Source organism: Stegodyphus dumicola, chromosome 2, assembly GCF_044657685.1.
Source record: "Stegodyphus dumicola isolate Sdum_Otavi_A_Nest chromosome 2, ASM4465768v1".
In the NCBI taxonomy this organism is placed as follows: domain Eukaryota; kingdom Metazoa; phylum Arthropoda; class Arachnida; order Araneae; family Eresidae; genus Stegodyphus; species Stegodyphus dumicola.
The window spans coordinates 121,338,421-121,410,509 of NC_140769.1; positions in this window are offsets into that span (position 1 = coordinate 121,338,421).

Below are 72,089 nucleotides of genomic sequence, written 5' to 3' on the forward strand. Positions count from 1 at the left end.
ACGTCATTTGCTCACAGCTGTCATAGCCGTTATATAACTGAGTGTTGCTACATTCTAGCCTACAAGTCTTATTTTTATTTCGTCAGCAATCAGTAGCAATGATTCTACTCAACTTAATACTTATTCTGAATGTTTACATCGTGTTTCCGTAAGCTATTACTACGTTGTTTGATTCTGCAAAGTTGTATTGACGTTTGCAGCATTTATTTGGTGTATATTGAATTTTTGATGCGTTAGTCTTTTTGCTGCAATAATAAGTATATTTATATATTATATTTGTGATGGCAAATAATAAAAGAGCTTCTGGGAAGCGAGCTAAAAAACGTCGCTTCCACGGCAACCGCTACACGAATATCAGATCTGAACTTTCTGATAAAAGCTTGGTTTCATCAGGTGATGACCATAATACTCAAATTGAACATGTAGAAAGTGCATCTGAGAAAAAGCTTAACAATGCATTATTTAATGAAAGTGATACTGACATTATGAATCGTTTTCGTGGCTATATAATTATGGATAAAGACATATTGTTTACATTTTTGAAAGAGAATGTAATGTGCAAATTGTGCTGTAATTCTGTCAATATTTCTGAGAGAAAACCCTTTGGATTATTTTCAACAATTACTGTGAAATGTGAAAAGTGTAGTTTTAAAACAGAATTCAATAATTCAAAGTTGATTGGTGAACACAAAAATGTTCCTGAATTAAACAGACGAATTGTTTATGCTATGCGATGCATTGGTCAAGGTCTGGAACCTCTGGAAACATTTTGTGGTGTAATGGATCTGGGTAAACCTGTGACACAGAATGCTTATGACAAAATCTGCAAACATATAAATGCAGCTTCAAAAACTGTCGCCATTCAAAGTATGAAAATTGCTGCAGAAGAAGAGGCATGCAAAACTGCATCAAATTCTGTCACCGTAAGTGGTGATGGAACATGGAAAACAAGAGGGTATACTTCACATATTGGAGTATGTTCTGTAATAGGTGCTGAAACAGGGAAGGTTTTAGATGTTAAAGTTCTCTCGTCCACTTGTAAAGGATGTGATCTATGGAAAGCAAAAAAATCTGGGAAAGCTTTCGAAGAGTGGCAAATGAAACATTTGCCAAATTGTCAGAAAAATCATATCGGTTCTTCAGGAAAAATGGAAGTCGATGGTATGATAAAAATTTTTCACAGATCAGAAGCTGAAAGAGGTCTCAAATATATTAATTATATTGGTGATGGTGATTCTAGAACATTCCCTGCTATACGTGACAGCAAACCATATGATGATGAAACTGTTTCAAAACTTGAATGTGTTGTTCACGTACAAAAAAGAATGGGAACTCGACTGAGAAAGCTAAAACAAGACTATAGATGTAAAAAGCTGGAGGACGGTAAACCTTTATCAGGCAAAGGACGACTGACAGACACCATGATAAATAGGCTGACTCAGTATTATGGAAATGCAATTCGCTCAAATGCTTTGTCAGATGATGAAATGCGTAAGGGTATTTGCGCAGTTTATTTTCATACGAGATCAACTGATGCTGAACCGTTACATACATTTTGTCCTGCTGGTGCAGACTCATGGTGTAAATATCAACAAGCAGTTTCAAATGGCTCAGTGGGTAAATTTCATCATAAAGTGACTTTGCCATCTTCAGTCATGGATGTTATAAAACCTGTTTTTAAAGCTTTATCAAGTCCAGATCTTTTGAAACGATGCCTTGGTAGCTTCACTCAGAATCCGAATGAATCTTTTAATTCCCTCATATGGCAGATGTGTCCGAAAACTTCTGGATCTGGGAAACGAATTGCAGAAATTGCTGTATATGAAGCAGCAATTTTATTTAACATGGGCAAAAAGGGTAGGCTATCTGTCATGAGGCAAATGGGTATCCATCCAGGTATAAATGCAATAAAATCTCAACTTCGCAGTGATATGAAACGTGTAAATACTGCTAAGAAGAGAACAATGCAAAACACTATAGAAGCACGAAAAGCAAGGAAAAGATCCAAAACAAGTTTAGAACATCAGCAAATTGATCAAGAAGGAATAATGTATGAACCTGGAGGCTTTTAATTTGTGTATATAAATATTATGAATAGTAATAGTATTTTGTGATAAGTTATGTGTGTCGACAAAAATTTAAACATCTTGTTAAAGAAACTGATTATTAATATATTTTTATTTTCAGAAATATTTATAGGTTTATAACACAGTTTGCACATTGCATTCTCTTTCATGTATATGAAAAATATATCTTTATCTGCAATAATGTATCCTTGATAACGGTTGACTGTGTCATCACTTTCATTAAACAATGCATTGTTAATTGTTTTTCAGATGCAGTTTCCTTATTATAAATATATATTCTGTCATTAATTTTATTCAAAACACAAACAAAAAGCATAAAATACAAATTAGGTACCAAATAGTGCGAGTTAAGACTCATTAAGTCACAATGTTACTCATTTTTATAGCGATGCAAACTTTACAGGTCTTTATCTCAAAACGTATTTTTTTAATGCGTCGCGCATGATATTTCAAAAACTTTTTAATATATCTTTCTGAAATTTGTACCATAGTATTATCATGTTACACTAAATTAATTAAACTAAAATTTTGGTATTTTAATGAAATGTTTCAATTTTATAAGGTATGTAAAAATCAAAATATAGCAAAAAAATTATATTTAATATATATATCATAAAAAATTAAAAATGCAAGAATTGTGTAATATTTTTAGTTCAGTTATATTCTCAAACATTCTTCTGCATAAAAAAAAGAAAAATTAAACATTTTGGTACAAAACATTTCTTGTACATGTGCGCGCAGTGTGCGTACAGATTAATTAAATGTGAAAAATGTCTTATAATTTAACATTTGTTTTTACAATTTTTATTATAATTTTCAAATTTCAAGTACATCTAATTAAAGAATAGACATTAAATTAATAATGAACAAAATATTGAGTATTTTTGATAAGAATTAAAAAAGATTGAAAAAAGGTAAAAAAATTCATCTTTCGACTCATTCAAGGGTCGTGTGACCCCTTAAGCTGATAAACATACTGTATGGGAAGAAACACGACGCAGAGATTATTGAAATAATCTTACCAAGATTACTACCTGCTGTCCGAGATTACTTAGAAATCTGAAACCCAAGCACCTTGCAGGAACTCTTCGAGTTGGCGGTCAAGTTCCAAAATCGCAGAATAGCCGAAAAAGCTAGAGGGACATCGTATTCTCAAGGTCTCCGAAGGCAATCCTCAAATCAACAGACCAGAAACACAAATCGCTGTTATGGGGGAAAGAGCTATCAAGCTAATTCATCGAAGCTCGAAGGTTAAGACCCAGAAAGAAAATTAGAAAACAACCCTCCGCGTACCCAGAAGGCAGAAGTTGAAAGGAAAGCTTTAAACGAGTTGAGGGGTCTGTAAAAGAGAGGGTCCAGACCCCGGAAGTTTCGAAAAACCCTCAAGAAGATACATAAATACGGTCGTATTAAAGAACTCACACTTACCAATTACACAAATCCTGGTTGGCGATGTACCAGTAGAAGCCCTCATCGATACAGGGGCAGAAGGTAATTTTCTGAGTGATACACTTTTTAAGAAGAATTTTAATAGGTTACGATTATTTAAAAATAAAAACACAGAGATTATAGCGGCGCAAGGAAAAACCTGTCACTGCATTAGGAAATTATCATTACAAATACAGGTAAAAGATGAAAGCCTTAAAGTATTAATTTTTGTGGTCAAAAATTTGCAGAGTCCAGTCATTTTAGGCATGGAGTTTTTAAAGGCCGCGAAGGCCAAACTGAATTTTCAGGAAAATTAGATTATGCTGGAAATGGATGGGAGGGTGGTGAAACCAGTGAAACAGCCGCAAGTGGACCTTACCCATTTGAATGACCATGAAAGCCAAGCCATCCAGCAAGTGGTGAGTACTTTTTCGAACTTGTTTTCAGAACGGCCTGGGTAATTGTCAAATTGTTACGCATGATATACAATTAACTGCCGACAAACCCTGTAGGACTAAACATTACCGTTATGATAAACAGAAAGAACAAATAATTGAAGAACACATTCAGGAAATGTTGAAGAACCAGATAATAACGCCCATAAATAGTAAGTACCCGAGTCCAGTCGTACTATGTAGGAAAAAGAATGATTTCCCTCCTTCGGATAAAAGGGCTTGGAGGTTTGCTATCGATTACAGAAAGCTTAATAGTGTTACTAAGTTCCCAGTTTACCCTTTGCCGGTTATAGAGGAAATTATTAGAAAGATTAAGTCTACGAGATACATGACTACGTTGGACTTAACGTCTGGCTACTATCAAATAGCTAGGAGACCCGAAGAGATACATAAAACCGCGTTTATCACAAAATCGGGTATTTTGAAGGAATTACACGACGCTAAAACAGCGGGTCATTTAGGAATCAGAAAGACTTTAAAAAGGGTACGCAATGCGGTATATTTCCCGCAATTATACAAAATAGTAACTGCGTATGTCAGGTCCTGCAGTCAATGTCAATTAATAAATGATATTATTTACAGCCCGGCAGGGTACTTAAATAGCATTCGCGCTACATTTCCGAATGAAATTTTATGCATAGATCTTTTTGGTCCTTTCCCCCAGAGTGAGTTAAATCAAAATCGTTTACTTTTAGTAATTGTAGATCATTTTTCAAAATGGACAGAAATATTTCCGCTTAAACGCGCGTCAGCCAAAACAGTCGCAGATGCATTCTTACACAGATATATTTTAAAATACGGTGAACGGATAAAAGTCATTAGCGATAAAGGTAAACAATTCGTTAGCCAAATTTTTGAAAACATTTGCTCTGGACTTGGCATACGCCATATCAAAATGGTCCCGTATAGACCACAGGCAAACACCGCAGAAAGAGTTAATAAAAATATTGTAAAAATAATTCGAAGTTATGTTAGCACACATCACAAGCGCTGGAATGGCTACATAAATGAGTTAGCTTATGCGTTAAGAACAGCAAATGATGATACTACTGGAAAAACTCCAGCAGAACTATTTTTAGGACAGAAGTTAATTACGCCACTAGATAAATTATTCTTTGTGCAACAAAGAGAGGAAGAATTCAAACAAAAAGATATACAGAAACTCATTGATCAGGCGGTTAAAAGTTCGGATACGGCAAGAAATAGACAGAAACTGTACTATGATCGAAAACGCCGGGAAGCAGATTTTAAAGCTGGAGATAAAGTGTTAAAGCGGAAATTTTCTTTATCAAGTGCCCCAGGCAATTTCACTGCAAAGTTGGCTCCAAAATTTGAAGGCCCCTATGTAATTCAGGAAATCAAGGTAGTCGTATTGTACTTTAAGAACGAGAGAGGGGAAATCTGTAAAGCAAGTGCCGACCAGGTGAAAAAATATTATAATCAAAATGATTTTGATATCCTTAAAAGTTTCTTGCAGGACTGCAAAAAAAGTGGAAGGTCCAGAAGTAACGCCACACGCTTCACCACCCAAGAAGCAGAGAACAGAAGAGGAACCTAGCCCTTCTACAAGTCATTCTAGGGTCCCGAAAAAAAGGAAGGAAAATGCAAGCATTCAAGAAGTGCATGAAATCAACACCGCCGCGTAAAGAATCCTTGGGAAATAGGAAAAGACCAGTTACAACGTCCCGCAGTAGAAAATCTGAGTCGAGGAAACCACTTCCAGGGCCAGATAGTCAGGAGCAAACAAGGCCGCCGTTCACGAGACAAAAAAGACAGAAGGAGGAACGAAAAGATTGCCACCAACAGAAGAAATTCAAGCAAGATTCCAGACCGGAAGCCACCAAGACCAGCCATCCAGGGGCAAAACGAAAAAGACAGGAACCCGAAGACTACCACTCCAATAGGCCGGCGTACAGAGGCCGAAAAAGAAAAGTCACCATGGACGAAACTCGAAGAACCCAAAGGCGAAGATTGACTTCTATGAATTCCATAACTTGGGATAAATTCTGCCAGAAGAGGATGTCGGAGTTCCAAGCATCGAAAACTCAAAGATAAGTTAAAATCTTCTATAAATTTTTTCTTTTGTTCCGAAATGTTATGCGTAAATACGAAGTTCTATGTTTTGACGGAAGTCAATTTGTCTCGGTTGAGACTTAGTTTTGTTTTACTTTATTTAGCTAAGGCAAAAGTATTATTTTCTTTAAGTATAAAATCTAGGAGCAAGCAGTTCCTGTTGGTCGAAAGATTAATTCTGTTATGTTAAAGCCAAAATTTGGACGAAAGTAAAATAACTTCTATTCTTGTATTAACGAAAAATTTTGCTTCAATGCCGCTAGCTTGGCGAAGAATGCGTGAAGTGAAATTTTATTTTTATCTTATTCATTTTATGGTAAATTGTAAAATTCATATGTATTAGAATTTTGTAAATATACTTAAATACTTGAAAGTTATGTAAAAGTAGAATTTAGTCTAGAAGCATAAAATTTTAGATGCTTAAAGTAAATACTCGAAAGAAATTAATTCAAATTTAAGTATTAAACTGTAGATAAAATCATGCTTTAGAGCGAAAGCCTGCATGTCTAAAGACGAATGAGGGGGAATTAGAATGAATGCGTTTTGTAGGGTTCTCCACCTACACTTGAATTTTAAGAATGTTAAACATAGCTCATCGAGTTTCAGTATGTCGATTAAGGGTTTACTTTATCAGGTGCGTTTGAAATATTGGCCCATTCACAGCAAGAGCTTGGCTCGTAGATAGTTCATGCTCGTGTGATTTGTTTTAAGAACAAACAAATTGCAGCAAATCAGGTCGTGGGTAATCTTCCCACTGAGCGTATAACTCCGGCTCGACGGACCAGAAATGTTGATAACAATTGGTAGTTGTGGACTGTATATCCATAGGCTGCTGGTTCGACTTCGGCTCGACGGACCAAAATGTTGATAGCAACTGGTAGTTGTAGACTGTATATTAATTTATAAAAGTTAAGTTGAAAACTTAATTTATTTTCTTTCAAACACAATAATGCCGCTTAAACGGGCATAGAGTGTGTAAGGATTGCAATTAACAATTGAGAACCGTTTTGATCGGGCTGAGAGCGGAGACTCGATGTGGACCGAGTGCATGCCTATCGCTTACTGATTAGTACTGGGCTCTCGCCACTGACATACGTGGCGCTGCAAACGTTAAGCTAGGCATAAAAATTCTAACCGAAACGGAACACCTCGTTTCAAGAATGCCGCTAGTGAAAATTTATTCTTAATGGGAAATGTTTCTTCATCCGCTTACAGTCTAGATCATCACTTACATCTTAGATCATTACACAAACATCTCCAAAGGATGTTTGCAATGGATCCAAAGCATCCAGAGTAAATAGGAGAACAAAAATGCAATAAGTAAATATTTTTAGTAAATCAGAAAAGCTCTTAATTTTTTGCAATGATAATAGATCTTGAGGAATTAGAAATGAGCCTGAAGACTGGGCAGAAATCAGAGAAAATCATGAGGTCTATATTGATGATTACATTGATTCTTTCTTATACATTTGTCTACCTAGAATCGTACCTTTTGGTTCGATCAGTCATATTTATAAGAGATCGACTGAAGAACGAGTTAAAATTCCTTTCAAGCATTTTCTCTGATGCAGTTGATTTTTATATGAATACATTTTGATCAATACATATTAAATTACAACACGAAACGAATTTTGAAACATTTCGAGAATTTTATCTGCTATGTTCTCCTAAAGAACTTTAATTTGAATTATTTTATGCAGATACTGGTGAAATTCATTGGCCACCACATGACTTCCTTGTATGGCCTATAAAATTATAACTATTTTTTACTGCATATCATTGATACTAATTTCTCGAATTTCATTAGAGATATATTTCTCATTCAATTAACTCAGTTCTTACTTCGGTACAAAGCAAAAATACATAAAAACTGAAAATATCTTCGTTAAAATTATAAAATACAAAAAAACATAAAACGCTTAACACAGTTAAAAAGTTTAAAAAAGTAATTTTTAAAATTAAAAATAGAGTTTCTACGCAAAAACAGCAATTCGGCCAGCGGGCTCTATGACAGTATTTTGGTGCACAAAACTTAATGTTTACTTTTAGTCCCACTCGACGAGAAGACATTGAAAGTACAGAAACTTCTTAATTCACTCTTCTACTCAATTTCAAATGTAAACAAATGGCGGTTCGTTAGGCTTAACTCGCCACTTAATCTTTTAAATTGTTAATAATTCTAAAGCTGTTGCATGCAGATTAACTAAAAGCATGCGAACCTTAACCAGAAGAAAGAAAGACATAATTCAACATTTTTAAATCAAAAAATGCACGTTTAAGAACATATAAAAATAATTAATATCACTAAGCTAGGTAACAGAGTATATATATATATATGTTTATATAACACTCGTGCTGCCCATTGCAATGAAAAAGGGAGCTGCACAAGGGGTGTTGGAACCCCAAAATCTTCAAAAAAATGTGATTTTGGATTTTTGCATTTTCAAATTCTTTACACTTTTATTTTTCTAAAAATACCATTCTTTAATCTCTATGAAAATTAGAACTTTAAAAAAAAATCTAGTTTTAATTTGTCATCTACTGCTTTGATCAATGAGGATTTTTACATAAAAACGCGTTTTTCTCCAAACGTGATTTTTTTATACTCGATGTACCTTTCCTCAGGAACTACTACTCACAGGTATCTAAACTTTTTATGGCTTATTTATTATGTTCCCTAATATTTACTGAAATGAGCTTTTGTAATAAACTCAAAAAAAAAATTAATTTTGTCTGAAAAAAGTGCTAAATTTTACTATGTCTAACAAAATATTCTGTAATTTACTCTAAAATTCAAAATGCTTCAAAAGCTCATTTCACTATAATCAGATAGGTATACTTTAATTACATAAAAAATTTCAAGCTTGTATCTACAGCAAAATTTGAGATATGGTACATCGAAAATGGCCAGTGTTTCTGATTCCCCTCAACTATACGTTATAGCAGTCCCATATACAAACTTTCAACGTTCTGCGGCAAATCGTTCTTCACTTATGCGAGATAAATACATACGTACGTACAGACGTCAAGGGGGAAAAACTCTTCTGAATCCATTTTAAAGGACTGTAAATCCTTTCTGTCCTCTAAACTGTCCGTACGCGCAAAAACATAGTTCAAATGGTTTCGAGTGTTGTTGAAATGTATATTTTCGCTAAAATACGTTACCCGAAATTTTTCGTGATCACAATACTTAATTTACTTCGTACATGGAAGTAAAAAGGAAGAGGATAATATTTTCTAGAGATCGCTTTTGGAATAAACGAATGCTTTTTATTATGGTAGTAGAAATGCTGTTTATTAGGGTAAATAAAATTGACTTTGGCTGTTATTGAATGAATGATGCACAATGAGATAGTTTTGTCAGGGGTAAGAGATTAAGATCTTTAACATAATCTTTTGATATGATTGTTATTATTATTAATCTTCACTTTCATAGAATAAAGTGAGTTAAACGACGTGTTTCTGAAAATGCGTTACACGATCAGATGAACTAAGATACTTTCCATATTGGCACTGAAACACCGCAGAAGTAGATAATGAAAAGGGAAAGATAATGAAAAGTACTTTAAGATAATGAGAAAGAAAAGAAACTATTAAAATAGGTTTGAGAGGATTATTCGCGATTAATTTTTTTTATTTCCTTTCGCAGAAAAGAACGTGATTTTGAAATTGTAGTAAAAGGAATAAAGTTTAATTCGCAAGAATTGGAATTTTTGAAGTTTAAAGGCTGGAATACTTCTACTGAAAGAATGTCAGAAATAACGAATTTAATTCAAGCGAAATACTAGTTGAATTATAGAAAGAAGAGCATTTCTATGCTTAAACATTAAAATGAAACTATGAGCTTCTAATACATGTGCAATAAATTATATTAAAGACTCCTAGTGTATTAAATAATACTAGGATTCATTATAAGTTATTAACAGCTACAATAAAACAACTAAAATCTGACTAGAGCATCCATGATGGGATCACGTTTTCTCCACATATAGTCTATAAAATGTTACACAAATTTTTCATTGAAGAATAAGTTGCAGGACGCTTTGGTAATAAAATCCTTTTTGGTTGTAGATATTTACCTAATTGATGCGGGTAAAAAATTGGAAAGTTACTGTTTAGTAAGCGATACATCTGCAGAAGGTATTTTAGGGAAACTAGATCACATACACGTTATATAAGGGAGAAACCATAATAATGCTTATGAAGTCGACCCATTTGCCGGCACTGCAACGCTTCTACTATTTAACGACCTTATTTATCCTCTATTCATTGGCTCTTAATTGTGGAAAAGCTGTTCCACCCGCATCCCCCCAAAAAAAAAATTTTTTTTTCCTCCTCCACCTTATTAATTACGTCTATTCAACGGATTCTTCAAGATCGAAAAGAAGAAAGAAGTAAATTGGCGCAAGATCTGTCATAGAAAGCGCGCAAGTTTCAGTGACCGTGCATTAAAGTTACTGTGCATCCAGTTACTGTGCATTTAAGTTACTGTGCATTCAGTTACCGTCCATTAAATGAACGTTTTTGGACACTTTTGTCTTCCCGTGCGCTTTGGTATTACCTCACAGTATTTTAGTCACAATATGCCTCTGTGACTGTGTGGTGTGTTCGAATGTCACTTGGCAAAAGGTCAAAACACAGAGCAAGGCTTTCACGGACACTTGTTTTACCATGGCTTTCTCGGAATGCGGGGAACATGACGAGTCTGGGACCCCAAGTAGTAATAATACATCCACTATTCATTACAAGCTTGAAGAAGGCGGAAAGATAGACACTGGGCGACACAGATAAAACATTCAACAAACGCGTCTTTGCGGCAATGTTCCTAAAAAGGCCTGACAGCGTTAATGCAGTGAGTTGTGAAGAAGGTCATGCATGATATTGCAAAAGAATCAATGTTTACGTTACCCTTGTGCATAATTTGCTTAAGTGTGAAATTGTGGTCTTTTAGGAAATAGAGTTTATATTTGTTACGTGATTTGCGTCTCGTTGGAAGCACGCGCACAACTGCTATCTGCTATCGTCTTGTTACAGCAGAAATATCGTCGGGCCATATCTGTTGTCTACTATGATGAGACATATGGACAATAATGTACCGTATTCTTGTATTGTTCGTAATATATTCTTCATACTCTTGAAGTTGGATCAGTTTTCAAACATTATAGTGTCATAAAGATTCTGTACTTATTACTTTAAGTTACAGTTGAAGAATCATAAGGAGTAGTAAGAGAATAATCGCTTGAGTTCGTGAGACAGTAAATAAACTTGAAAAGGATTAAAAGACCCTTTATTATTCAAATAAGATATAACAGAACTCCGTCTTAGAGTTGTACAATAAAACCGACACTCGGGCTTCAACGTAAGAGACTAAGAATTAAACTAAACTAATCTTAACAAAAGAGATATAGCCGAAGCTATCAAACTTCTAACGGAGTTGGCCCCTTAACGCTAATTGACTGCGAAGCTATCAAGGGCCTAAAGTACGGCAGAGCGTAATAATAGCTTGAGAGATAGCCTAAAAAGGCAGACGCATGCTAACCAGAATTCCTGGTTTTTTCTGATTAAGACAGTAGAACTTCGCGGTTAAATCTGACGTCCTCAATTTACATTCAGACATGATTCTAACACTACGTTCTGGCCGGAAGTGGTAAGTTGAAATTAAGAAGAGATAGGAAAGGAACTTTAACTCAAAATTTAACTGTTAATGAAATTAACATAATCTTTAACAGTGTACGTTAAGTAATTTGTAGGGTTTCCCTTAGTTTGCATAAGAAATTATTTTAAGTGTGGTATTTTTTCTGAACCTCTCATATTCACCTCACATTTCCTCACCAGGATGCAAATTTGAAATTACATGAAGAGCGTATAAAAACAGTCGCAACTAGTAATTCATTCACAGCGTGATTTCGATAGCCAGCGCACATTACTGTTTTGTCCTTGCTGCTGTTACGCTGAGTTGCTGATACGCCTTTTGGCCATTTAATAAATATATCGACGGATAGTTTGTTGAGTCAGCCTAGTTAGCCTTAAACTAAACTGCTAGCCTAGAACTACTATTAATCTTGGAATCTTAAGTTTCACCGGAAAGTCATCTGTATTACTGTGAGCACGAAATACGTGCTCTTGTGTTAAGCGTTTGCGAATAATAAAGGGCTTGTATTACCTTTCTTCTATTTTCGTATTATTCAAGCCTGTGCGAGAAGTCGCCAAGTTTCCTCGTAAGATCACATTAACTCTATGATAGCAAAGAAAGTTGTATTCTTACATACTAGCAGAGATAGTTAAAAATCTACCTATCAAAAAGGCCGGACATTTGCTTGTTAAACACCGGTCGCCAATAGCAGAACCATCCGTCATTTAAGCATGTCATCGCCAAGAACGTTCTGAGGGTGCATTGAAAACAGCAGACCGTGAAGGTAGATGTACTGGAGAGCTGTCAACAGCTCTCGCTATAGAACAGCTTGAGCCATTTCGGTGATAAGCTATCCTGCCAAACTAGTTTTTATCGTTCCAGCTCTATGCGTTTTTCACTCGATAAACATGCTAATAAAAATACCGCTTCATAATAAAATTAAAAATTGTTCATGACACCATTACAAAGCATTTTAAACTAATTATAGTTAAATTTTAGGAGCATTTGTAGTTTGAAATAAGCATGCAATAAAATATTAATAAATGCTTTTAAATAATATGATAGACCCGGGATCATAACTTCAAAGCAATTGATGCTTCTGTGCTCCTAAATTATGGATTGATAAATAGTAACATGGAAATTATACCCAGATGCATTATTAATAAGTGAAACTTTAGTAATAGAAAAATGGAATTAAGTGTAGTATAGATTTTTCATAAATCTTCCAGCTAGTAAATAACCACAACAGATATTTACAAATATCATGGATTATTTCTGAATAAAATAATCAAGCTTGTTAAGCTTGTATACTTATTAGGTTATTCAGAAGCAGGAGAGGTTAAAAATAAGCAATGCCTCGAAACTGCACTTCTCGAATACGCGCCAAATGTGCTACCGTTAACCATAAAGATATGCAGAAAGGCAGGGGCGTAGCTAGAGGGGGGCAAGGGGGCATCTGTCTCCGGGCGCAGAATCGAAGGGGCGCCAAACTGATGTTACGACATTTTATAATTAAATGTTTTCCATCCTTGGCAAGCAGTAGGGGGCGCGAAATCTTCAGTTGTCCCTGGCCGCTGAAAACCCTAGAACCCTAGCTAAGACTCTGCAGAAAGGAGAGAGAACACACCTTATAAGCTTCTAAATTTTTTCATGCTTAATAAAAAACGCGTAATAAATTACTCCATAAAAAATAAAGAATATTGATTTATAACGGAAATAAGTATTTCAACACATTCAAAAATTAGGTTCACGAGGACAAGAACAAAATTTATTGTTCCCATTGTATTTAAATTTTTACATCATACTTTCTCACCGATATTATCAGAACGCTTTACAAATTATGAAATAGAGTGCACAAAAAGTGCAAAATCGATTCATAACATCAGTAAGAATTTCTGAAGTTAGATTTTAAAACTTTAAGGGAAAGATAGATCGCTGTGCACGTTATGTAAGGCAAAGTTTTCCTTTGCTTATTTTATATATGATATCTGTATACCATAATTCTGAAGAAATATAAAGGATTGTAAAACGAAAGTCTTGTCATAATTTAAACAGTTAGTTACATTAATAATAATTTTAATTATATTATATGTAAGATTTACACACTTTCTTCAAATAAACTGAAATCTTTCCAAATTCAGTTTGGTTAAATATAATTTAACTAAAATAAAATAAGAAATAAAAATTCGAAAGCTTTCAGATTTTATATTACACATAAAGGAAAGTGTTTTTTTTAACGTTTTGGGCGTTACATTTATTTATTAAATATCATTTTCTTCGCACTTAAACCAGAAAACGGAATTCAAGAGCAATATAACAAAATAATTTAGAAAGAGCATATCTTTAGAATTTTCCGATAGTCTCGCGAGCTGGAGATAATTTTTTTTCGTACAGTGTTACCATTGCTCACTTTGAAATCGTTGAGTTCGTTAATAAAACATTCATTAAATATTTACAAAATATGAAATTGGCAATAAAACAAACTCTAAATTTGGGCTTCCAGATGCCCATATTCGAGTGGAGGACTACATTATTCAAAATTTGATGTCTCTAGTTACCGTTGTTTTTTCACAATGGAAGAAACATAGCTACATCCACGCGGATTCTTCAAATATAATGCAAGGATGTAATACTTGGTGGCAACAAAAGGCGAAACGCCCTTTGCAAACGCCAATTCCGCCGTTACAATTTTAGTGAACCAAAGCAAAATGCCAAAACGAAATTACTAACCCTTCTGAACAAACTGCCAGTTTGGGATAATAAACAGGAGTATAATAAAAAAATTCTTCATTTTCAAAAATATAAAAATCTGAATTCAAAAGTCTGAAATAGACCTGTGGTGTTTCAAACTGTGTTCCACAAAGCCCCAGGTTTCCCCGGGTAAAAATAAAAATCCAAAAAGAATATTATAAAGTAGTCACACTAATTGACTACTGTTTATTAATAACAAAATATAAAGATACACGTAGTTAGCTTTGCAAATTAATCAGAAACTGCGTGTGTGGGCTGCTGACGTACGTAACGTGACGTCAGCAGTGACGTCATTGAGAGAGTAGCTCCGGGTTTTCGATTTTCGTGTCAATGTGTATACAAAAATATTTCTCCTACAGCTACAAACATTTTAGTGCTATTCAGAACAATGCATTTAAGTGAAAACTCTTTTTCAGTGCATGTAACAACAAAAATAAAATATAGAAAGAAATTAAATGCAGAGTATGAAATACTACTAGACATAACATTCAATGGAGCTAGACTTCAACAGCTAGTGTTAAGAAACGCATGCACATCCCTGTCACTAATTATAATGCGAGACATTCTGATCTGCTTTAAATATTATTTCAAGATGCATTTCTTTAACGAGTTTTAATGGTGGGAACTCCGAAAAAACCTTATAGTTATAAGGGTTCCGTGAGTCGTCGAAGTTGGAAGACCAGTGTTAAAACGTGACATGAACCGGTAATTAACTTAAAGATAATTTCCTTTCTATAGATAGCTCCATGTATTAATTAATTCCAAATTTTTATGCTGAATACGAATATCATTAAAATTTTGAGTTTAACATTCAATTCAATAAAAAGCAAAGCAGAAATTTAATTAACACATCAATTACAAAAGAAATTTTTGATGATTTTACACATTTAATATTCTCCTAGGAGATACAGACATTTATTTTGCATTAGTATTTTTTATCGCAACCAGCCCGTTCGCGGGATTTGAACCTCGGACCGAACTACCAGTGTTCAGCATCTTTACCGCTCGGCCGTGTTTATTGCTTTTCTAAAATAAGATGTTAAACATCTCATTCTGATACAAAACAACGCAATAATAGATCAACGATACACACTTTCCAATATTTTGAAATCTATAAGCAAATTATTTCAATAAACTTGCTTCTTGGCAAAATATTTGTCATTGAATTATTTGTGAGGTAAGTTCCGCTACATCTCCAAGATAAAAATAAAGCAACTTTTACATAGTTTCGGAAACTATGAAGAATAATCTAATGTGTTTCAGTTATGTATATACTTTTATAAAAAATTATGAAAGAGCAAAACACTTTTCAGCTGTTTTGAAATAACAAGTAATAGTTTTTTATCGATCAAGTTAGTGATGCAGGTTGTAAAAATTATAAATAAAAACTTTATTTACGTACATATAATAAGATGAATGATAAATATTTGCTAAGAAATAAATTTTTAGATAATTACTTGATTTTAGTTTATTCTGTCATCAAACTCTTTTAGACAAGTATGGTTTTATAGTTAAGACGCTTGAGAATAAAAATACGTCAACGAAATTTAAGTTAAGATCTGTAAAAACGGAATGTTAATTATAAATAAAATATAATTTGTTGTCTACATTGAGATGCTTATTAATTTTGAGTTTCAGTTTTAATTTTCAATTCACTTTTTAACTTGCAAATATATTACGTTTGTCATTTTATTTCATTCAGATGTAGTATGAAATTTTAACATTTTAATTGCTTCGCTAATTTATGTTGGACGTTCAGCTGAAATATAATGTCAAGTTAATTTTTATATTTTACGTAATTTGATATGTTAAATTGGGAAAGAGGTTTGTTTAGAACCTCATCGAAGCGTAATCACATGTATAAGCTTTAAAACACTTTTTGCCTTTAACCTGCGGACGGATTAACTGGAAAGTATAAAAAGAATTAAGTTTATTTATTTCAAAGCAATGGGAAATTTCAATTATTAGCGTAACGTAATAGAAAGCTATGTAAAGGAAAAGAAACAAGCTTTGATAACAGCAATGATAGCAAATTTATCATAACACCCATAGCATTTGGAAGCTGCGTTTATCCATAACAGTGTGTAATTTAATTGTATGTAATATTTAAAAAAAAAGTAATATATTTTGCAGTTTTCCCCAAAAAGATATGTTCATTAACTTAACACTTCCAGCAGGGAAATACACTTTCATCATCGAGTCATTTCGACAGTGATAATATCTTTGCACATAAGAAATATATTTCTTACGTTTGTTATTTCAATAAAACAAGAGTGAAATAGACACTTTAAAATCTTTTTGTGGACAAAATTAACTTTTAAAATAAGATCTCTGTTATGAAATTTAAGGGAACTACACTTAACTTAACCGTGGCTAGTTGGCAGAAATGTAAAAATAAATACAAACGTTCCTGGTCTGATGTATTTCTAAAAGAGAACTTTTTAATATTTGTAAGGTTATTTTTTAATTTAACCAGTTATTTTAAGTTTTAGTCTTTACTATACCTTACAGCCTTTACTATAACTTCTACTTTCCTCTTCCTCACTGTAAATGTAAAAGGTTTAGTGGGTATTTGAGCTGAGATTTGTGGACTGTAAGAAAGCATGTTTCTGCCTCTCGGAAATACAGTACTAGGTTTCGCCAACTTTGATGAGATTGAAATTATTCGGTTTTGTGTTATAGCTGCTGCCATTTAAATTTTTACCCCACTGCGAAGTTCTGATTCAACTTAATAATTCAACTATAATTCATAGTTGTGCAGTCTTCGACTACTAGGCTTAATTTAAATTCTGAAATTACTGTCATTTTGTTGAAATGCCACACGTTGTGGTTGAAATTCTGTACCCAACACGTACCCAACTTATGTCCAAGCTCTTATTGACGTTATTTTAACCTTTTCAACACTCTGTAGTTCATTTCAGACACAGCGATAATTCACTTAAGATCTGTTAGGAGTTAGATATTAGTTTAGGTTTAATTGATATATAAATACATAAAGTCTATGTATTGGGTCTGTCCATAAATTCGTGCGCATTTTTGGTAAATTTTTAAATAATATAGAAAACACAATTTAACATTTCAATAAATTATAGATTTTCCTCCATTATCTACAATGTCTCGCCATCTTACAGGCAGCTTTTTTATGCCATTGCTGTAGAAAGACTCTGGTTTTTGATACAAACAAATCTTGAAAGTTCATTGTGCACGTCCTGCTTAGCAAAATTTTGTAAGGCACGAAATAAGTGAAAAATCACTTGGGGAAATATCTGGGGAGTAAGCAGGATGTGGCAAAAGCTCCCAATTAAATTTACTAATTTTTTGCAGCATTGTTCGAGCCGTATGCTGTCTAGCGTTATCACGATGAAAAAACACTTTCTTGATATTCACCAATCGTGGGCGGTTTTTAAGTTTAGACGGCAAAGTTGTTCACTATAAACTTCCGAATGAATCGTTTGATTTGGTTCTAACAGTTCAAAACGTTCTGAATGAGGTTCATCATCCATGCTGCTTTTTCCAACTTTTTTAAATCATTTCTGGGCAGTCCTTAGACTAATAGTGCGTTCACCATGTACACTACTAATTTTTATCGCTGCAAACCTGGCAGATTCACCGCACGAAAATAAAAAATGTAGCACAGCACGTTTGTACTGATTATCTGTATTCATCTTCTATGGGTACAAAATACGTTCGATATTTACGGAAGTTGGTGATGAACTGAATAATATGCTAGTCAAACGATGAAAAGTTTCAACAGGTTTAAAATTGTATTGTTTTAGTAAATGCGTCATAGTGAATTCCACGCATACTCTTAATGCGCACGAACTTATGGACTGACCCGATATTTATATATCAATTTAATCTCCTTGCACATATATGCATTATTAACATCATTTATGGAGCAAGTCTATATCCCTTAAATATTAATCTGAGGATTTGTTCTGATAATGCTTCATAAGGTTCTGATAATGCTTCATTAAAACCTTTTCTACGAAAGATACATTTTAGTTTGAAGAACAGGCAATAATCACTTGATGCTAAATCTGGGCTGTGCAACGGTGGTCGAACTCCTTAGGTTGACTTTGCAGTTTCTACAAGTATTGCATTTTTTCTGCTTTTAAGTTGTTGAAAGAAGTCGGAGCATCAATTTTGCAGAGATTTTATTCACGTGATGATGCTTATGCAGAGTGAGCAAAATATTTCAGATTCACATTTACCTTCTCTCTCTAACTTTTAGTTGTCTAAAACTTCCTCTTGGATATGAGCACTATCATTTAATGCCAGTTCAACGGTCGACCTTTACGAAAATTATCTTTTACCGACTCTTGGCATTTAAGAAATTGTTTAACCAATTTCTTTACTGTAGAGTAGGAAGAAAATAAGCTGACATGTTCATCATCAAAGCATTATTTTATTTACTCTGAATTAAATTTTTTTAGCAAAAATTGCCGTCGCTACGATACTCACTTTTAAACGTTTTAGAAAATATTAGCATATTCTTTCATTCTTTTATTCTCTTCAGTCAACAGTTTAAAAAAGAGCGACTGCAATTTCTGATACGAAACTTTCAAATTTAGTTATTTAATATTACGGCTATATGTCTGCATGAGGAATTCATTGCTAAATACGTTTGATATGTGAGGTCTTAAAATTTTGGATTTATCTATAATTACCTTTTTTTCTTTTTTTGTACGAAGTAGAGGAAGAATGCAATCGCAAAACATTTCGGGTATCATATTTCAAGGAAAATAGCCATTTCAACCGCTCTCAAAACCATTTGAACGATGATCTGCTTGACATCTGTACGTACAGACAGAATAAAGGAGTGTTTTTGAGGGAAATGTTCTAAAATGGTTTAAAAATGTATTCAGAAGAGATTTTTTCTTGACATCCGCAAGTACGTACGTACGTATGTATGCATGTATCTCCCATTACTCAAGAATGAATATCCGTAGAAAGTTAAAATTTTGTATATGGGACAGCTATAATATATAGCTGTGCGTCTCCTTTCTCACTCCAATCGGTTGCATCAATCGTATATAAATATATACATGTGTGTGTATTAACACTCTTTTACCTAGCTCGGTGAGCTTAGTGTTTTACTCTTATATGTTAGTAAATTATGCAGTTTTTGTTTCAAAAGTAATTGAATTGTGTGGTATTTTATGTTCTAATTAAGGTTTTTATGCCTTTAGTAAATCTGCATGCAATAGTTGTAGAATTATCAGAAATTTAAAAGTGGTGAGTTAAGCCTATGAAACTTAGTAGAATAGTGAAAGTAAGTTTCTGCATCTTCAATGCCTTTTTGCCATTTGGGACCAAAAGCAAACTTTCAATTTTGTGCACCGGAAAACCTTTGTTCTTGCCCCCTGAACGAATTACTTGTTTTTGTGTAGAAACTCTAATTTTAATTGTAAACACTGTTTTTCTAACTATATTGGGTATTTTACATTTTTCGGCATTTTACGATTTTTAATGAAGATATTTTGAGTTCTTAGGTATTTTTTGCTGTGCTGTAAAGTGAAAACTGAATTAAATGAATGAGAAATATATCTCTAATTAAATTGGAGGGAAAAAGCTTAAATGAAATGCAGCAAAACTGTGTATAATTTAATAAGCCATACAAGAAAGTCATGTCGTGTCCACATCAGAATTTTTTCCCTGGAAAACTATTTGATACATGTTATTCTATAAGCCGCCCAGACGGCATAGTGGTTAGGGGAGCCGACTGCGACACCGAAGGGCTCGGGTTCGAATTCCAAAGAGGGCATGGATTTATATTATCTGTTCCCTCATAGGAGGTAACCGCGGCAGCCTATTAGGTGCCTCCACAAAGAAAATGGCCGCCACTTATTCCGGCTTTCGGAGCGACCAATGCTGAAATAAAGGCAAGTGCCGGCCGTTCGATAAAAAAAAAAGAAAGTTCTATAATGGAACTGATTTTCAGATTTTAAACTATGGAAAAGTGTTCCTGTTTCGAAAGGTGTAATGTATATTTCATTTTGGTCACAAATTAGCTATATCGTGACAGTTTTTACAGCTGTTAATATTGCGTTTATTCAAAAAATATCTTAAATGGAAAAATTAATTCAATTCATTTTGTGAAAATTAAGTTTTATTCATCTGTGTATTAAGTATTCGATTTTAAAGAATTTTATTTTCCTCGATCTTGGATCTTGGAGATCTTTCCTCGATCTTTAAAAATCTAAGAAATAATTCTAACGATATTTACAGTAAACAACGTCGATGAACACTGTTGACTCTGAAGAAGCATAACGAATTTTCAATTAAGCTTCTGTTTATTAAAGTTCCATTAATGAAAGTTTCATATCTCTACTCGTATTTCTTTTTAAACTTATAAATGATATTGTTTAATATAAGCAAATATTTAGTATCTAACAGATCCATCAGAAAATTAGATGCCTCTTGATTTGAAGCATGCTTCAGAAATAATTTATTTGTGGTAGCAGCAAAAGTGTCTATTTCAGTTTGAGAACGATCGCGCATTTTTACAACTTTTGATGAATAACTAGAATTACCTAAATTAAGGTGTAAGCGTAATATTTTAATTAGAATTCTGTTTACTATAATCTTTAAACTTCGAAGAGAAAATCGTTATTATGAGAAGTTGAAAATGCCTTTAAAGCAACCACTTTAGAAGGATTTCTAGAAATGATAGTAAATCAAATCTAAGCGTTTCTACAGAAGACAACTTCATACTGAATTTCAATAAATGTACTACTGTTTAATTTTTAGATTAATTCCTTCAGCAAATTTAATCTATAATTTAAAAAAAATATTTTAACCTTTTCACCATACTGATTCATTTCACCATATTGATATGATCTTCATCATATTGATTTTCATTATCAACGGTTTCGTTGTATGCTAGTCGCTCTAAGCTAGAGATCTAGCTAATACTTTAGAACAATTTTAAAAGCAAATGAACTATTGAAAATATTTATTTAAATAGCTTAAGAGTGGCTAGGTAGGGTTTATTTTATTATGCAAAAGCACACTAGAGCTATCTGTCTAAGGGGAGGAATGCTTTTCGTGAAGGACTTTCTGAGGGAAACGCTCGTATACATGTTGGACTGAGGTAAAACCAAAGCCCGTGCAGCCAGCCTGTTAGCCTGGATTCGAATTCAGGCCATAACTACCAGTGTTCAGCGATTTACCGCTCGTCCGCTGGTGGGCGCAGCTTAAGAGTGTCGTAGATAAAGATACCAATGGCACTCAAAACTGAGTTGACCTATTTAATAAGCATTCAGGTACTAGCCTTTATTTATTAAGCGTTTGAAACAAATTTTGTTGCTTCATGGAAGCTCAATCAGTTATTTAGCGATGGTAACTGCTTGATTTCCGAAGTTGCCTATTTGGGACTTTTTATTCCAAGATAACCAACTTGCAGAAAACTGGATGTTCAACAGGTTAATGAAAATTTTCTAAAGATTCAAAATGAACATGTTATTGTGAAAAATCCATAAAATAGACAAAGAATTTACCAGCTAAACTCTTGCACAGCAAAACCAACAGCTATGTGTAAAAAATGTAATGTTGTGCTATGCTTTAGATGCTTTGTCCCATTCCACCTAAGGAAGAATGATTAGCAGTGGATTATACCTTGTCCTAGTTTTAGGACAGGCTGTATTGATCAAACTAATAAAAAATTTGGTAAGACATTTGATTTTGTATGTATACATAGACTTTGAGAAACATATATTTAAGAAATTATAAAAAAGTATTAATTTTTTCAGTACTTGGTATGATACCGGTTAAAAGCCTAATAGACTCTACAAAGTGACTATTTAAAATAGGAAATACCCGGCTGCGGTAAGATAGCTTCCCCGCAAATCAGCTTTCGAGTTGGCTGAAAATGGCAATAAAAGCAGGGTTGCCAGATTTGGTCCGAAATTGCATATTTGGCGTCAGGTCAAAAGCTTTATAACCCTCTCTGTACGCGGAGTATCAGTTTGTCAAGGAGAGTATAGAGATTATGTTGACTTCAGTAAAGGTTCTTTGAGTTCAGAAATTAGCTTAAGAGCGACTGAACAGAGGCGGGAGCTGTACTTTAGTGCTTTGATGTGAAGTTGCCTTCCCCGTTGTATCCTGAAGGCTGTGTTGCGGATTGTTTCAACGTGTTTATCGTAGTTTCTCGACGACTATAAACGTGTATTTAGAACTGTCCGGTGTAATACTGGCGGATAAAGTGCTTTTAGATTCTTCAACAAGTGTTGTCGTCAATCACTCCAAATCCACGAACCCGTAGAACACAACAATACATTTTTGAAGTATTAAATCTATGAAAATTTATGCGTTCTAGATTGATTCGGAAGCTTTCAAAACTAGTTTGTAGAGTCCCTCACTTTGTAAATGCTACGTTACAGTTGAACGTGAAGAATCCTAAGAACTAGTAAGCGAATAATCGCTTGAGTTCGTGTGACAAGAAACAACAATATGGAAGGGTAAATAACCCTTTATTATTCAAATAAGATTTAACAGAACTCCGTCTTGGAGTGTACAATAAAAGCCGACACTTGGGCTTTAACTTAAGACGCTAAGAAGTAAACTAAAACTAATCTAATCTAAAGAGATATAGCCGAAGCTATAAAAGTTTTAATGGAGTTGCCTTCTTAAGGCTAATTGACTGTGGAGCTATCAAGGGCTTGAGTACGGCCGAGCGTAATAACAGCTTTGAGAGAGAGTAGCTAAAAAGGGCGGACGTGCGTTAATCAGAAACTCTGATTCTCTCTAACTCAGAAAGTAGAACTACGCGGTTAAATACCGCTCTTCCTCATTATGTATTCAGACGTGATTCTAAAACTACGTTCTGGCTGGAAGTCGTAAGTAGAATTTAAGAATTTGATAGAAAAGAAGTTTAACTGAAAATTTAACTGTTAATAAAATTAACATAATCCTCACAAGTTGTAAAAAATTTCGTACTCTTACGGTACATGAAATGCGGCTGTGTCTGGATGATATAACGTTACAAAAGTGGTGATAAGAATTTGCTCTGCATTTAAACTTCTAAGTTTTTTCATAAATAATGGCTTATTAAGAAGTTTAATCAATGGTTTTGATAACTCATTTAGTCAAAGATTGCCGTCAATCAATTTATTAGCTATTACATTGCCTTCGTTAATAATTATTCGCACATTAAACTCATATATAAGGTAGAAAGTACCACTTACCTAAGTTGATCAAATATTTAATTTTCACCTTGAAATCTTTCTCTTTTATTACATTTCAGAATATTTCTAGAATGATCTTATTTATCTGCAACGTTGCGTAACTCTTCAACACTCCGACTCTCTTTGGAGTGTTTTAAACATTTATTAAAATAAACCAACAAAAACAAAGAAAAATTCCTTTTAAATTTTTAAATGGAATTTATAACATTATAATAATTTAGCTGCATTAATAAGATGTGATAATTTAGCTGCATATGTTTTAATATGCAGCACTGGAAACACGTTGTATAATCCTGAACTTTTCTGCCTGAGCAATCATCAATGCAGCAAATGAGACATTAGAATATAGCGTCATCTTTAGTTCTCTATTTCAACCTTTATCTTCTTGAGACTACTACTTCAGATTCTTAAGTGGAATATTAAACGACGCGTAACATAGTTATTCGAATAGAAAGAGGGTACATGTAGTTATTTTTGGTGTTTAACGAAGCAGATCAAAAAAGTCATATCGTTTGAAAAACGTTGGATTTTTCAACATGCAATTAGTATATAACTTTAAAACATTTCTAATCGATGATTTAGATACTGACCAGAGACTCATTTTTAAAATCAGATAATCTAAATTTCTGATGCCTATTAATGAACAGCATTATTACAGATTTGTAATTCTTTTTACAACTCCGTGTTAGCGAATTTTTCTCTTGCAGCTTATTTCAAAGAAAAATTAAATAACATACTTTGGGGAAATGCATAACAGAAATTTCGTTTCTTTCTGTTTGTTAGCCCAAAAGAGTTTCGTACCACGATTTTACGTGTAATCACTATAGATGCGTAGTTTCACTTTTCATTCGAGTCTCTTATCGTTTGAACATGTCTGTTTTGGATTAACGAAATGAAGCATTTTGAAAGCAAGAAATGCAGTTTCAACCAAAGCACCAAAAATTATGTACGCACTATTGTACACTAATCTAATAGACAAATGGCGCTAACTACGCATCTAACTACGTTCTACGATGAATCTAAATGCCACATCTAAATTTTTATTTAAGTGGTGGTTCAGTTATGATTATCTGTTCAAAATAGTCAATCTAGTCATAAAGGAATTTATTAAAATACCACAGAAGTTAAATTAATCTAGAATCTAATCTAATTTTACATCTCATCAGCAGCGTTCGAGCTGCGTAAAAACAAATCGAAAGCCAAGTTCTGACTGTTGCCATTCCGAGGCAGAGAACAGTTTCTAATCAAACCGGAACAGAGGCATGACTGTTGCCATTCCGAGGCAGAGAAAAGTTTCTAACCAAACCAGGACAGAGGCAATTCGCTCTCCAGTCATGGCCGGGAAAACTGTTGCTTAGATGACGAATGGGGAAAAATGAAACTGCCTTGATGGTTAAAACATTATTTTTATTTTTTACAGGAAATATTATTCTAAAATACTCTTACGTTTAAAACTGTTGCACGGCGGGTGCTAGACGTGTCCCACAGTTTGGATATGGGCAGATTTTTTATTATTTAGTTGATATTTTGTAAAAGCTTTAACGAATTCTTCATTGACCAAATCAGCAATTTCATAGAGAGCAGTGTCGACACTGTGCGGAATAAATCATTTTTATTTCCGGTGTGCGAGGCTGTCTATCTGAAATTCTAAAAATGTGCTGTTTTCAAATATTTTATTTTTCTTACTGAATCGAAATTTGTGTGACGTAAGTTCGAAGAACGTGATATTTATTATTTAATATGTTAAATTTAATATTAAATTTAACACATGAAACTTTAAAAAAATCTGAAAACTTTCATATTTTATATTACGCGAAAAGAGGCACTTTTTTACGTTTGCATGTTACCTTTATTTATTAAATATTATTTTCTTCGCACTTAAATCATAAAATTCAATTAAAAGCAATATCGCAAAATACTTAAAAACAGCATATCTTTAGAATTTCCGATACACAGTCTCGCGTGGAGATTTATTTTTTTTTTCGCGCAGTGCTGCCATTGCTTGTTTTGAAATCATTGATTTTGTTGATCAAAAATTTGTTAAAGTTTTACAAATATGAAAAAGGTAATGAAACAGATTCTAAATTCCATGTCTGAATTTCGAAAAAATTCGAAATTCAGATGGCCATATTCGAGTGGAGGACTACGTAATTCATAATTTGATGTCTCTTGGTACCTTCGGTTTTTTCACAGGGCGAGAAATATGCATGCATTCATGCATTCGTGAATTCTAAACATACGCTGCTATGCTGCTTTTAAAATTTTGTGATTTAGCTGTTGAATTTAATGTAGCTTAAATGCGAAGAAAGTGATGCTGAATAATAAAGCTAAAAAGACAAAAAAAAAAAAAAAAAAAAGTACCAGGATTGAGAGCCAAATCAGTCTCTTAGACTGCGAGCTGAGCGAGAGCACAAAGACCTTAAGAAACACTTTAAGCGGCCATTGAATACTGAAAATTCTCGGATTTTCTACTTTCATTTGCTACCGTGAACTGTCAATAAATAAATAGATCGAATCAAAAAGTGACCATGAAATGTTAACGTTTGAGGAACATTAATAGTTACCTACAATTCTGGAGTCGCGCGTAGTCGTCTGAACCCTCGCGAACATCAGAAGACATTTCATTACGTGATAGATATGAGTAATATTATGTTATTTAAATTCATTTAAAAATGTTATAACTTAAACCAGATTTCTTTTCTTTCTCTTTCCTTACACTTGTTTTGCAGGACAGAAACTATTTTCAACTACGCAAAAATTCGTTTTGTAACGGTACTAAATGTAGTCGTTAGCAGCTACAAGTATATTATAATGGTTCTAGGAAAAAAACCCACAGAAAAAATGCTCACAGAATAATGCTCACAGGTATAAATGCTCACTGGAAAAAAACTCACACAGAAATATGCCCATTTAGAAAAAAAGCTCACATGGGAAAATGCTCACTTGGACATATGCTCACACGGAAAAAAGCTCACATGGATATATACTCACATGGAAATAAGCCCACTGATAAATGAAATACGTAGAAATATCCTTACATTAATCAATCAATAAATTAATCGATTTTGAACATATCATTTGATCTTATCATTTGATCATTTGAAAAAAATTATTGGACAAATGCTCACGTAAACCTTTTCAGGAGCGGTATATAAAAGAATGAAAACTATGTATAGTAAAATTTTGTATGTACTATAATATCACTGCCCCTGTACGACATTTTTATTCCTGTAACTGCCAATAGTTATATTTTTACTCTATTTTTGAATAATTTTCCTATGTATCTATAAAAATTGGTGTTTGATTGTAGTTATTTAAGTTTGAAGCCAAAAAGTTCTAGAAGACCACAGGTTTCCAATAGGAGAGCGGAATCATTATTATGCAGCTTTCGAAAAATCTCCTAACACCGAAAATTGTTACGAAAGTTTTCATAAGGTACTAAATTCATTATTTAATTGTAGCCATCCCAGTATGTGGTTTTTCTTTGACGGACTCAAAAAAAAAAAAAAAAAAACGATTTAGGCTATCAACGTTTATTATTAACTATTGTAAATACTGAAGTAAAACTACTGAAGTACGTACTGAAGTAAAAAAAAAATATGAAAACTTACATTTGGTAATCGCGAATCATGTAAAAAACTATGATGAAATCAATGATAAAATTAAATATTTACGTATATTAGCTAATACTCAGCACGTTTATTTATTTATAACTTTTTGAAATATATACTTATGACATAATAAGGTAGTTTAAATAAAATAATTGTCTATGTTTGCTTATTCTTCTAAATGTTTATATTATAAAATGTGCAACTTATATTTACTATTATTTTATTTTTTAACAATTAAAATTGGAATAATTTTTCACTGTATATTCTGTTTCATTTTTCTTCCTTCTTTCTCTCCTTTTCCTAATTCAATACGGCCCATATGTTAATCATATACAGCGACTAAACCTATACATAAGTTATACAGTTTTTGGTATATATATACCATAGATATTTTGGTAATTTAAATAATTTTTCTTTGAACAATTCAAGTAGGTGTACGATGTTCAAATCAATTAACTATTGATTGCTTAATCTAAGGATATTTCTACGTATTTTATTTATCAATGGACTTATTTTCATGTGAGCATATATCTATGTGAGCTTTTGTCCGTGTGAGCATCTTTCTAAGTGAGCATTTTTTAGGTGCGAGCTTTTTTCTGTGTGGGCACATTTGCGTGTGAGCTTATATACATGTGAGTATTTTTCCTGTGGGCTTTCTTCCTGTGAGCATTTATAATATATTAAGTATGACAATGCAATCAAAAAGATGTTTAGCAGCTATTTTATCATACTTCTATAAAAGAAAATTAATTTTTGGTTATATATGACTTTTTCTTTTTCTTACCATCTGCAACGGTATGTTAAAAACATTTTAGAAGATATTGTACTGACCAGCATCCAGACAAGAGCAAAGTTACTAAATAAATCGTACCGCAAATCGAAAAATAATTTTTTTCTGATTTAAATGCTAACAGATAGAAGGACAATTAAATTTATCGTGTTATATTTACGAAGCTTAGGAAAAGTAGCTTTTGCTAGTGAGAAATATAGTCTAATTGTATGGCTCAGGAGAACAGTTTAAACTAGGTCTTATTAAAATATGAAACATAATTAAATAGATTGCAGGACAATATTAGGTTTTCTTCAAGCAGGAGACTTGAAAACGGTACAATGCATCTCCCAGACTCGAATACTGGACCTCTCGAATAAGCGTCGAGTGCGTTTCCAGTTACAACACGAAAACGTGAGGGAAAGAGGGAGAAAATGCCTTCCATACTCTACTTTTGTAGGGCGAATGGAGATGAGTGGCCCAATCGCTAAATAGTGGTGGTGACGAATTATCATCCACAACCTTTTAGTTAGGGCCCAACTTATAACGTCATTAGGTTTCTTTTTCAAGCAGAAGACGTGAAAAATGTGCAGCGCTTTCTCCGGGACTCAAACACTGGACCTCTCGAATATGCTTCGGGTGTGCTACCAGTTACGCTACTAAGGCATGCGGAAAGGAGGGAGAAAATACCTTATGAAATAAATAAACAAACATACAAGTAATTGCCGTATATTCCGTGGTATAACTAGCCCTTTTATTACAAAAAAATAAGATCTAAATTTACTGGTGTGCGTTATACGCCTGATATAAAAGTGATGTATTTAAAAATAAGGAAAAGAAGAGTATACTGATTTTAGATTTCTACGTCTACCTAAATGCTGTTTGTTTAAAAGAAATGATACAACTTATGAACTTCTAATTATCTGATAAATTTTAATTATCGCGTAATTTCTTTTACGTAAAATATATTAATTATTGCGCTTTCATTCCTTCAGTGAAAACATCTGATTCCTAATTCGGCAAATTCATTTGGTTCAGAAGTGCATTTTCACCCAAAATTACGCCTCTTTTTTTCCCGAAATCCTAGAATAACATTCTTGTGCTCATTTGCATTGAATACCACTCACCACCTCTGCAGAATTACTTACTCCTTCAAGCATTTTTCTCACACGCATATCGTTTCGCTTATCGCTTGTCAGTTAAGTATACCATTGCGCCAAAGTCTGAGAAAATTCTTCCAATGAATGGCTTTAAAAAAATACGAGCGTCGCATATGCATCTGCCAGGTTTCTTAAAGAAAAGGGTGCGCGTTATGCGGCAAATCTGCCTAAAAATTAAAAAATATAGTTTGAAATTACATGTGCGCGTTTTAAACCGAAATATACGGTAATTATTTTTAACCTTTTTTATTTATTCATTTTCACGCATAAATTTATTTAATTCGACAAAGGACACTGCTAATTTAAGAGGATGAAAATTAATACAAGTAAACTCCACTAGCACGCAAATGTTATCACTATTATTTCGAAGTGTTATAAGCAGCCTGTGAATCATGATCTTCTCCTTTGTTAATGAATTTGCTTTTAGCTCTTTCGTATCTTCTATAACTCTGAAAATACAAACTGTCCTTTCACAAAGGTATGTGCTTTAAATTTTCAATTCATACATTAATTCATTTAAATTCATGAATTAATAAAGTAATATTGTAAGAAAAAGAAACTAATTTCATATATTTTAGCGTCATATAAAGGATATAAGGGTACAGTAATCTCTGAAGAGGACAGTTGATAATATTCAATTCGTATTCTTTAAAAGTAATTGGAAATCATTTTAGATAAACGCGTATTAAATTTATTTAATAATTAATAACACTTTATTCACACCGATGAAATGTTTAGTGTGTGTACATATTAGAATAACTATTGTCTTTTTTGTAACATCCAAACGCATATATCCTCAAAACGTAAATCAGACTCTCTGTAGTTTTTACTTAGTATTACCCTGAATGAATGGACAATACTAAGCATATCACTAAAACCAAATTATTTTGACTTTTACATTAGATTTCAAAGAGCCAATCTGATCTAGAATTGTTTCGAACTTTAATACGCAAATTGTACATTTCTTCCAAATCTAAAGGTTTGGCTATTTTGAAATCTAAACATATTTAAAATACATTACTTAAATCTTAAAAGTGTAGTATCAAAAATATAAATAGAAATCGCGATATAATAATGTAACATGGCGTACTGTAAATATTCGTCATAAATCTCTCGTCTACTTATAATGCTAACATTTCCTTCCGGTAACCACAGATGACGGTATATTACTATCATTTTTTTTTTTTTTTACCCAAATTTTTCTGGGCTATGCTCATTCAGAAAATTGCTTTATATTTATTCAGTGCGAATAGTTCGACTGCTAAGCAAACCTGGTTATAAAGATTAAAGATCTTTAATGGGCGTTAGCCCAAAAGGGCTAATTTCATTTTGACATTTTGCGTTGGATCATTGTAAAAGTCTGAATAACTTTTCAGATTGTTGCCACCAAATATTATAGCCCTGTATAATATTTAAAGAAATTAAATGGTGAAGAATCTACATGAATGTATGTTTCTTGCACTGTGAAAAAACAATGGTACCTAGAGACATAAAAGTTTCACATAAATATGGGCGTCTGAAAGCCCAAATTTGGAATTTGTTTTTTTTATCTACGATTTCACTCTACGATTTCAAAGCGACCAGTGATAACATTGTAAGGGAAGAAACATTTTTATCTTCAGCGCGTGAGTCTGTGTATCGGAAGTTTTAAACATATGCTCTTTTTTAATTATTTTGTGAGACTGCTGTTGACTTGAATTTTATGGTTTAATTTCGAAGAACACGATATTTAGTAAATAAAGGTAACACACAAAACGTTAAAAAACCCCTCTTTGGACGTAATATAAATTTTAATAATAAAAATATTATTTTTTAATTTAATTTAATTTAATTTTTGAACGCATACAATAACTCGTGCATCACAAATCTACTCAAATGTACTCGGATATTTCGCATGAATGTTTTCCATTTAAGAAGTTTCATGTATTTTTTAAATGTCAGAATGGTTTTGTTAAAGAAAATAATTTTCAGCTAAAAATAAAACTCTTGGTAATTTTTATTTATTTAAATGTTTTGAAAAAAATTAACAATTAAAATATATTTTTTTCTGATACAATTTTTAATGCTTTTACCCAATTTTATTGTATTTAATAAAATGTTCTTATTAACATTACAAGGATCAATTCCGTAATTAATGAATTAGTTATTGAGGAAAAATAAAAAGCATAATTAAATGTAAAATTTTATGTAATATTTATTTAAAAAAATTATGTATTATGTAAAACAAAACATGATTTCAATTACATTTTCACTTCCAACAGTTTTTCTTTTAAACTATTTTGCAAAACTCTTCCTTGTTTCTTCATTAATATTAATTACATATATGCTAGTAAAAAAAACAAGTAATAAAAATATTAAATAATTTATTCCATATCTGCATTTATATTCAATTTATTCCGTATCTGAATTTAATTGAAAGGATTCATCGAAAAAGTGTAAGCTGAGGAACAGTAGTTTCAACAATAAAAACCCTTTTAACAGTCATTAAATGTTTCAAATTTCTTACTAATTTTACTAATTTTAAATGTTTTTCTTACTACAGTTTAATATATATATATATATATATATATATATTTAAAATAAAACCTATTGTCATTCAGTTGGTGAATATAAATATAAATTACAAGCTTTTATTTGAAACCTTTTCTGACCGGAGTATTAAGTAAAATCAGTAAATGCACATAGAATTTTTCCTTACCCGTTTTTGTTTTTCAATATATTTTCAAAATAATTTTAATATATGAATTATTTATATTTCCGAAAACATTTTAATCAATATTAATGATACTAATTTGTCATTTTATTCATTTTTTCAAAAAGTAAATTTTGAAAGACCATAAAACTTGCTTTTCATGTGAAACTCCTCAGTATAGCGTACGTGATTTCTCCTTTTCTTTTATCTGTTTTTCTCATATATAAATTGTGTTTTCGATTAACATAGAAGCATTTTTATTAATTAAAAGTTTAATGCTTGTTCCGAAATGCTTCTCTGTGATGATGTAGTCACTAATTTGATCGCTTTCATTATGCCATCGCTTTCTGTTCTTGCCTCATCACAAATAATTTCTATTTCTGAAGAATCATAATAAAATTGATTGACAATATGCATGGAAATATTTTCTGAGCTGAAAACAAAAAGGGGGAAAAACAACCTGCAATTTGAAAAGCAGTAAAAATATATTTTTCCGACTTGCACTAAGTTTTAAAATCAATCCGTTTAAACATATAAACAGAGTCTGCTGATAGTTGCAGTCATAATTAATTACATTTCTCTTCTACACTGATTTTTAATAAATAATTGACAAAAGTGAAAAGTAAAAGTAAATTAACATTGAGGTACGTGTGGCCTGTAGAGGCCTCTCAAACTTTTCAAAAGACTTTTTATATCACTTAGTAGAAGTAGGAGTTTTAAGGTGTATTTTTAGCAAAAAATTAAAAAAAGTCAATTTCTTCGATTTTAAGGTACTAAGTTTCCTTAAAAGAAAACAAATACTTGCGTATTTTAACTTATAGAACACACTTAGTTTTTAAAGCATTGCAAGTCTTCTTTTGCAATAAAAAGCAAATGTTACTAATGTTAATGTATTTGAATAATTACATTAACATTAGTAACATTTGCTGCTAATGATTAATAATAAAACGTAATAAATAAGTAAACGCTGCAAAAATTTATTCTAGTTACCAGATTTAATTACAGGTCTTCAAAACAGTATTTCTAAAGTATTAATATAACAGTCATTTTTGCATAATTAAGCAAAAATATTTCTAAATTTCTAAACATTTTACAGTAACATTTTGTTATTACTTCTTACCACTTAAGCCACACTTCAGCATAAGAGATTTTACAACATTGATGGCTGTTCTCTTTTAATGGACATGTATATATATATACATATATGAAAAAAAGAAGTCGAAATGAAAACTAAGCAATAAGAATGTCTGAATTCTGCCTAGCTTTTTTACCGAAATACATCAGAGTAGAATGTTACTAAGCAACACTAAATTACACCAAACAACCAAGTTTTGTAAAAATCGCACGAGCAGTTTTTAAAAAATTAGCTTCCAAATTTTGAGCTCCTCTACATTAATTGACTTCAGTATATATTTATTAATCTCTCTTTTTTTTATTAAACTTATTGGATTCTTCCTTTTGCATTTCGAAATTCAGGTTCATTCCAAATAAAATTTACCCATTTTTTATGATTCGTTTTAAAATTTGTATTTAAAATTTTTTTTATAAATTTTACAAAAAAAAAAAAATGATGAATTGTAATCTATAACATTTTTTCCCATCATCTTGAAGTAGATACATTTCTAAGCATACCTGCAAAAAATTACAAATTTTTATTCAAAATTACCGAAGATATACGTGAATTTAGATATTGGCGCATTTTGAAATTTGTCATATTTGTTGAAAGCGATAAAACATCAAAACATGGTTTAGACACTCGCTAAAATTATTTGAATGTAGGAACGAAGTGGCTTTTTCCCCGTCATGCACAATGTAAAAAGATAGGAACTACGTGCCTTGTTTCCCCCCCGCTGCGGCATAATGAAAGGGAAAGAAAAATGGTTGCCATATATTAAGAAGTTCGATAAGTGAATTATTCTTGGCGCAAACTGAAACTAATTGCGCTAAGATAAATTTCTGAATTTCTCAGTAAATGTCGCACCAAACTTTAAAAAATTTAATATCTAGGGATAATTTGAGTCGTAGAATCGAAACATGGAAAAACATTGGCATGTCATTTCAGAAAAAATTCGATTTTGTGTCAAACTACCTATGTTAGAACAATGCTATATATAAATGTAATACATATACTAAGTCACTCTTTTGAGACATCAAAAACGTAATTTGAATTTTGTCGATTCGGACCAGTAGAAAGGAAGATCTCGAAGTGTCCCATTTTTTTTTCGAAGTGTACTTATTAAGCATTGATAGAAATCATTTCAATTACTATAAATTGCATTTTTGCTTTTAATTATCATAGTACTTAGTTTTGTATAAATTATACATAGTATACCTAACCTTTTTTTTTCCATAGAAAGGTAACTTTTACCGTACGCGGAATGTGCTAATGAAGTAACTACCACATTTGACAAATGTTTATCGTATTTTAGTCTAAAAAAGTAAATATTCACTATGATTTGTGTAATAATCATGAATATAATACATATAATAATAATGTAATAAATAAGAAATGAATATCTATTTGGAGTACATAGTACTTATTTAATATTGAAGATGCATCCAAATTGCGTTTTCTTAATGAAGTAGAGTTGAGATAAGAACTACGAAACGAGCCTTTTTTTCAGCTCATGTGATTAGTTTCATTGTTTATTATTCCATGCCTAACTCCAAGAACGCAATTAGAATTTAACGAGAGATATAATGAAAGTATTAAAATCAACTTCGTAGTTTTTTTTTTTTTTTTTTTTTTTTTTTTTTTTTCATGCGTTGCATGTGTGAAAGTTTTACCAAAATGAAGGAATAAAATTGCTCTAATTTCCTCCAAATTAAACGGAAATGTATTTATTTATTTTTCAGTTGGTCAAAAACCGTGAAGAATTAAATTAAATATTCTACGCCCTTTTTTTTAAAAAAATATTTTATTTATTTATTTATTTATTTGAAGGGGGAGACTTTGAGGAACATGTTTCGCAATCAAAATATCTCTTAATGAGCTGAATAGTGAGAGAAAGTTACTGATTGTTTTTCAATAAAAATCTTATCTTGTGTAACATCGCATTACAAAAATGAGTAAACATAGGCTTTACCTAGTGTTTAAGTTTCCCTTGAAGACAGTTATTGTAGCCAAAATTGTTATTGAAGTTTAACGCAGACGCGTTATAATTAATCAAAACTTTCCGATCTATAAATTTCAAGTTTACTGAATGGAATAATTGCTTATAACATAATTATGTAAACGATTAATTACAGCATAGTTATTGTTTATTTGGAATTTAATATAATAGCATAACGGAGCTTTTGACTGATGTTAGATTCATTTATTACTATGCCAAATGCCAGGCCATTGACCATCAGGTCATTAGGCGATGAGCTTTCCAATACTTTTTAACAATACAATTCAAATCATTTAGGCATAACACTCGTCCAGATGAGTAACATTCAAATCTTTCCGGAGTCGTACGGAACACATTCAGGTGAACTGATAGTTTAAAACGAAACAAATGAGCACTAGGACAATCGTGTCGGGTCAAAACCTAAAGCCGTCCATAGCGGCCGCACGGTGTGAGTCTAGGGCATTGTAAATATCCCAAAGTACATTGCAGAGTTAACATCAGCATCGCAGGTAGCTACACGATGAAATGATTGCTTGGATTTATCTTTATTTCTAATTTAGCAAGGTGAAGAGTAAGGTCTCTGTATAACTTTTGAGGAATATCGGGTTCTGTTTTGGTTTTTGTTTCCCAAAAGAGGTTTCCGCAAAGGGCACAGTGTGATGGTACGCCCTGGAAAGCAACTTTTTCCTGAATCCATTTCAGGAGCTTTCTGCACAACCCCTATTCTTCTGGTTGCTTTTTCAAAGCCTGGAGAGCAGAGATGGCATCTGAAAAAATTGCAGTCTTTCCAATAGGGAAAAGACGAACAGCACATTCTTGAAAGGGTATAAATATTTAAGATATAATAAAATACGATGGCTATGCGTCCAAATAGTTGAAAACCTCAAAAATGACTATTCTGAATTTGGTGTTCTTCTCCCTAAGTTCATCTGTTCTCCCAAAGTGGAGATCTATTGACAACCTCAAAATTCACGGTTCTGAATTTGGTATTCTCCCCCCTAAGTTCATCTGCTCTCTCAAATTCGAGATCTTTCCATGTTACATAACAGCCTAAAATTAACCAATAGCAGTTTAGCTATACTTATGCACCTACTTAGTATAAATACTACTTCACATGCAACTACGTCATTCCTTTTCCTAACTTCTACCATGCAAACATCTCTACGCTGCTATGCCCTCCTTTGTTCTTTCTCCTAAGTTCATCTGCTCTCCCAAATTCGAAATCTTTCCACATTACTTAACAACCTAAAAATTAAGCAATAGCAGTTCAGTTATACTTACGTACCTATTTAGTATAAATACTACTTCACAAGCAACTATGTCATTCCTTTTCCTAACTTCTGCCATGCAAACATATCTATGCTGCTATGCCGTCCTTTATTCATTATCTAAGACTATGTAACGCTTATATAAAATTATGATAAAAATGCATTGTCTACAAAGAAATAATTTTGATGTTCCTAAAAATAAAGATGGTGATTCGCCAAAATTAGTTTTGTCAACATCTTTTTCCTGCCTTTTCCACACAGCAAACACGACTACGCAGTAAAATATTACATATATATATAATTTCGAGTCCTAAATCAAAGGGAGCTGTAAATGGGCCAACAGGTAGGTAAAATTAAAAATGGTCACTCAAAAGGGGTGTAAAATAACAGGTCTCTTCATGGTGCATCCTGGATAACGCTAAATCTGTTGCAGCGATTGTCGCTCTCCTTTTGCTGTTATAATGATAGTTTAATATGTAACCTGCTTGAATTCCTAGAGCTTGTAATACCATGTCTCGTTTTACAAGATGAAGTATGGTTTTGCAGCATTGATGAGAAATAAATTGTACTGATATTTCCTAAAAAGTTTCCTAAAAATTAACAAGTAATGAAAATTGCAAATGTTTCAGAGAGGTTACTTTTAAGTTTCAAAGAATTAAGAAAATTATTAAATAAAATTAAAAATTCTAAACAAAATATAACAGTGATGATTATTATCATATAAGTCAGCTAACCAATATCAAACAGTTAATAATTTTAGTGTTGTTCATCATATCAATCAGTCTATGATTTTAACTGTATTCAGGATTTCCCAAAATGTTGATAACTTGGTACATATTTTTAATTCTTATTGATTTTTATTTGACCCAGAAATGGCGCCAAATTTATTATTTCACTGTATCAGAGTTTATTTATTTCATTTTACCTACATAAAAGTCGAACTGACAAACTACGGTGGAGAATATTTTTTTCTTGAAGAAGAGAATCATCTGTAGAATGTCATCCTCTCTAGAATTAGATTTTTGATAAAAATGACCACAACAATATGTACATGTTTCTTCACTTAACCTTTAACTGCTGTGAGCGGTCTGAGAGACTGCTGAAGATTTTCTAACCGTCGTTTCCACCCCTAAAAACGGAGAATTGTCCCTGTACTTCCTTCTACCTACCGAAACCCATCGCACAAGGTTGCATATCCAGTTTCACACTTCTAGTTTTATTATGGTTTCCGTTACCACGTTTTTTACTTTTTAAGTGGTCTAGGAGACCGTTCATAGGAGATGCGTACCAGGTTTCGTGGACGATAGACATTATTTATCGGATGCTTGTTTTTCGTAAAAGTGATAAATATGGCTTCATATTTCGCAAGAAAACGTTTCGTATATATCACTGAAAAATAAACTGAATACCTTTTCAACAATATTTTTATGTAGAATACTCTGATTCTGAAGAATTATGTAGTATTCACAGCGAAACCAAAAGTGAATCTAAGCTTCTGCAGATGAATATCATAATTTTTCTAATGATTGTGAATAAAATGATAATTTTTATGGTAAAAAGCACATCAAATGGTGTAAAAAAGAACCAAATCGGGCGGTACGAACACCAAAGCATAACGCAATAATTCAGCTCCTTGGTCTGAAAAATCCAGCAAAAATCGAATCTAGAGAAGAGCCCGAAGATACTTGGAATTTATTTTCCTACATATTGTTGCTACAAAACTGAAAAGAAAACATTTATGCTTTTATTAGCTAATCAGTTTATTAAACAGCATCTGAAAGTTGGGATAACGTCCACTTTTTTGCCATGGGAACTGAAAGTAACAATTAGAAGAATCCTTGCAAATTCAGAGAATGGATTTATGAAATCAAGAAGAAAAATTATAAGAAAAAAAAAGCATGTAGTTTGTGCCCACCTTGTAAGAAGAGAAAAACAGCATACAAATGCTTGGAATGCAAGGAACCAGTGTGTCTTCAGTGCTCTCAAGAAATGTGTTTTGACTATGTATCATCCTACGATTCATCTTACAAAGATGAATCGTAAACAAAGATATACTAATTTATCACTATTTAATAATTAAATTCATTGTTGTAGAATTATGGTTTAATTGACAGTAATACTTAATAAAGTCACATATTTCCATGCATGCTTAATAAACCATTTTGTTCTTTAAAAGCTTTGTTCCTTAAAACGAAGAAAATAGTCATTTTTACTTCCTTGTACGAAGTAAAAAGGAAGTATTGTAATTGTGAAAAGTTTCAGGCAGCATATTTCAACGAAAATATCCATTTTGACCGCTTTCGAATGCAATTTAACGATGTTTTTGCGTGATAGCTCTACGTGAGGACAAAATAAAAGACTCTTTTCCTTCAAAGAAATTATAAAACTGCTTTAAAATGAATTCTGAAGACAATTTTTCGTGGCGTCTGTACGAACGTATGTACGTACGTATCTCGCATAACTCAAAAACGAGTAGCCTCAGAACGTTTAATTTTTGTATATAGGACTACTATAACATGTAGATGTGCACCTCGTATTTTGGTTGCAATCGGCCGCGCCAAACGTATATAAATATATCCACTCTGTTACCCGGCTCAGTGATCTCAGTTTCTTTACTCTTATATGTTTGCAAATTGTACATTTTTTGCTTTAAAATGATTGAATTATGTTTTTCTTATCTTCTGGTTAAGGTTTTTATGCCTTTATTAAATCTGTATGCAATATTTTTAGGATTTTGAACAATTTAAAAGTTGTTTAAGTGCCGCTAAGCCTAGTAATGTTTTTGATGGCGGCAATTGCTTGTTTACTTTTAAAAGAGCAGAATAGTGGATTTATTGCCAATCTAGAGAAACGCAGCTTCCCAACAACAAAGATAACGCCTTCATTTATTATTGCAATTTAAAACATGTTTAATCCTTTCTGGAATTTTTTCGAGGAAATAAGTGTTTGAGATTTACTTAATTTTTAATAATTAGTAATTTAATTTTTAAAAATTAGAAATTTTTAATACGGACATTTTGAGTTTTTTTGTATTTTTGCCTTGTCGCGAAGTGAGAACTGAATTAATTGAATGAGAAAGACTCAGTCGTCTGTAGAAAACTGTTTCTTTTTTGTTTTGTCTGCTTAATTTCTTTTATACATCGTTCTAGCTTTATTATAGTATTTGAATAGAACATGTGGCAACGATTAGATAATTTTTTAAATGATATAAATAAATGATATAAATTTTGTGCATTCTGAGTTATAATATGAACGAATTATAATAGTGTTAAATGAACCTAGCGCCAGAATGTCGCTGTGGTAAACAAATAGAGTGAATTTTAAAGAATGCATTTATTCTATTCTGGTTTATGCGCTGTTGGCGAAGTAGATTTAATTCAATCCAATAAGTTTGAACGAAATGTAAGAAAGAAATGCGTATAATTTAATATTCCGTACAAGGAAGTCATGTGGGTACACATCAGATTTTTTTATATGAATTTAACTGCGTAAAATTAAATGACTTATATTTAAACATATTAATTTAAATGAATTAGAATTCCATAAATATCTATAATATTCCTTAAAATGGCATAAAAGTATGTATTTTCAAGCGTTTCTTTAAAGCGGTCTGGTGAGTCACAGTAATTATGCCGGAAAAATTGTTATAGCAGTTAAAGGTTAAAACGTTCTGTTCATAATCTGATGAATTTAAGTGACGCATAAGAAAGGATAAATAAAATATTTACCAAGAATTCTGCGAATGAGCACATGAATAAAATCAAAAATATATTACCTATATTCCCAAATGCTGCAACTCTGTATTAATTACGTATTCATCGCATAATTGACACTTACAAATCGCAAGTCGCATTAAATAAGGGTGTCCATCAGCGACTGAGTGGTAAAATCGCTCAGCGCTGGTAGTTCCGACCTGGTTTCGATTCCAGGCAAACAGGATAGCTATATGGCGTTTTCGTGGCCTTTGCATGTGTAACGTTTAGACGAGCTAGTTCTCATAGAAAGATCTCCATGAAGGCATCCCACCCTTTAGACTGATAGCTCTAGCGTGCTTTGTCGTAATCTCAATAAACCAAACCAAATGCATGATCTATAACCCACAGATTCGGTATTCATGATGTAGAAAATAGGGAGCAAAGGATTTCTATATTTTAAAATATAAGTATTTTGTAAGGGAATGCATATCAACTCGAGTAGCTCACCTCCGAAAGCATTTACCTGTAACTTAAATAATGAAGTTCTCCTTTCCTTCTCAGAAAAATACATTTTCCTTTGTTGCGACAAAGAGGTTTTTTTTGTCTTTCTGAGACAAAGATGATTGCATTTTCTATCAACAACTTCCTGACGTGTGTTTTATTTTCTTCATATTTCTTGAGAAGCCTGTAGCGCAATTTCCTTTCGTGTCTGGTTTTTTTCAACTTGCTTTGTTTTCATGATACCACGTCATTCCTTTGCATTTCTTTAGTGTTTGGCGTTTTTGATGACAATTTCCTCTCGTTAAAAGTACAAGTAAAATCTCAAGTATTTGCCCACAGAAAATGAGGTCTTCTAAATTTTCTTGTCTTCTGCGTTGATAATAGCCCTATTTCATAGTTTTCCTAGATATTTCCCTTCACTACATTTTATGTCTGTTTGGATTGGCTTAAATTGTTTTAGTTACGGCCAATAATCAGAGGGCTATTTGCCTAAGGAGAAGGATGATTTTCTAGAAGAGTTTTCTAACTTAAAATTGGTTCATATTCACGTTGCCAATAGCGAAGACCCTAAAACTACCAAGGTAGCTAGCCGGTTTGCAGAGATTTGAGGTTGATTCTATAGAGACATTAGGATTTTTTTCATACGGGAGACGTTATAAATGAGCAATGCTCTCTCTGGACTCGAATTTGGACCTCAAGAATACACGCCGAATGTGCTACCGCTACACCACAAAAACAGTGAGAAAGGAGGGAGTAAATACCTCATCTAATCCCCCTTTTAAACTGACTGGGGATTAGGGGACCCAGTTCCAAATCTTGGTGGTGAAGAATGATCATCCATCACCTTTTAGTTCGGGCGCCACTGTAGAGTCATTATGATTTTTGAAGTAGGAAACACGAAAAATGAGCAATGCCTCGCCGGGACTCGAACCTGGACCTCTCGAATACTCGTCGAGTGTGCTAACGTTACATCACGAAGGCATGCAGAAAGGAGATAGAAAATACCTTAAAAGTCTAATTAGAGTTCTGGGCTCTCGTATCTACTGAAGCGCTAGTTGGCCTTTAATCGGTGTTGCATATCTTTGAGAAGCACGTTTTAATGTTTCATGCATATTCATAGGACTTATCCATATTCAAACTGCCGTGAAAATGTTATTTAATTTTACTCACACAATTATTAACGATACCAAAACATTTTTATTCCGATAAAATGTATAACACTAGAATCGCGGGACTTTTGATATACCTAGAAGCACGGTGCGGGTCAATTTGACCACAGATAAAAACACCTAAAAATATGCATAAGTGATTACTTTAGTTAACTAAAACATTTTAATTTTATGTAACAATCAATATTTCTCAGAATTTATGTTAAATACTTTATATAAATCAACGAAAGTAACCTAATGTTTTTAAAAAATTCCATTTTATAAAATTTTATTTCTTTAAGTATAATAACAAATCATTTAAACAAAATAAAACATAATTTTTCTAATTTTGGTGAAAAAACAGAATACATTATTATATAAGTTTAGAGAAAAAATAAAAATTTGAGCACTTATTTACTAATTTTACAGATTTTTAAAATTCAATTTATTGTATCCATAGTGTACAAAATTTAGTAATACTTTTCTTACATTTACTAAAAATGGGTGCTTTGCCCATTTTGAATAAATATCTTGGGTTTTACTTTCACATTTTGCACTGTGTCATCGTAATCATTAAAGTTTAACTTGAGTGTCCGTCGTTTTCAGTCGTTGCTATACATCCACATGTCACCTTTTTTTTGCCGAGAGAGAACGAACTTTTCTCTCAGTTCTTTAACTAAGTCTTGAATGAATTACCACCTACTAATAGATTCAACAGCTATGGTTTTGTATAAAACGCAGGGATTGATAGCAGTAAGATCCAAAATATTATAAAAAACATGCACCGGCTACCTACGTGAAGCAGACTTTACAATATACTTACTTATCTCCTCCCACACCGAATTTAGCTGTATTGTAGTAAGCAATTGTATCAGGTAATTTTTTGCATCCATCTATAATTTCGACAGTTGGATGGAGATTACTTAGCAACAAAACGTTTTTATCTTAATCCTCTTGCTAAACTAGTTAGACTGATGTCTTTATGTTTTAGTACAGTAATCGCATACAATGGTGATTTTGCTATTTTTTACAGAGATTGTTTTTTTTTTTTCTCCTTGAGCGTTTTACAGTTTCTACAAGGTTGGTGTTGGGATTTCAATGCCTCTACAAGCTGCAGTATTGTGAAAAAGTTATCTCTATTGATATTTATACCTTTGTTTTCATATGAACTTCATATGAATAGCTGCAGTACTACATGTTCAGAAACAGAAACGTTGGATGGACTTTGGTTATCTTTTCCAAGATATGGGAATCCATTTATTAAATATTTTGAGTTGACATCTGAAGCTAACCAGAACTTGATTCAAAGATTATCTAGTTTGTTTGGCATGTTTTGAGCAAACCTACACCTAGCTTTTGGAAAGATAGGTGTAGGTTTATTGTAGGAAATATCTGTTCATCTACAGTTATGTCAGGACGACGTGTATAATTAGTCTGGCAGTTTTCAGTGAAACGATCCCAAATATCAGAGATATATCAAGGGCAATATCAGAGGGCAAATTTATCTGTCCTTAGACAATTTCATCTCGTTGATTTTATATCGAAACGTAAGAATCTCATTATTTCACAAAATTGTTTCTTGACATTGTATTTCGCAAAAACGATGGTCCCCAGTTAATTGAACACAAGTTATCCAGTCCAATTCCTTTTGCACAATATATACCACGTGCATATAAAATTGCTATAAAATTATCCATTTCTTCTATTGTTATATTTCATTCATTTCCATGAATTTGTCGATAAGCTTCATCTTCAGTGCATTTCTTTATATGCTTCAATAACCATTCATCTATGAAAGGTCTCCAGGTACTTGACAGACTGTTGTTTATAACACTGCGTTCAGCATGTGGGTGTTGGGCTCCCAACTTCCTTCAAACCATTTTGCTTTGATTTTCTTCCTTTATCTTTTGTTCCTAATTGTAGGACATTCCAAACTGTCCCAGCTTTGCAACTTCATTATTTCCAACATTGAGTGTTACTTCGGATTTCCTTGAGTGCATGCCTCTTTTCTTAGCATTTTTCATTTTTCTTTTTTATCTGATAAATTATCAGCATTATCGCAATGAGAAGGTCCAGCGATTATTAGGGAACTGCCAGAGTCATCATCACTTTCATTTTCGTTATCTGAATTCGAATTGTCTAGGCAGGTATTCATCCTTGCTACTCAAAATCTAAACACTGTCATCATTATCATCATCTTCTGAATCATTTTCAGATAATTGTTGTAAATATTCCAAATCTCCTGAACAGTTTTGAACAGTCCTGAACGACGTCGTGACATCGTATCTATCCTTATACTAAATATAGAATAAAAGCAACTTCAAAACGTCTTTCAAGATATTCGTTATAATTTTCCACTGCATGCGAAACAAACATTATGACCTTGACTGAAAACCTACACTATTCCCTATCCTAGTGAAGTCCATTTGAGGAATTTTTAAGGTGAGGCAGAAATGCTTTACAGTTACTCCCGAGAAAATGCATTTGTTTTTCATCATTTAGGCATAAACATTTCTTACGGGTCAAACTGACCCGCTTTGCAGTTCTAGGTATAAGTGTTGATAATCAGAAATTTATTTATGCTACGCATTTTAAAATTCGGTAAGTTGTTGTTTACCTTAAATTATTAAAAGTCATAAAAGGAATTCCTTTTTAAATTAATGTTTTTCGCTTGGCGACAAATTAAACATCAGTTTGTGTTAAATTGACCCGCTTCACGGTTGTGGTGTTAAATTTCATATATATTTACAGAGCTAGTTACAAATTTACATGTTATTTAAGTATTTTATAATTATACGTAATTGAAAAAAAAATTGGGAAAATCATTGATTAAAATGTTTCTTAAATTATTATGGAGATTAACTTTGCCGGAAACGCGCAAAGTTTCCTCTTCCGTAAGCATGTCTCCTCGCGAAACCATCTACCTCCAGCTTAGCTACCAAATTCTCACAGAAAAACTTATTGCTACGATTTGTCGGAAGGTTTTAACGCATGCATCAAATGAAAAGTGTATTGCTGAAATTGTACACTTTACCGTACCACACGGCACACCGTTACATCAGGCGCACTGAGTTGAAAACTCAAACTAAGCGTTGATTTTGTAGGACCGCCAAAAGCCTTTCACGATTTTTTTCAATCACTTCGATTTTGGCAGGTGTTCATCCTGGGCTGATTTTCTTGCACAAGTAATACGTGTGTTGAAACTGCTTCACACACCATTCGGTGTTTAGACGAACCGGAGGTTCATTACCAAATTTCGAGCGAAAATGTATGAACGACGATAAGTGATGATGTTTTGCAATAGTATTCCAAACACCATAAAGCTTTCTCCTTCCTGGGAAGCGTCATACTAATTAACAGTGTCTCTAAGAGCGAGTTCATAATTTTTCGCTGTTGGCAGATAAATTTTATATTATTGTAGTGTCAGAATTGTCGCCCAGACACTGTAGTGCTTGATTATGGGCAAAAATTTTGCGGCAAAAACATAGCGGACGAAAACACTGCGGAGAAAACAATGCAAGGCGAAAACATCGTCACATAAAACATCGTGAGAGAAAAGAAAGCAAAAAGAAAACATCGCTGTTCGAAAACAGCGGGATACAAAGTATCGTCTCTCGAAATAAAGCGATTCAATAACTTCGTAATTTAAAACCATCGTCATGTAAAATATCGTCGTAAAACCCAAAGCACCTACAAATTATCGCATGGCGATAACATCGCAGGCATGTGTTTTTCAGGCTTTAAAAGCTGTATGCATATTCGCTTAATGATTTGTGAGAGCAAAGTGGAATGAAGAATTTTTTCACTTTTAGGCTTTTTGAACTAAACAATGAAATTTTTCTGAAGAATTCAAAAGAAAACTTAAGCCTTTAAAAATGAAAATGTGTAGAAAACTAATGCTACTCAGTTAACTCAATTTTATAAGATGATAGTTATTTAAAAAATTATAATAAAGGTAATCACATGCAGTTACTCATGTTCCTTTTTTTAATATTTTGGGCTGTGTTTTTCATGAAAAATTGCTAATAAAACTTCATAAAAAAGATCATTGATTAATCGTATTTGTTAGTTAAATATAAAAATTTAAAATTCTATAAACTGATATACCTAGAATAATTTTTCTGCTCAGTTTCAATCTTTGACTGCTTAAATTTCCTTCTTACTTTACCAGCAAAAATGTATTATTGAAGAATATGAAATACAAAAGTAAAAACATTCCTCGTGTTTTCTTTCTTTCACAAATAACTATGCAAATATGAGTAATTTTGCAGCTTGAAAACGCATTATGCGACATCATCGTCATGCGACGTTTTCCAGGTGTTTTATTTTTTACTACGATATTTTTATCGACGATATTTTTAAACTGCGAAGTTTTTGAACCGCTTTATTTTTTATGGCGATGTTTTGTACCACGATGCTTTAGAACTGCTATGTTTTACAACTGTTTCTTTTTTCTCCCACGATGTTTTGTATGACAACGTTTTCGCCTTGCGATATTTTTTCCGCGACGTTTTCGTCCGCGATGTATTTGCCCGATGTTTTTCGGTGGATACCGTAGTAGTTAGAGGACCTGCTGCTGTACCGAAGTGCCCGGGTTCAAATCCTGGAAAAAGCATGGTTGTAACTGTCCTTCCATTCATAGGAGGCCTTATTAGGTGCCTCTACAATAAAATCTCCACCACTTCTAGCCTTAGGAGTAACATTTGTTAGGCTTAATGAATTAGTTACTAAATTTATACTATGGTCTTCTTTTTGCTCCAGTCAATATGAAACACCCTGTAGTTTATAAGGCACTGATGAACATTTTAGGTCGCACCAAAATGAACTGATTTGGCTAAGTTGCATAAATAGACATTTATTGTGTTATTTTCCACAGTGTTTAAATAAGTTAAAAAAGTTAAAGTACATAAAAATAACTCACAGGCTTATTTTCACTAAATACGTCTAGATAGTGACTAAATAGGAATATTAATGATTAGTGTTTCGTTTCTTTGAGTTCATATCTACTGTAATATTTAGCTTCATATGTAAAAAATATGCTAAAAGACGCGGACAAGAAGTTTTAACTTACGTTCGAAGGACATACATAGCCCTGTACATTTACTGAAACTTTTTGTACATAAAACTAGAAAATATCTAGCCCAAGCAATTAAATAGCATGAAATGAAAGAAACAAAAATATGACATAGCAGAACATAGATGTGAGAAAAACAAACTGACGAATCATAGAATAGAAGCATAACTTTTATTTCTAGAAACAACATGCGATATTCTTTTATGAACTCATAACATTTCATTTTTAATATGCTGCTCGTCAAAAGAAACACGAGTTTTAAAAAAAAATGCATTCTTATTTCCTGTTTGAAACACTTTGTTTCATTCTCCTACGAAGGAATAAATGATAAATGAATAAGACTTCCGACATAGTTCATATTTCTCCAGACGAGAAACATGGATTCGAAATCAAAATCATGGAGTCTGTTAAAGGAACAAGGCGGCAAGAACATTGAGAAAACAAAGATGTTGGTGAAGAGAAGAAATGACTCAGAAATTCCCCAATATTGAGAGCTGCGTAGAAAATCCAAATATTAAAGCAGCGAAGAGGAAAAGCGGGCAAGTATAAAGGCAGAGCGGATTTTTTTGTTGCATTCCACCCGTAATGGAAGTCCATAATTCGAACTGACTTTAAAGGCTCAGGAAGAGAAGCACTCAGGAGAAATATTCTCATCTACTCTTGAAAGCAAGAATAAGAAATTTTCGTGTATATTACACGTTCTATATTTTTCGTAAAAATTTCATAACTGCTTATACGATAGACGGCGCTAAAAACATGTGTATTGTAAAAATGTGAGACTATTATTAATGAATTGTTTTCCAAAACAACCTTCGAGTTAATAGTGAGTATGTCTGCATCTGCGGTATTAAAAAAATCATTGACGCATAAAAATTTGAGTTTGTTTGAGTTAACAATTTTTATGAATATAAAATACGTTCATTAAAAATTGTTAAATACGGAAAAAAATCAGATTTTATTTTTTATGCACTTTTGCTTTGCCGCCAAGTGAGAATTGAACTGATTGAATGATACATATATCTCTAATGAAATTCCGAGAATAAGTTTACATGAAGTGCAGCAAAAATGTGTAGAATTTAATAGGCCATACAAGAAACGCATGTGGTGTCCCCAACAGATTTTTGCGATTCGGGCGCCGGTAGAGAGCATACTTAACAGTTCTAGCACAAGAAAAGTTGAAATATTAGCAATTTCCTTCCCAGGATTCGGAGATCAAGGATCTTCTTTCAATTTCCGAGCTGTTGCTAACCAGCCTATATTCGGAGGAGAGCAATAATTCCTTATAATTTAAACGGTAAACTTTGTATCAAAAACAAAGTATTATTCTTAATAATTTAAATTTTCTGCAATATTTAGAAACATGTCGCAGAAACAGCTACAAATTATTGCAGCATTTTTGAGTTTAAACTATAAATGAAGTAAAATGTACTTTAAAAGTTGATTATCTAAATAATGATAATGTTAAAAGAAGGAATTCTTGTTGATTAGTAGCAGTCTATACAGAAAAACGGAAACCATAATAAACCCGAAATATCGCCTAAAATCTCAGCTAGGGCGGATCTCTTCATATTCTAACAAGTAACAGGCAACATATAAATTCCGTATTTAAATTTCTAAATGCAAAAAACCAATTCAGATGTAGAAAGCTGACACAGAAGCTAATCGAAAACTTTCTTAGAGTCTCCAATATCACGGGTCAAAAGCGGCAAACCTATTTCCCAGATATTTACAAATAAAAACTTAATCTACTTATTCAGTAACGAAAATGCAGATAAAGCCTCGGAAATGTAATATTAAAAAACTTTTGAGCTTTTTAAAATTTGAAGTGTATTCAGTCTTTTTTACTAGCGTATCATGCTAATATCGTGTGTTTGATAAATATTGTAAATAATTAACTGTTAGTCTATGTCACTTTATTGTTTTCCTTTGAACTATTATCCATTTCGACAATTCTTTTTATTTGCATTTCAAAACTTCAGGCATCTTTGCCTAATCTGTATTTCTAACTCATAATCTACAACACTTTTTCATAATCAACACATTTATAATTCATAATCTATGCCTTCATTATAATTCCTACTATATTTTATAATCCATCCGTTTCATTTAAGTACACTAATATGCCCATAATACTTTATAAATTATAATACTTGTAATCCATTGAGTTCCATATATATGCATTAATTCTAGCACAATACGATATTCTAAATTTTCCCTTATAATATATGATGTTATTCTGTGCCATATTCTAAAGTATATTATTTTCTTTTCCTCCACCCAGACGGTGTAGTGGTTAGGGTAGCCTACTGAGATACTGAAAGGCCCGAGCTTAAATTCCGGAGAAGTCATAGATGTTTCTAAATGTATAGTGTCTGTGTGGCATGGGGCACAAGGATAAGAGGGGTGGGAGACCCTCGGATCCGTCACCCCTGGGGTACTCTCCTTCAAAATTTGGGCCGGAAATGAGTGAAGTCGTACTCTCACCTGTATGGTGCACAAGGCTTTGAAAACGACAGACGCAATCTTGATCTCCTTGCCTCGATGAATTTGCTATTTTGTTCTGATGTCACTGTCAGGCAAGTAAGAAAAGTGACAACACAACAACACTTTTTCTTTCTATTCCTGTCCCTCAGTACAAATTGCGGGTTTCATATTTTTCGTCAATTGATATCTAAAAGAAAAACATTGATGTAATCAATACTTCCTTCAAAAAAGTATAACAAGTACAAACAGCCAGACAGCTTCCAATTCTATGGATCGCAGCCAAAGCAATTCCACGTCAGAATTTTCCTACAGTGCTAAATGTTAGGGCAGGTATAAAATCCGTTAGAGTTTATTATCTTTTATTACGGCAAAATTTAAACTGCCGAATTGGAACTTCAATTCTTTGTTAATTGTAGTATCATAATATATCAATCAAGATTCAAAGGCTGACTGACAATAGAAGAGATATCAGTACATGCACTGATGACAGTATCAATCTGATTTCACTGTTTTTTTTTTTTTTTTTTTTTTTTTTTTTTTGCAAAATATGAAAGGAAACCAACCAGAGAAACGTGCCGAAATCATAAAATCTTGATATAAAAATAGAGTAAAAGAAAAACTATATCGTAATTTAGAAAACATACCTTTTTTTCATATCCTTGAAAAGTAATAATGCAGAAATCTATATTACGACGAGTACAAAATTCGTTTCTGATTGGGAACTCGTTTGTTCATTTCTGCGTTATTACGGGCGGAGTGGAAAGAACATATATCCTCTACTCTAGGATACAAATCTAATCAAAACAATGGTACGTATCCAGCAAGCAAAAGAGCGGTCACGTATATATCATAGTTGATTCATTCTAAATTCCCTTTTTCCGTGACTTATGCCGAAAGGGGATGGACACTGTCCTTCTTTCCATTGTCCTGGATATCCCTAACACGTATCCAGGCTATTTGGAGACAGATGGGGTTAAATTTAAAATCAATACCAATGCGGCTGTAGAAAACAAATTTTTGATTTTAGTTTCAGTCTACATGTAAGCGATATATAAGTATATTTCTTTCTTTATTTTTTCCTTTCATAACCTGATATTTTCAAATTTTGCTTTTTTCAGATGACGTACATTTTTCTTGGAAGAAATGAAAGAGAAAACTTTAATATCGAAATTCCACTTTGTTTGGCAGAATTTGGCAAGAATGGGCGCCATAATGCAACAATATGCTGTTTTGTATGATTTGCAGAGTAAGATGAGGAAAAAAGAATCTGAAAGTATTTTCTCTCAATATGATATGAAGAAATCTATGAAAAGAATTCTGGAAAATTTTCAGTAAGAGAATTCAGAACGCGCGTCGATTCGAAATTACCTCTCTATCCATCAATACAGGAAATATGGAAAGAATTTGTGTCTTCGATATAAAACAATTTGTACTTCATGGTATAAATGTGCAAAATAGCCATATTTTTACAATCAGAGTTAAAAGTTTTATGGATTTGACTAAACTTTCAATATTTTAACAAAACGCAATTACTAGCAGTCGGGATTAAAGTTCTGAATGAGAAGTGTTATAAGGTATTTCTCCCGCCTTCATGGATAGTGGTCAGCACGTTCGATGCGTATTCTAGAGGTCCGAGGTTCGGGTCCCGGCGAGGGCATTGCTCATTTTTTATGTCTCTCAGAATCAAAACAAACTAAAACTCTACAGTGGCGCCCGAACTTAAAAGGGTTTCACCACCAGGATTTGGCGATTGGATCCACTAAACCCCAGTCGCCCTATAAAAGGATAGCATATAAGGCATTTCTCCCGCCTTAGCATGCTTTCGTGGTGTGGTGGTCAGCACTCTCGACGCGTATTCTAGAGGTTCGAGTCCTGGCGAGGGTATTGCTATTTTTTACGTCTCTCAGCCACCAAAATAACCTAAAACCTCGGCAATGTTATTATTATTTTCGAATAGTTTCCATTCATAGTAGAATGGGATGGCTGATGTTTTTGGTTTTACCTATTTTCCTGTAGAATTCAAGTTATCCCGAATACTGCCGTCTCAGAGCAAAAAAAATCAATTTCCTTTATCAGCAGCAGTTACCAAACATACTCAAATCCTATAATATATTGGCATTTAGTCGAACAGACTATCAAAGTGGAAATTTAATATATATTAAACAGCATCTTTCCTTTCTTCACTTTTAAAATTATCATTTGAATAAAAAATACAGAGATGTAAATAATGTTTCTATATACTTCATATTTCAATATATACAAAAATCATTCATAGGAATACTGGCACGTGCGTACGGGTTCGTAATAGATAGAATACACACATAACCGATTGAAGCTTGATGAAATTTCTTTTACAGAAAGGAATGTTTTACATGTTTGAAACTTTCGACAAAAATACTTCTACAGCTCTACTTAGTTTCATGGAGTGCAATTAGTAGCGACACATCAAACCACAAAGAACATTAAATACAGCGCGATGCAAAGCGCATTTAAAAAGGCGAAGCTCCGACGGAGATCTCTCAGTATTCCGAACTCACGCTGAACTAGACAACTCCGAAACTGAAGGTCTCTCTTGTCTTATACTGTTCGCCTCCGTCTGCTGAAAAATATCTAACACCTTTCACTTCTCGAAATTACTGGACAGCATATAAGTGCCGGATACGGTTACAGTTACTTATCTTGATTAATTGAAATTATTCAGTTACAATATGAATTGCATTTTCAAATGCATCGGACATAATTGTCAACAAATGGTAGAATAGTTTGGCGACATTTAGTGAATTTCTCACCAAAATTAGCTACCAACTTTAGTCGCCAAAACGTCGCTACCTTGGCTCGCCAGTTTATCGAGACAGCCATTTACTCAATGTTAAATAGACTCTCCCCTCTATTATTACTTTTCTGGCAAAGCTTCGCTACTACTACTACTACGATTTTTATGTTACGTAAAAAAAAATAAATAAATAAAAAAATCACTACAATTATTTACTTTATAAGGTATTTCTCCCTCCTTCCTAGCGGGCCTTCGTGATGTAGTGGTTCTTCACGCTGGACCGGTATTCCAGAGGTCCGTGGTTCGATTCCCGGTGAAGGCGTTTGCTATTTTTTATCTTTCCTGCTTCCAAAAATATACCTAATGGGTCTACATATCATATGTACAAAAATTCGTAACAATGCCCCCTTCCCAAGGACTTGAATAGACTTTCACCTGTATTCTTACTTTTAAGGCAAAGCTTCGCTTTTTTAGATTTTTATGTTACCTTATAAAAAAGAATACTACAATTTCATGTATAATTTCTCTAAAATTATTTGCATGTGCACAGGAATTTGTAAAAATATACATAAAGGGGATTTTTAAAATGAACTAAAATTTTAGAATAAATTTCGTAAGTTATAGACAGATCAATAAATAGATGTCTCGCTTATAGAAAAATATTATATTCTAATTTCTAGCAAAAAATTTAAAATCATTCCTGCTTTTTAACATTTTACATATTTCGTGACTAGATACTAACTAAATCATTTTATTCGTACAACAAAAAATTTCGTTTACCAAGTATTTTACTCTTAAAGGAAGTAGTTTTGTTTTTAAAGTTTGAAAATTGCATTAGGAATATGCTGAGAACAGCATTTTCCATCACTTGCAATTTTTTTTTTTGAAATTCGTTAGGTATTCATAGTTTTATTTACATTCATCTGAACATAATGCATTTTAAATAGACCAGAAGTAAAAGAAAAAATATTGATTTAAAAATGTTTTTCTTGATATTATGTCTCAAATTATGCCTTTGTATGAAATTTAATTAACTCTTCTTCGATAGCATCAGGAATTTTTAATTGAATAACTTCCATTTAACTTTTCTTATATTATTAAAGTAGTAATGGAAAACAAGTCAAATGGGTTTAGTTTTTATCTGCTGCTTTTTCAATATACAGGCGTTATTATTTTCAGTCCTTCTGCTCTTGTAATTATTTTTGCTCGTACTATTGATATAAAATTTTAATACGATTCGTAAGAAAGCGTTTTCATTTTTAAGATTTACAAAAGCTAAGAGAAACATGACAAAATTGCCATTTTTAATGTTTAAGTCTATGTTAACAGTAAAAGACGTCTTTTTACTTCCTTGTACAAAGTGAAAAGGAAGTATGGCAGACGCGTAAAATTTCGGGCATCATATTTCAACGAAAATATCCATTTTGACGGCTATCGAATACAATTTAAAAATTTTTTTGCGCGACATCTGCACGTAAGGAGAAAATAAAGGACAATCCCCCCCCCAAGAAAAAATTATAAAATACATTTAAAATGAATTCTGAAGAGACTTTTTCATGGCGTCTATGCGTACGTACGTATCTCGCATAACTCTAAAACGAGTAGCCTCAGAATGTTGTAATTTTGTATGTAGGATTGCTGTAACATGTAGATGTGCACCTCGTGTTTTGGTTGCAATTGGCCGTACCAAAAGGATAAATATATATATATATACTCTGTTACTCGGCTCAGTGAACTCAGTTTCTTTATTCTTAATTGTTAATTTTTTGCTTTAAAAATTATTGAATTATGGTCTTCTGGTTAAGATTTTTATGCCTTTAATTAACCTGCATGCAATAATTGTGGAATTATCAACAATTTAAAAGTTTTTAAAGTACCGCTAAGCCTAATTTTTGATTACTATGGCAGCCATGTTTGTTTACATTTGAAACTTAGCAGAATAGTGTATTTGTTGCCAATCTAGAGAAACTAAGCTTCGCAACAACAAAGTAATATCTTCTTTTATTATTGCGAATTAAATTATGCTTAATTCATTCTGGAATTATCATTTAAGTTATTAACTTGTTTTTGCGTAGAAACTACAATTTTAATTGTAAAAATTGCTTTTTTAATTGTTTTAACTGTACTTGGTGTTTTGTGATTTTCTATATGTTTCATAGGTTAATGAAAATATTTTGAATTTTTATGTATTTTTGATTTGCTGCAAAGTGAGAACTGAATTAAGTAGTAGCGCATGCGCATTAGGTAAGCGGTTCTGAATCGTCTGCGAAAAACTGTTTCTTTTTCATTTGTTTAATTTCTTTTATACATCGTTTTAGATTTATTATAGTAATTGAATAAATAAGTGTCTAAGATTTACTTCATAAATTTCAGTACAAATATATTGAGTTTTTATGTATTTTTGCCTTGTCGCGAAGTGAAAACTGAGATAATTGAATGAGAAATACTGAATCGTCTATGTAAAACTGTTTCTTTCTTTCTTTCTTTTTTTTTTTTTTTTTTTTTTTTTTTGTTGTTGTTGCTTGCTTAATTTCTTTTATACATCGTTTTAGATTTATTATAGTATTTGAATAAAACATGTGGCAAAGATTAGATAATTTTTAAGATGATATAATTTTTGGGGTGTACTCCAACTGCGCTAATGAAAATCCTCCCCTCGTCCTGATATAGTCCAACTGCGCCAATCAAAATTTCTCCCCCCCTTTGCCTACAGGGTTATAATTTTACTTTTCGAAGCCAATTGTAGCCAAGAGGAAAATAAAAATAAAAATACAATTACATATCACAATCACAAGAACAAGTAAAAAATATCTAACAAGCAGGCTAATTACTTGAATAACAGTAATAAATGCGAGAGCTAACAAAGAAAATAAAAGGTATTGGTAAACATACATATTAGCATTACAAACATCTTTCATTAATTACAATATTAAAGGAAAGAGTATTACAATAATATCATAAATCAAATAATTGTAAAGCTATACTTTTTATAAATTACATCAATTATAGTCAAGATGTCTGAATTAGACTGGAAAATTTAGTATAGCTCAGTGGCTTGCAAAAGAGTTTTCCGTATCAAAGTGTGCTAGAAATATTTTTTTGTTAATTAAAGTAATCATGTATATATTTGCAGAAATTAAAAGTTAAATTTAAAAAAAGCTTAGCATGAAATCTATTATAACAAATTATATTATTAGTATAAATCTCTTATAACAACATTACTATGCGTTTAAACACTGACGTATAAATTGTAAATAAATTTAAATTATTATGCTAAGAAGTTTTATCTAAAATTTATCTAGAAAAAAAGAATTAAGTAAACAGTACTGCAAATTAATATAATCAATCGGGCCCCTGAATAAAGAAAAGCTTATTTTTTAACCAAAAATTAAAAATTGGGATGCAAAAGTTTGTGTAATATACTTGGAAATATCTGAACAGATAATTAATTAGAAACGTATAATTAAATTAATAACAATCTAATTAACAACAAAATTAAGCTTAACTTCATTCAATCTAAAACAAGCAATCGATCAGGAGCTCCGAATAAGTGAAGTTTTATTGCTATTTTACGTAGATTTGCGTATAAAATTAATATTTGCATTTGTGAAACAAGTGAATAATGTACTGATAGTCAACAGGAATTAAAATAACTGTGGTAAAAATATGACTACTTGTCAGAAGGTAGTCACTACTTGTCAGAATGCAAAGTTGCCATAGCTAGAGAAATTGAATGATTATAGAAAACTCAAAAAGCGCTACAGTGTGAAAAGAAAATTCTGGAATAAACATGTTAAGAAAATTAGATGGAGAAATAATCGTTAATTTATTGATATCCAATATAAACTCTATGCTTTTGGAAAATGTTACATATAATTTACACCGAGGTATCAATCATTAGAGGGATTTGTAAAAAGGGTTACAGCCGAAAACATCGCGGCAAAAACATCGCGGACGAAAACGTCGCGGAGAAAACAACGCAAGGCGAAAACGTCGTGCTACAAAACATCGTGGAAGAAAACATCGCAGTCCTAAAACATCGTGGTACAAAACATCGTCGTCGAAAATATCGTGGTAAAAAATAAAGTATCTACAAATCATCGCATGACGATAACATCGCAGATATGCTTTTTTCAGACATGCTTTTCGGAGACATTCTTTAATAACTGTAAATGGATATTCCCATAATGATTTGTGAGCGCAAGATGGAAAGAAGGATAATTTTTACCTTCATATTTTTTTATTAACTAATAACTTTTTGCTGAGAAAGTAAGATGGAAACTTAAGCATAGAAAATTAATGCAACTTATAGCACTTAATGGAATTTTAAACTGACATAGCTAACTAACAAAGGCCATTAATAAATAATTTTTGTAATGCTTTTACTGGTAATTTTTCATGAAAAGTATAAGCTATAAGTTGCATTTAATTATTTATGCTTAAATTTCCTTCTTACCTTTTCAGCAAAAATTTATTAGTTATTTTAAAAATTGTAAAAGTAAAAATTATCCTTCTTTACATCTTGCTCTCACAAATCATTATGGAAATATCAATTTCCAATTATTAAAACCCGAAAAAAGAATGTCTGCGATGTTATCGTCATGCGATAATTTGTAGATACTTTATTTTTTACCACGATATTTTCGACGACGATGTTTTTAAACTGCGAAGTTTTTGAACCGCTTTATTTTCGACGACGATGTTTTGTACCACGATGTCTTAGAACTGCGATGTTTTCTCTTTGCGATGTTTTCTCCCACGATGTTTTGTAGCACGACGTTTTCTCCTTGCGTTGTTTTCTCCGCGATGTTATCGGCGGACACCGTAAAAAGATATGCTAAGGTAAAGGTGAAACTTTTTGCAATATTTTTAAAGAATAAATTTTAAAAGTATTTTTGCTTCATGAACTGCAATTTTTACGCTACATTTTTACACAGTAAATAAGTAAAAAAAAGAAAGAGCTGGGGATCACTGGGACTAGAAAATCGGGTCGAACTACCAATGTTTAGTGACTTTTCCGCTTGATCATAGGACCTTTTGAAATTAGACTGAACAATATATTAAAGAAAATAGAAGATACAGCACATGTAAGAACAAAAGTGGGCTGAATTAGAGATTTGCATGTTTAATGAATGAGTTAAACTTACCTGTATGCCATTATGAAATTTTAGGAATGTAGTATAAAAGCATGAGTGAAGAAGGCAATGGCAATCTAAAGCATTGTAATCTAAATGTATAACGTTATCAGTATCTGCTATTAATTTCAAAACTGCTGAAAAAATTATAAATACATTATATTATAAATCACATGAACTCGTTGCATTATAAATTACAACAGTTAGAAATATTATTAGCGTGATTTAGCGACCATCTTTGTTAAGAAATAATTTCAAGTAATTAATTTCACAAATAATTCAGCCTGAAATTAAGTTAGAAAATAAGCAAGCTACATGCTGAAGATTAAGCTTTGCCAAGGTGTTAAGAAACATCTTCTGTTAACTAGAGTTGTGATGCAACAATTTGTAAAAATTATCCTTTAAATATAAATTGGCATAAATAAAGTATCTAAATTCTGCATACATGTAAACTTGAGTACAGTGCAACAATATGTGAAAAAGGAATGGATTAAAAGAGAACTGAATATCCTAGGATATGAATATAAAGGAGTTCGATTTTTTTTGGGGGGGTGGTTTTTGTTTTTGTTAATTATGAAAATTCTGCTGTTGCTCATAATTATCAATTTATTAATTAAATGTGTATTAGAAATTAAATGTATGCCAAAGTACATCAGGTGGAAAACAGAATAAATATTTAAACGCTTCTAGTATTAAAATATGAAATTTGTAACAAAAATAAATAACCTTAAAATAACTTCAGTGACTAAAAATGGAAAGCTTAATACGGGAATATATTGCAATAATATTAGTGTGAATTTAGAACGACTTAAGGAGTTAAATTTTTGGATTTAATAAAGAGAATTTTTTTAATTAAATTAGAACTGTTTACCTAAAATGGTAAATTTCAAAGTTAAAACCATTCTGCTATCTAAGAAAATTTGCTAATATTTATCTAGACAAGAAACTTATTTAAGGTGAGCTACAAATCCGATATTTGATAAGTTGATTATGTATCAGTTTTGTGTATGTCATTAATATATCAATTTTACTATTCAAAACTGATCAGCGACTAAAATCTACAACTTGGAAAGTTTTTAATTCTTACAGAGAATAAAAAAGATCTGGCTCATCATTCCTTTAAGCATCATAAAACTTTAAAGTGAGTGTAAAAGGAATTTATTTTTACTTTAGCACACGCCAGACTTTAAATTAATATTTGTTTTGCATGCACAATTTTTTACAATATTGATAAACGAAAATAATGTCTTGCAGTCTCAATAGAATGTCCCATTAATGACGATAAATGACTTTTTGTAACACCCAATATTCTTGGGAAAGAAACAGGGGACAGGAAACGTCGCGCAGTTCGTGGGTTAGATGAGAAGGGGACGGGTATCTTCGATCAAATTTGGCGCAGTTCGTACCCTACCAATTTTTGTGCACTCTGAGTTATAAAATGAATAACATGTAATGTTAAGTGACCTAACGCCGAAGTGTCGGTATGGTAAATAAGTATATTGAACTTGAAAGGGTGCATTTATTCTATTGTGGTTTATGCTCTATCGACGTAGTATATTTTATTCAAAATTCGTTAACTGTTAATTCAATATGTTTAAATGAAATGTAGGAAAATTGCGTATAATTTAATATTCCATGCAATGAAGTCATGTGGTGTACGCATCAAATATTTTTAGTATAATATTTGCAAATTGAGTTAGAAATGAATACAGAAAGCATCTATAAGTATTAATATGGCTACAGAAAAATGATAAGATAAACATAAGAAAAAAGAAAAGATAGTAATCTAAACATAAAGAAATTAGAGGTTAGACTTTCAGATTTTCGAATATGGAATCTGTTGGTAGGCAGATATGGAATGCATCAAAACAGAAGAGAAACAACCCCAAATTAACATAAAATTAACAAAGCAACAGCCGTGTGTTCGTCGTAGATTTAATCAAGAACCCAGTCGATTTCAAAAGAAAACAGGTACAGATCCCTCTTCATCAGGACGAAACAAATCTGGAAGATTACAAATCAATCTGCAAATCAGTCTTGCATAATATTATTAATATTTTTTTTTCTGACTTTTACCTGTCTGCTGTCGAAATCCATTGAATTCTTGATTAAATCTGCGCCAAATCTGCTTTGTTCTTTGCTAATTTTATGGAATATATGTTTATTACAGAACATTATTTAAGACAAAGTGGTGTACGCATCAAATATTTTTAGTATAATATTTGCAAATTGAGTTAGAAATGAATACAGAAAGCATCTATAAGTATTAATATGGCTACAGAAAAATGATAAGATAAACATAAGAAAAAAGAAAAGATAGTAATCTAAACATAAAGAAATTAGAGGTTAGACTTTCAGATTTTCGAATATGGAATCTGTTGGTAGGCAGATATGGAATGCATCAAAACAGAAGAGAAACAACCCCAAATTAACATAAAATTAACAAAATAACAGCCGTGTGTTCGTCGTAGATTTAATCAAGAACCCAGTCGATTTCAAAAGAAAACAGGTACAGATCCCTCTTCATCAGGACGAAACAAATCTGGAAGACTACAAATCAATCTGCAAATCAGTCTTGCATAAAATTATTAATATTTTTTTTTCTGACTTTTACCTGTCTGCTGTCGAAATCCATTGAATTCTTGATTAAATCTGCGCCAAATCTGCTTTGTTCTTTGCTAATTTTATGGAATATATGTTTATTACAGAACATTATTTAAGACAAATTAGTTTTTTTATTATTGTATCCAAAATTAGTGTTTTTGAGTTTCCAACTATCTTAAGAGCTCAAGCGAAAAAACTGTTTATGTTTTTTAAAGTATTTTATTTGAAGCATTCAATCCTCACAAATTAATATATATATATAACATTCTAATAATTTTAAATTGCGGAAAAAGAGGTCAATGATTGAAATTTTCTCAGAATTCTTTTTTCGGATATACAATCTTTATTTCACAAGGTACTGACATTTTTTCTGATTTCATTCTCTTAGCAAAAGTAAATACAAAATTAGTTATAGAAACTTAGGACTCTATGAAACATAAGAAGTGTAAAAGTATTATAGTTATCAAAATATTTAATTATTCTCCCATATTATAAAATAAAGATTATAACTAATAATATAAACAAAGGTGGTAATTTTAAATATAACAATATAAATAAAGATGATAATGTTGAAATATTCCAGAGAGAATCTTTAAAACGACGATATTAAGTAAGAATTATTTTTCGATTCTTACTTACTTTAAATTAAATACTTTTTTTTTTCAGGTAAACAAGTAAAGTTGCAGGCGTTAGGAAACTTATGTCAGATTTACGTGTATTTTCCAAGTCATGTATGAATAATTTTATCGTTAATGTGAATGTAAACACAGGCACTAAAAATAGAATCAATGATATGTCATCGATGAGTGCTGTATGTGGTTTGTCTATCAGATATGCTGCATTTGTTTATCTACATATTTATCCTCCCCGTTAATCATTCAAAAATCCAGCTGGATACCATTAACTGTTAGCTGCATTTTTTGATTCACTTATTTAACCCGACTTACGTATGCCAACATATTGGTCGCCATAATTGTATGCAATCGAAAAGGCAGATTAAAATAGATATCATATAGTTAAATTGCAACCAATATTTAATAGAAAGTTAAATCAATAGCTTTTCAAAGGCCCAAGAAGTCACTCATAAAAGTGTTTTATAGGTCACCTTTTGACATTAGTTTCAAATATATTTCCTAGAATTGGTCCTTTCATGCGCCTATGGACAGACTGGCTCTCCGGAGCATTATCTGACCTCCTGTCCCCTTACAGAAGTGCTACATATCAACCTTCCGTCGAGCAATGGACAAGCCTTCTGTAAGCTTTTGATAAAACAGAGGCAATTGCTTAGAAAAATAGGGCTTTTAATGGATAAACTGGCGGACCTTGACACAGACCTGTGCCATACTTAGTCAGTCATATAGACGAATAGTAATTCAGTGTCTAGCACCAACTTCCAACACCACAGAATAACTGTGAATTATCGTAAGGTGTATCCAACACTCCTAGTAATATAGCAAGAACCTACTATTTAATCAATTTGCATTATGCCAACCAACCGAATTATGTCTATTACCTGTACCGCAATATGTATATAAGTACCATCTGTACCTGTTTATAAATGTATCTTAAGTACCATCACCATGTAGTTATGTTTTATGTATGTATATCTATAATGCACCCAATGATTCTACACTTAATGTTAATTATGCGCCTTGTATTCGTATATATATGTTCTAGTATAAATGTTTATTGATCATTAACTGTATTAATCATTGCTGCATTATTGTATTAATATTTTTAGCATCATTAAATTAATAGCACCAATTGCACCTTATTACGTACTTTCAAGTCTAAGTATATTTATGTATAATGCTTACGAGACTGAGGTACTATGTGCATTAAGATTGTGAGCCCAATGGTTACTATGTGCCTAATACTATGTATATATATCCTCGTATATATGATACTGTAACTATGCATCCGAATATAACATCACGCAACATGACACTTTATCGCATAGTGTTAATCTAGAGTCTTAATTCTAAAACATCCATTGCATCGAGTAACTTCTATAGCATCGTATTATGTATCGTTCTGTATATGTACTATCTACATAATGCTTATAAATCTAATAATTACTGTGTGCCTAATAATTGTGTATACGTATTTTAGTATGTATATAACTGAATCCATGGCTCCGCGCATATCATCCTGTAGCATGGCACTATGTATCTACTAGTATTATCACATTTCTTGGCATTGCATAGTTAATATACATCAATTGCGCACTGAATATTTATGTATCTAATATGTCTGTATATATGTATATGAATTTATGTTCTGTATATATGATAATGTAACTATGCATCTGCACATTTTATTCTGTATGACGGTACCGTATCTCAAAAACCAAAGTAGGGTCCCACTCAAATTAATTGCATCAATAACATGTTACGCATTGTATTAAGTACCTATTGTTAATATAAAGTAGCACTTACCTAACGCTTGGGTATTTACTGATTACTGTGTACCTAATACACGTGTTTTAATATCTTTGCACATTTGTTTAAGTACTTAGGAAATAGCACAAATAATCCAGTAGCAAGGCACTGTACCACACAGTACTAATCTAGGGCCTAACGTTTAATTCACTGTAGTAATTACTTATTCCAGCATAACATTGCGCACCTAATGTTTCAGTACGTACATGTCTTGTGTATCTAATGATGATGCTTCAAAGGATCATAGTGTACTCAACATATGAGTATACACGTTATGTATATATGCTATCGTATCCATGCTTTTGCATACGCCTTGTAACATGGCAATGTATTATCCAGTGTCTAACATTAATTAGCTTTAACGCAACTGTATTAAATGCCAAATTTGTATGTATTTTTAAGTATTAGTGTATTAGCATAATGACCACATATGGTTATCTAGATAAAGGTGGACGTGGCTATACCGATTAACCGTATTGGTAGAGGGGTGGTGCCCACGTCCTCTGTCGCATGTGACATTAATGAGGTACGGTAAGACCCTTTTGTTAATTAACTGAGTGCAGTAAAGGATAAACGACATTGATGACACGATATTCACCTCAAAAAGTTCACGGAATCCTTTAAAATTTATTGTAGTGCTAGTTATGTTATGTCAACATACGTAAATTTATTATTTATGCCAACATACCAAGTTTTGGCAAGCGTTGCCATTGAATGAAACATTAAACGAACACACAGCACGGGTCACTCGGCTTTAAGGCTATAGGTAATCTTTTATTTTATTATTCTAATAACCTACCTAAATATTAGGTGTCAGCTTAAGTTATATGCATTTGCAAATACATAGTGTGACTGGATAATGCCCCTGAATAATTTGAATATTTTACTTATAAAAGGCAAGGTAATGAAACATATAAAAATTACTCAGTTTGTCACAGTAACTCATGCGTTTACGAATCAGAATGGCAAACCATAAGGAAAACTTCAGATATTGCTCACTTCAGACATTATTTTTCAGATGTTCTGTTTGGTAAAAGCAATATTTCAACTCCAACTTTCGATAGCATTTGTCTTAGTTATGGAGAGAACGCAGAGTGATAGTCACTCTTGCTGCTGGTTTCAGAAATTATTGAACGGAGACAGATGGTGTAAAAATTACACACGTCCAGAACGCCCATCAAAGTTTTTTGATGTAGCCCACAGCCATCCATAGACTAACGAAAATTTTACCAGAACATATGCCAATAATCGAAGTACTAATGTAGACTCAAGGGTTCATCACGATGTTCAAACAGCGGGCTCCAACTAGCATTCTACGAACTAATGAGAGAAGAATGTTAATACACTTTTCGTTTTGCATTCTGGTTAGAAATATGAATTTTTTATGAAACAATATTTCTGTAATGAAAAAATTAGAAATGGATAATATATCATGATATTATGCCTTGAAGAAATGTTCCGAGTTGCAAAACTGTGGCATTACCAAGAAGAATCTCATCACCAAACGAATTTGTTAAGTATATGGTGGAATATTAAGATATGTAACTGGATCATAAATGACTAATTCTGAAGCCTACAATTTAGAGACTTTGAAAAGAATTTACACATAAATGACTAGTACTCATCAATAGCAAAAACATTGGTTTTCATCATTGTTTTCAGCATTGGTTTCGCCATATGTGTCGCTGTATTTATTATGCTTAGAATTTAGTACTTGGAAGCGAGTTAGGACTAGTAGAAGCTTAGTTAATACTTTGCGAACGTAGAAGTGTAGTGGTTAAGACGTATTATACCACCCAGATTATCCATTCATTCTTTCGATCTTGCTGCTATAGGCATATAATTTTTATTTTATTCAGCCACTTTATTCAGTCATTATAAAATGTTTTTCCTCCCCACATCTTTGATGATATGAAAACTGCTAAAACAGCACTCAGCACGTTCTCATCCAAAAACTGAAGTTTCACAGGGATTCACCTTCCGTGGGATTCAAACCTGGGCCCTTTGGTGCCACAGTAGATTTTCCTAACTACCATAATAACATGGCGTTTTTTTCCCGAATTAAAAAAAAAAGGTCACATTTATATAAACACCTGATATATTCCACCATCCTACTTCGTCACTTATAGGATCCACCTACCTGTAGGATCATTGTCAGTGACCCGAAAAATGTGAATCACCGATGACCGACGGCCCTGACCGGCACTTGTTCTTTCCGCTTAGTTTTACTTTAATGATTAAACTCAAATTTACATCACTCTCTCGTATTAATCTCGATTCCTGGATTTATATGTATGGTATTATCTCAATTCCTGGATAGCCGGTGATAAATAGTTTAACGATTAATAGCATCTTCGGTTTAATTTCAAAGTGAAAATTTCCTTAACACATTCTCCACAATTGTGGACGATTACGATTACGTTACATTGCATTGTGATGTATTTGTTGTCCATGCTACGTGGTAAACGTGCCCATTATTGGATACATAAGCATAAAGTTCGCGATTCATAACATCTCTAAGGTTTCTAATTTAGTTTTCACGCAGATTCACAAGTAGCCAGCTCTCAAAGTATAGCCATTCGGCAATCTTAAAATCTTTAATTACTTTTATATAGTTTAATGAATCCCTAACTGCTTAACACATTGAGCGATGAAACCCAATTTATAATTAACCGTGATGATTTAAGTGGTGATCAATTCGAAGATTTCTGATGCTCTTCACTTTTTGAGTCATAATCCATTTGTGGCTATCCACCCATATTAGCACTGACCAAATGCCTTTATTTTAATTATCTTTTTAATTATAATAATTTTAAACGCATTTAGTTTCTATTAGGTCTGGCAATTTCTTTTAACATTTGCAGCAGTATTGTGGTTAAAAAAGTTGTTTCAAATGGGGGCAATACGCTACGCAAGTGGTAAGGAATGATTTGTGCTTTTCGATTTAAGGTCTTTTTATTTATGGAGAACTGCGAGTTAAAAAATATGGTTTACTGTACTTTATTTTTACCTGTCATATCAAGATGTCTTGTCTTACATGTTTATGAAGAATATAATAATGATTTGTTCAATGTTTATATTTTCTTTCTGTGAGTTAAGAAGATATATGCTTTGTTTTAACTTGTATTTAACTATCGTTACGTAATATGAGTTTTTAACGTATTTGCACTTCAGACTACTTATTAAAAATGCTACCATTTTAATACGTTGGAATTGTGTGGGTGTTTATCTGTTATATCCGAATCTAATCATTTTACGGAGGCTGCTTTTAGCAGTTAAAGAAAAGTGAAGTAGGTTTCTTAGACAATAAAATTAGATTTAAAGAAAGTTGGCTTAGAAAAAATATTTTTTAAGTTTCAGTAACAACTTCGAAAACTATCACGCACACGCAGTATACACGCAGTATGTAACACGCAGTATGTAACAGTACTCTTATACTGTTATCTAACACGCACTACTCTTATACACACAGTATGTAACAGTAAATCATAGTCGCAACTTTAAAGGCGTAATGGAACGTGATACATGTAGCAAAATGTTCGTAATATAATGCTTGATGGAATGCGAAATGTGACAGCGGAAATAAAGTACATACGAAGAATATGGAGAATGCGAATTCATTTAAATTGTGTATTTTTAAAATCTATAATATTAAAAATTTAAAACAAAAATGTTCAAATAAATGACCACCAGTTGTAATTCATTCATAATAGCGACGAACGATTCACTGGCATAACTTAAACCTGCATAGCACGTATTTTATAACAGTGTCATTAATTCCAAGAAAGTCAATATGAATCTTTTATAAGAGGATTTCAGTTTCTCGAGAGATTTCAAATTCCTGGCATTCAATACTCAATTTACGAACTGAGGGAGCAGGCATGATAGACCCATCCTTTTGAACCTTAGATTTTACGATCCCTTCTCCTCTGATTGCTTGGTAGACCCATCCTGCAAAGCTCTCGATATCTCCTGCCTTGATTTATGTTTCTGGGAGCATCTGAAAAGACTTATTTATAAGATGCGGATTTTACGAAAACGTATCACCATAATTAGCTTCGTTCTCCAGAAGTACGTGACATGCCGACTTTCTTCCAGAATCCACTCCGGTCAATGTTGTGATGCATCTGTCACAATTAGAGGTCGTTTATTTGAACAATTCTTATAAACATCAAATATTGTTCTTTTTAAATATGAGACTGAAATACCTTTTGTTCTTCATCTTCTTCCCTCTTATTATGTTTCTACGTGCACATTCCACATTCCACCATGCACGGCATGACGAAAACTGTTACTTTCTACCACGTTGTGTCACTTCTTAAAGTTAATAACCCTTTTTACTCTTACATTCTTAATAAACATACATGTACAATTACAGGTGAAGATATGACTCATAGTATTGATATAAATGAATGAACAATAATTAAATAAAAATAAAATTGCTTTCCGGATAATTTTCTTCCTTTCCACAGACAGCGGAACAACCGATCACCTGCGGAAGTTACCACACAGGCTAGGTGGCCCTCTGAAGAAATTAATTTTGCTACAAAATTTCCTGTATTGCAAGCTCCCAAGGCCTACTTTTGGCGGAGAGGAAAGTAAAATGTGTTTCAGAAAAATTCCACGAAAACTTATTTTCAAATGTCCACGAAACACTTGTTTCTTGAAAGACAAGTGATTTGGCGAGTGCTGACGGGAGCAGAAAAGAATGCTGGATGCGTCAATTATTCAGGAAAAGGGTAAACGGAGAAAGGGTAGAACGAGGTAACGACAACAATTTCAGTGTCTATAGAGGAATAGATACAACATACTTTCTGGATAATTGTACGTACTAAGAATGCTGTTTCACCAACTGTAAAATATTTCCGTTTGTTAAGCATTTGGAAAATTTAAATTATGTCAGTAACAACGTCACTTATTAGTTGTTAATATTCTTGCGTGCGTCGGGGCTCGGAATAGATTGAATCAGGTCCGTTATAAGCTAATAAAATTTATTTTATCAACAGAAATACTTCAAATATCTTGAATTTTCCAAAGAAATACTCGATGTTTACAGTAGCAAAAAGTACAATCAATAGAAGCGCTTCAAACAAGTAACAATGTTAAAAACAGCTCAATGCAAAGCGCAAAGAGAAATCTAACCCGGAAATATCTCCTATCTCACTCTGAACTAACAACTCGCAATAATAACAACAACAGCTGAGAGCAGATGCTCTCTCTCTGGCCTTATATAGTTTTTCCTCTGGCCGCTGAGATATTTCTAGTACTTTCTGCTTCTCGAAATTACTGGAAAGCAATATAATTGTTGAATTATGGTTGCAATTAATATAGTAATCAATTACAGTTATTCGATTACAATACCTATTAACGGTGATACAGGGAAAGGACCAAAATGTCGTCAAAAGGTCGCCAATTTTGGAAACTTTGGGCGATTTCTCGCGAAATTTGGCGAAAAAATAATTTGCTAAAACCGATGTCAGCTTGGCGATACATCGCCAAATGACCGAGATGCCCATTTACTCAATGTTATATGAACCTGCACCTGTATTCGTAATTTTCCAGCATAGCTTTCTCTTTAGATTACGCGTTTACATAATTATTCACGTTATATAACACAGAAAAATAGTCCAATTTCATATATAATTACATTAAAATCATCTATTTATGTACAAAATTTATGTAGAAACAATTTTTAATGATATTTAGTATCCCGAATCATATAAATAAACTTTCTTTTAATTCTAAAAAATCATTGCTTTTAAATAAATAGAAGTAAAGACAAATGCGATATCATTCTTCATCTTCAGAGTAAGAAAATTTCTCGAGAACGTTTCATCATTTTTTGACTAGGGATTGCGAATATTTTGCTTATTATTTATTTATAAATTAATAAACGATAATATTTTCATATATGTACGGTTGGAAATGAAACGTTATAAGTATTAAGCATTAGATACTTTGCAGTATATCGATCTATATAAGGAGATTTAGTAAATTTTGGAACGCCAATACGCCATTGGTTACGCATTCAGAGTCTAAAATAGTAAGAAGATTTATTTAGAGAAAATCTTTAAGCTAAATAATTATACTGAAACAGTGCAACTGTAATTCCCTTTTTTAAATAAGAAAACGTTCAGTTCAGCTCCACCAAATTTAATCCCACTGTGTGTATTTTATGGTCAGAAAAGTATATCCATATTATTAGTATTGCGAAATAAATGCGACTGCGTAAAATTCTGAGCACATTTATCTACCTCAGAGGTATTAACTAGTCCTTACTGCAATAAAAAAAAAAAAAAAAAAAAATTCAAATTCTAAGAACTAATCGACTTTCACATTTTATTTTGAGCTAATATGTTTATAAAATTATTTATTTTTTATATTACCGGACTATCACTTTTGCGAAATCGGAAAATTGCAAGAAGTGAAACTGCATATTAAGATTTATGCCATTAGAAGGTATTTCTCGCGGCTTCTTGACATGCTTTCGTGGTGTGCTGGTCTGCACACTGGACGCGTATTCCAGAGGTCTGCGGTTCAATTCCAGGCGAAGGCGTTGCAAATTTTTCATCTTTCCTGCTTTCAAAAAATACCTGATGTCTCTACAGTAGGGTCCGAACTAAAAGGCTGGTGGATGATGATTCTCCTCAGCCAGAATTTAGCGATTTGGTCCCTAAACACCCCAGTCGACCTTTAAAAGGGGAAGTATATACGGTTTTTCTCCAGCCTTCTTGGCGCGCCTTCGTAGTGTAGTGGTCTGCATGCTGGGCGCGTATTCCAGAGATTCATGGTTCGATTCCCGGCGAAGGCGTTTCTAATTTTTTATCTTGCTTTTCAAAAATCGTAATGTCTCTACGGTGGCGCCCGAACTAAAAAGGTGTTGGATAGATGCTCCACACTCAGGATTTGGCGATTGCGTCCCATAAAACCCAAGTCGCCCCTTGAAAGGAGAAGTACATAAGGTATTTCTCCACTTTCTTGGCATGCCTTCGTGGTGTGGTGGTCTTATTCCAAAGGTCCGTGGTTCGAAAAATATGCAGTGGCGAAGGTACTGCATATTTTTCATCTTTCCGGCCTCGAAATAACCTAATGTCTCTACAATAGACTAGCATTCATTGATGTGATAAAGGAAATTTGATTGTAGAAAACTTTATTTTTTAAACAGTTGCATATGAGGTAGATTTTAATTCTCGACTAAAATCGTATAAGGTGGGTTGATGACAGTTGTAGCTTCAAAATATTTAACTCTCATTTTAGAAGTGTACGTTATTACAATTAAGGAATTTTAGGCATTCAATTCTTTAAGTAATGGTGAGTTTTAGAAACAAATGTCTGATAAAACGAAAGAAAATATAAAAATTAACTTCTGACGGATGATATAAATCTTGTGTTATTTTGTTTCCATTTTTACATATCCATGATCGATATAAGAATATATTCGTGACATTATGCTCACATGCGATATAGCTCGTGAATGCAAGCATGCGCGCGTACACACACATACATACACAAGCACACAAATATAAATTTCTGTGACAAACTTGACATCTCCCAAATTTCAAAATCATTGAAACACACCTCATATTCCTCATTTTCAGCTGGTGTCCATAATACAATTTAGCTCTAACATCTTCATTATTTGCCCTTTTTTCTGTGTTCTTCCTCCTTCACGTATAAATTTACTTTGCCCGTTATTTCTACCTAAAACACATAACAAGCATGCCTCAAAGCAATGTCAAGAAAGATAATAAGGGCTATAAGCATTGCATAACATAGCCCTAAACAACTATTCGGCAGCAAATCCTACGCGCAGGTCCCAGTGACGCTCGAAATTAAAGCATATTTCTGCACCGAATTCGTCTCATTTCACGAATGTTTGTAGTCGTTAACGCTGCATGCTATTCGCAGATCGCTTTTACCGGATTCCTCAGGGCAAACAAATAATCACGGCCGCAATCTCTGGTATGATTCCGCCCCGGGCGCAACATGTTATTGCATTCTGTGGTTCAGAATAAGTATTTAGAATCACTGCTGAGCTGTTTTGGCAGTTTATGCGCACGGAGTGGACGTCTTCCCAAATAGCAGACGTAATTACTTATTGTCTAGGATCGAAAGAGAGGGTTGCAACTTGGATACCTAGGTATGTGGAGGTTGTATTCCTAGTTACTCTAAGTATGTGGAGGATAGCAAGTGTATTACTTAGTTTATTCAGTTGTTACTGAATCCAGGTGATGAGAATAAAATCATTTTAGCGTTGTCAATGAAGAGGTTTTATCGCCATCTTGTTAAGATTACGGCAATATTCTAAGAATACAATTTTCAAAACAGTAGTAGAACATTTGATAACAGTTTCTTCGTATAAATTGGAATTTTTGAAGGAAGCAGCTGAACAAGTAAATTGTTTTAATGTCAGATTATATCGTTCTTTAACATATATGTACATGAACAGAAAGGAAACTTAAAGCTTAATGTAAATAATAAGATGAAATATAAACACATTAGAGCAGAGTAGTCATCAAGAACATTTTCTGCTTATTAATTAAATATGCCTTATACATAGTCCTCCTTTTCATTTTTATTTGTAAATCAGGATGGAGATCATCCTTATATCTAATCGATAGGAAGAGAGGTACGAAATGTGCAACGTAATACAATATAAGTATAATTTTAGGTAACACTGTCTTAGTGCTCTTTAGGGTCTTATTACTTTATTTAAACTAGAATTAACTTTTATTATATTTAAATTTTTTATTATATTTAAATAAGAAAAATCGTCAGCAAATAAATAAATAATAAATAAATAAATAATAAACTTAACAGAATTAAAGAAGTGAAGGCTCATTCCCAACTTTTATATTACTTTATGTAAATTTGAGTTAAGAAATAGTAAAACATAAAACTGTTCATCTGCAGTAGGATTGCAGATATATAAATGATAATAAAGCTGTACATTTCTTAAATTGTTTTGCTAATTTTGCAATATTTTAAGCTTTGAGTTCTAAGTTTAAAATTCTTTAATAAATTCATTAATGGAAAACAATATTGTTGCGTTTGTCCCTTCCTTCCTTTACGTTCGTATGTTACGGGGTTCCTGCGGATTTGGAGTGAATAACGACGACATTTGATAAAGTATCGAAACATACTTTATTTACCAATATTAATCAGGAAAGCTCCAAAATTGCGTTTACAATCGTCGAAGAACTACTATAAACACGCTGACACAATCAGCAACACAGCCTCCAGGTTATCAGGCTATAACGGTAGAGACAGCTTCACTGCAAAGCACCATAGCACAGTTCCCAAATCTGCTCGGTCGTTCTCGGAACTCCCTGCACTCTCGAGACTCCTCACGCTACAACTCGCGATGCACTCGACGATACCCTAGAATACAGCTCCGGACTCCACGGTTCAGTCGTTCCCGGAGCTCAACATACTCTCTCGACGATGCACTAACCACGATACACTAAGAGACTTTCGGTGCACTTGACGTCCCACTCGACAGTTGCTGACCGACTGTCAATTCGATGGACCCTCTAATTCCGCACAGACTGACTAACTCGAGACACTATTTCGCACTCACTCTCCGCGTACTAGCAGGGTTTATATAGTTTTTGGCTTGTGTTCGAAAACATTCTGGGCTAAACGGGTCAGAATTCGTTCTAGAAGGTTCTCCATCCGGCTATGTAATATCGCCAATTTTGTCGCCAAATGTGGGAATTCTGCCATCCCTTGCCATTTTATAGCAAACCTAAAACTGTTTTGCGGAGAAGCTATCTTACCGATTGGACATTTCGTAACAATATTTTATTTTAAAGATTTCAAATTTCCGAGCTAATTTCTAATAAGGTACAGCATTTTCTATCAAATCTACATAAAACTGTCCCAAACGTTTGTTTTTCTAGAATTATTACGAAAACGATAAACGGTAAAATAAATAATAAGTTAAATAAATAAATAAAATAGACTGAATTTATGATGAGCATTTAAAAGACTGAACTTGAAAGCAG